The 72,089-nt window shown below is 36.8% G+C and overlaps 1 protein-coding gene across 1 annotated transcript; it reads right to left on the reverse strand.

Annotated features, from left to right (window-relative positions):
• Positions 1-16,770: 16,770 nt before the first annotated feature.
• On the reverse strand, positions 16,771-41,978 carry LOC145671315 (uncharacterized). The gene is made up of 5 exons (XM_081740302.1): positions 41,666-41,978; positions 33,759-33,875; positions 25,188-25,607; positions 22,486-22,819; positions 16,771-17,736 (listed from the first exon to the last, which is right to left on the reverse strand). Exons 1-5 carry the CDS (start codon positions 41,816-41,818, stop codon positions 17,183-17,185), a joined length of 1,578 nt encoding a protein of 525 aa, XP_081596428.1. The 5' UTR covers positions 41,819-41,978; the 3' UTR covers positions 16,771-17,182.
• Positions 41,979-72,089: the final 30,111 nt, after the last annotated feature.

Below are 72,089 nucleotides of genomic sequence, written 5' to 3' on the forward strand. Positions count from 1 at the left end.
GTGGGTGGAATTTCCATTTGGCTGTTCCAAGTCCAAAAGGAGGACAATTTCTCTCGGATGTAAGCCAAGAAGCGGTTTGGATTCCGCTTTAAGTTTATGAGACCCTTCCAGCATAACGCCGTTGTTGCATAACAACACTAAGGCGAAACAAACTGCCCATATATAATATAAATACACAGAGCAAATTATTTAAACAAAAAAAAAAAAAAAAAAAAAAAACTGGTTAAAACCAAAACATGGCTTTTGCTAACCCTGTTGTAGATAGCAATGGTATGTTCTCTTGAGATGCTGAATCGATAGCTTGAAGCCGTTTATCCTTAACTATTACCGTTTTTGTTCTACGACGATCAACGTTAAAACCGGAAACTGTTGATATGAACCACTTCAGGTTTGAATAAAGGGTTTATGAAGGAAATGGAACCTATTCTTGGGACGCTGAATCGATTGCAAAAATCCGCTTCTCATTCTCTTACCGTTTTTGCTCTATGAAAATTAATATTGAAACCGGAAGTACTACTACATTTCAATCACTTGCAGTTTCCATGGAGTGTTGCGGGTGGTGATGATATATTATCTTAAAACGCTGAATCGATTGCAAGAAACCGCTTGTCGCTGTCTATGGCCGTTTCTGTTTTATAGTGATGAACGTTGAAACCGGAGCGGTTTATTTCTCCACTTCCGGTTTGAATAGACTGTTAACGGAGATAGGACCTATTCTTGGGATGTTGAATCGATTGTAATCGCTCCTCATGCCTCTTACTGTTTTTGCTCTATGCAAATCAGTATTGAAATCGAAAGTAGTAGTAAATTTCAACCCCTTCTGGTTTCGGTAGAATGAGTCGGATGGTGTCAACACGTTCCTCTAAGACGCTGAATCGATTGCAAAGAACTGTTTGTCGCTATCTATTACTGTCATTGTTCTACGGCGAAACACGTTGGAACCGGGAGTGGCCGATTTCAACCACTTCCGGTTTGAATAAAAGGTTAATAGGGGCGATAGAATCTATTCTTGACACGATGAATCGATTGCAAAAAAAAAAAAAAAATACTTCTAGATATCGATTACCGTTTCTCTCTGATACCTATTGACAGACAGACAGGCGGACGGACGGACGGGTATAGCCGTTCTAAAGAAAAGACTTCTAACACTTATGCTATGCATGGCATAGTTCTATCACCCCGCTTTCCACGTAAAAAGGAGTCACTTAAGAGTTAACGAATTCTGTGCAGATAGTTCTTCACCAGACATGATCGCACACGAAGTCTTTATTTTGATTTTCTGCTCGGGTGATAGGGTCGGATTAGGGATAGCTGAAAATGTATGTGAAAATATAGGCATGTTTCTCAGTTTCTAAGAACACCTTACCTGTGTATAACCCACATTACGCCTGGGTGGTGCGGGCTTTCATAATAGCGGAGGATAAGTACTCTGGGAATTAAATGGTTATAAGGAAATTCTTTACGGGCATTTTTCCTGTCTTTTTATATCCAGGTTCTGCATTAAAGCCCAGCAATGACTGGTGCTTACAAGCTATATATATTTATACAAGATAGACATAAAGTCGCCTTCCCTAAACCACGTTAAAAAAAAAAAAAAAAAAAAAAGATAAGCGAGGATTTTTTTTTTACTGTGACTGGCACTACTGTCTCTCTTAGTGTGCCTGGTAAAAAAAAGAAAAAAGTGAGTTTTTTAAACTATAATTGGCTAATGTCTCTCTTAGTGTGGCTGAGACTGGTAACCATGTTTCTGTACGTATCTTAAGAATTATTTACTGAGTGAAATTGTTCCGAGTAGTACAGGTGCTGAGAAGAATTGCATGCTGGAAACACAACAAAAATAGAAATGTGGTGAGAGATGACTTCAAGACTTTCTAATTGAGAAACCACCATCACATCAAGCCATAAGAAACTTGAACCAACAATTCGAGGCTGCAGGTTCTATGTACGAGACCATCACAAAGTGTACGAAATGAAGGTAACACTGAACTTGTTCCTGTGCGTTGTGTATGTCTACGAGAAGTTTGTGGACAAATGAGGCATCATTTAAGATGGATGGTCGCGTAAACAGGTAACTGCGTTTATTGGAGTGATAACAATCCACGCGAAATTATGACAGAAAAGTTAAACGTCCCTGGTGTTACCGTTTGGGATGGTATTTGAAATGATGGTGTCAGTGACACAGACCTTAAAATGTTGCAGAAAGTTGTCGTTTCAGAGCATGAAATTAACTCTGCTTACGAAAACATTCAGTTCACGTGACGACACGATAAAGCACCGCATCACTTTGGTAGTGGTGTAAGGGTTTTCTTAGATCAATATTTCGGCCTACACATGTTTCTGCTTTTAGCTTGTAGCAATAAAAATCAATTGTTTACCGATGTGATTTCCCTCAAGAGCTGCCATTCGTTGCTAGTTTAATGAAGAATCCCACCAACATGAATCGCCACCACTGTTATTCAACGTTGCCCTTTTAGCTTGCGTAAGCCAAATTATTGTTTCATGCACTAGCTATTTGCGCTAAACATCTTCAGAGCCAGTTCATATGGTTAGAAATACATGTACGAATAATTTCTTAGTGGAAGTTGATGAAAAACATATTTATTTTCCTGGGAATTTCAACCAAATAAACTCTCGTGACTTACAACAGGATTCCTACTGATCTGGAGAAATCTATTTCCCTGACTTTTCCTGACCTTTGGCAGGAAATTCCCTGACTATCCGACAGGTGTCGGATGATGTTGACATATATGTGTAAATAAGGAATAAATAACAGTGAATATTTATACATAAGCACATTTATTCTATAGAGACAAATAGTAATAAATTGTTCATACATACAGCAATAAAAATCAGATATAGGGTTGCCAGATGTCCCGGTTTTCAATGAAAGAATTAACTGTCCCGAAAAAGGCTTTTAAAAGGTATCCAAGAGGAAGCATACGTTATGTAAATAATTTCTTGAATATCACTTTCAATGGAAAAGAACGTATTTTTCCTTGCGACGGTCTTCAACTTCTAGTTATTTTATCAATCGGCAGCGCAGAACTACTTCATTGTTAAAACTTTAACCAACAATGGCGATACTGCTCTCAGTCGCTGCGTGTTAACCGCATTTAAACTATTTCGTCCTGTCTGCCGTCTTCTTAGCCAAAATTTCTTCTGAGAACTGAGTTTTCGTTAGGCTAATATATTTTTCCATGTGTGGATAAATATTTCTGAAGATGCTATGCCCGCATTCAATAATTCTTTATTTATATTTTTTCCTTCATCTGATAAAATTTTCAGTAATTTTCAGGCTAAAATTCCGTAACAACCAGTGTTGCCAGATCTACTGATTTTGCAGGAGATCTCCTGCTTTTTCTACGTTCTACTGATCTACTGCGAAATAAAACGAAAAGTGAACAATCTCCTGCTTTTTCCTTACTTCGAGAAGTTGAAGATTATTAATATTGAATTTTTAATGTTTCCTTACATAAAAAGATGAAATTTCTCTGTTATAATACACAAAGCTGTGTCGAGCATATAGTTATAGAGCTTTACTGTATATAATATGAATGCAAAGAATACAACTGTACGTCATATTCTATAAGATTCGTCTATATTCTGACTTTCTGTAAGATTTACAAGTAAGTGTTGTTTAGATTGGGACTTGGGTTGGAAGAGTGGCTTAGATCATTTCTCCACGATCGTCAGCAAGAAATCGTCTTACGCCACGATCATGTGTGGCTGTACCATATAGCTACGTTATCGCTACGTGCATGAAAAGACATTTTCCCACTCCACTTTGCTCTTTCACTACGTTTTACTTCACAAACGTGTGTATCAAATAATATTAATATAAATCGGGACTTTCCCTTTTATTTGTTCAACGCAGTTAATCGGAAATGATTATTCTGTACTGCTTGTTTTGACTACTGCCCCCTTAATAATGACAAATTTTTTGCTCCCCCCCCCCCCCCGGATTTACATTCAAACGCCACAACTGTATGTGTCTACTGCTTTCTCCTGTTTTTTATCTTCGAATCTCCTGCTTTTTCAACTGATTGATCTGGCAACACTGGTAACAACTCACTCTAGCACAAGAAGTGACAGTTAAACACATAAAACTATGTGTATTGTTTAATTTTGATATTGAATTTTGTTTTCTGCCAAACTTTTGGAGAGTCTGGGTAAGTCTTTCGAGAAAATTAGTTTTTGTTTATCGTTCTGAATTTAGCGTAAATTTATTTTTACTTGCTAAATTTTAGGGTAGTGTTTCTGACTCAGCTAATGACACAACAAAGAAAAAATATCTCTTCAATCATAAATGGGAGGGTGTGTCGTAAATAGCGCAATATTTAGGACCTGCTAAACACAATAAATCGAAATTTGGAATAAGGGACGCTCCCTTGTAGGGCTTCATTTGTGTTAACTATGTATAGAGGTAAACTGGAAAATTGTGAGTAGTAACCGGGAAAAGACAGGTAACTAATTGATTCTGATTAAATGAGTAGGAAACCTGACCTTACACATATTCTGAGATTGGTGTCCTGGTTTTTCCTTTACAAAATCTGGCGACCCTATTCATATGGTTTATATCCCACAGCTGAAGACTCAGATCTCTGCTGTAAATGGACTTTTCAAACATTTTTAAAGTCATATTTTTATAAATTAACTTCCACAGCAACATTTAGAATGGAATTCATATTAGTTCTACTGAATTATTGGAACAACAATGCATGGATAATATTTTGCCAATCAAAATCTCCAAGCAACAGATGAGCGTTAGGAATATTATAGAGTAAACGTGAAATTTTTTGAGCGCGAAATATAATGACTTCCTGCACATCTACTTCTTTCACTTCGGTGAATTTGAAACCAGCGAAGACCATGTTGGTCTCTTCTACATCAGCCGATATGTGTTTGCTCCGAAATCAGCTTCCAACACTGTTAAAACATGAAGAAACTATCTCCTCTACTACCTTGCTGAATGCGAGTACAACTGATTGTACAACACAAAGACGGTTCTTCTCTCGTCGCCGCTGGTTACCTAGGTGCACAGCTTGGATGCAAAGAATGATTTCTCATTTACGAATGAGAAACACTGCTGAACCTACCACTGCTATGACTGTAAGAGATTACCATGAAGTAACTAATACATCACAACGCTATCTTCCAGTAAACAATCGTACGAAAAGACGAGCCCTTAAGAAGATTATCCAGCATTTAATATATACATTTATCCATAAATCTTTATCTTCAACCCAACATGTGATAACTATTCATGGAACAACATTATTGCTTGGAATGGGAGAACTTTCAATGTTACTCATATTCTCACCGGCTCAATTTGATGACCAAGATCTCCCATATACGTTCTGTGACCAGCTGCACGTTTTCTACGACTTAAACAGACATTTTGTAACAATTCTTGGCAGTGACTGGCGTGGGACAGTGTCCTTTTTTCTGTTGAAAACTTCAAGGTCACCGTTGGATGCTCCATAATCGACTACGGACCACTTACACTGTATTCTTTCATCGAATGGTCTATAAACAATCCTCTACTAGGAATTAAGATCCACCAAATTACTAGAGAATCTAACGATATCTGTCACTGGGCTGCTGCTGCTATTATTTTCGATATGAGATCCAGAAGACTGCTGAAATGTGGTATTGTAAAGAAACACCACATTTAGGAATTGGATGAGCTTATTGTCGCTCGAGGCATCTGAAGAGGTGACATCGGAAAGTGAAAAAGACCACTCTATTGGTTCGATGAGTAGATCTGTGGATAGGCGTCGGAGTCGATTGTTTATGAGAGCATTGCTTCCTCGCTTCAGAAAATGGATAGGCAGATGGGGAAAACGATTTTTGTCATATACTGAAGTTAACATTCAAGAAGGTGAGGCATCTAATATATCGAAATGCCTGCTTATAGAGAAAAGAAGAATATTCCGTAAGATCATCATTCGGATGCAATGGACGTTTACATATAGATCTGTTTCCTCGATCTGTACACTTTTCACCATACGAGGAGAAACGTTGCTGGCAGTGACGTGGCGTGACAATTTGACGATTGTTACCGGTTGCTGATACTACAAGTAACTCTTGTTTCTCAATATCAGAAAATCTAGTACTCACGTTTTCTTTCAGCGTATCAACCATTTCAAACTATAGGCATTGGCAAAGTGGTCAAATTCCACTTCATTTACTCTTGACCTTTTAGAACAATGTGGCTCTTCATGTTCTTTCATTTCTTACTAAATATAATTGAAACTATCTCTCAATGATCTTAGATATTCTTCAAAGTCATCTATTTTCTTTCTGCAGTAACCTACATCATGAACTTTCTTTTGTAAGATATTGAACAAGATTTCTTATCTTGATGTTATAACAGAAAACAGTTCAAGTAAAAAATTGAAGTCAAAACTTTGAAAGGTTTGATAGAATTTTGCTACACAAACTCTGGTTTGTGAACCCTATTCGTCGGTTTTATCCATCATGGATTTAAAAACTCCTAACAGTTCATATTAAAGCTATACAGCACATCATTTACTCTACTCCTATAGTTCCATACCTTGTGTTTGAGACTATTGGGATACTTTTGTTGACTACATAATCTAGAGCATTTGTTCTTTTCGAAGACTTCAAGGAAGAAGAAGCAAGTCCCAACACAATTTAAAATATATATATATATATATATATATATATATATACCCTTTTCCAGTAGCGTAACTTGAAGCTTCAGTGCCCCCGCAACCTTTAGTTATGCGCCCTAGTTTCTATATATTTTGCGCCCCTGGAATTCGTGCGCCCCCCGCCGCGAGGGTTGCTATTTACGCCTATGCCCTTTTGATAATCAACGGATTTTTCTAAAACTAAATTAAGTCTATGGGCATAAGAATGAAAATATAATTAACAAGAGGCTGCAGTTCCCTACCTCACCAACCATAACTGGAGTTTTATCGTATGTTTGAGCAACAAGTTTTCCGCATTGAAAATTAATTAGACAGTCAAACTGCGGCACGATGAAGACGATTGCACAGTTCTTTTTCAACACATCAAACTGCATCGAAGTCCAAATTCAACTAGTAGGTTAGCGGCTAGAGTTGGAAATTTGTTGCATCGAAAGTTTTCTATACTAAATTAAAAACAAAATATTTTCAACTTAATTAGCATAAATCCTAAATAATAATAATTACTCGAATTGGAAGGAGCGCGGGCAACACCTCTGCTTTGCTCTAATTATCATTACTATTCCCTCTTGCTCTTGAAACAGTTCCCATATAGCATCAATAGGCATTTCTGTATATTTAATGACACTTCAGGAACTGACAATATCTTTGCTCCTTCAGGCATGAGATAACCATCTAAATTTATATATACCGTTTAAACAGAAATAAAATCTATTTTTTTTTTTAGAAAAAAATAATGCCCGTAAGCTCTAATTAACATTCAATGAGAAACTTTATTTTGAACCAAAGTAAACCTATATTAAATTTTTGTTAGAATATCCTATGGAATATTGCTGTATTATTCAAATTTAAAGATAACGTATTAACATACAAAAGTCGTGTAAAAATGATAGATTAACATATAAATAATGCACTGGAACATCAGTCTCACGGTAGCACGTGTTAAATGCTATTAGTATGAAAAACCTGCTACTTATATTTGTCTGGAATTGTATGCTGTTAAGACAATGAAATAACCTTATGAATACTGAAATTACAGTCAAGTTTCTATCCTTAGAATGGGGAAGCAAACGAAACAGTATAGTAGAATTACCGCCCGCTCGATCCTCTACAGCGAGAGGAGAGCGAATAGACTCCTAAGCGGGCGGTGAGTAGAATATACATGTTGATGATATTCTAGATTCTCTTTGTTTTGACAGGGACCGTTCCTATTTTTTCCTGTTCCACTCAGCCGAACGGTAACATAAGGGCCATTCCGAAAGTCCAAATACGAGTCCACAGGATGCTTCTCGCTAGCACATTGAAAGGTGCTTCTGGAGTGAATGACCGCTATCAGGGTTCGCGTTACCTTTGAAATTTTGCGGTATTAACAACAGTATGCTCCTATTTGGTGTTGGCATGTTGCATTCGTTCACAATGTATATGAAGCATAGGCCATCCAAACTTTTTTTTTTAAAAAAAAAAGAAAAGAAAGAAAAGAAAAAGGAAAATGTAAACATCTTCCCATGTCGATAATAAAATTTGAAAATATATGAAAACAACGAAAAACTGTAATATTTTTACCGTTACCGCCGGTAACAGCGGTAATACGCACTACACGTCCCTGGTTGCTGGTATGGGCCAGCTCTCTGTCTTGCCTTCTTTTTCAGAGGAGCAATTCAAGGGCTAGGGACTACCTCATGCCTTCTCTGTCCAGATTACCATTTTGTTCGATTCATCCAACGATGACGTCATTGTTGTAGGAAGCGATTGGCGTGGAACAATGTGTCTTCCCACAGCTGTTGATTACAAAGTTATTGTTGGCTGTACGATTATTGATTACGGCCCAGTTGCGTTGTTCTCCTTTGTCCAATGGAGTGTACGAAAACATCTACTAGGACTATGGTTAATAATAATTACTATGGTTCACGCACATAATCAATTTTTAGGTTTACATTTTTTTTTTTTTTTTTTTTTTTTTTTTTTTTTTTTTTTTTTTACTCCAATACTACGGAAGGGGCTTTACAAATACACGTATCACTTTGTTCTGTCCAATAATTTATCAATAAATGTCTCATTTTGAGACTTTTTCTTTTGCGTTAAATGTTAACAATATTGTAGTATTTATGTTTAGATTTGACGCACATTTATATAATCTCTGTGTAGATCAAAAAGTTGCAAGTATTGTGAGCATAACTGTTAGGAGCATCTGTTTTATTGTTTCGAATGTGTCACCGTTAGAGCTTTTCTTTTTCTTTATATCTGTAATCTGCGTATTAGGGAATCTAATTACCTATATTGAGGTGTCACTTTTTAACCGCGGTGATTATCACTAATATAATTGTTATTGTTAAATATTGCGAGTTGAAAATGTGTCTGTGCAAGAAATTTTTACAAAAAGTGAGGGAACAGGTTTTTTGAATGTGTAGAAAGTGACGCGAAATATCTTTGAAGTCTTCGAGATCAGTTTTGTGAAATCTGTTTTTAATTTAGTTAATCGGTTGAAGTGTCATAATCGAAAATGTAGAATTCGGTTAGTGTGCTAACGTTAAATTTTTCAAAACTTTATAACAATGAATATTCTTTCAACGAAATATCTGTACCTTTGTTGTTTCATATGGAAAATAATACTGTGATTTTTTCTCAAAACATACCTTTGCCAATTAAAATCGAAGCTCAAACATGTTCGGAATGTGGCAAGGAATTTCCAACAAAAAAGGGTTTGAGCATACATAAGACACGAAAACATACCACACAGGAAATACCTACAACCAATACGGAGGATTTTGTTCAAGAGCTCACTAAATTAAAATCAAGCACTTGGCTGATTAAACGAATCCCAAGAGGAGCTAGAAACGCAGCAGCAAGAAAACTTTCATCCGTTGTAGAGGAATGCATCGACAAGAATGATTTTGTCTCGTGGAAGAAATTATTATTATTTTCTTTTCACAATTTATGTCTACCCAGAAATCGTAGCTCAACATCTGTCACAAACATCATAAAACAAAATCTAAACGAAACCTCCTCTATGGACACTCCTCCTGCTCCTAGTAGAAAACGTAGTTTTGATTTAACAAACAAGATAATATCCAAAATTTCTGAATTTGATACAAAAGGGGCTTTGAGATTACTAGCTTCAGATGATACCTTAGCACCTGCAAATGAGGAAACCTATAAACTCCTGCAAGGAAAACATCCGTCACCATCTAGAGTTCAAATAATGCCGGATCCTCCAAGTGAATTAGACCCGTGCTTAAAAGTTAATGAGGATGATGTATTAAAGGCCATCCATAGTTTTCCCTGCGGTTCGGCTTCAGGGATAGACGGACTGTCGCCTCAACATTTAAAAGACCTAATGTCCAAATCAGCAGGTGATTCAGCGCTCATGTTACTAAATTCAATAACTAGAATGACAAATCTAATTTTAAATGGAAAGGCAAATCCGGATATATGTAAATATTTCTACGGAGCAAATTTATGTGCCTTACGAAAGAAAGATGGTGGAATCAGGCCAATAGCAGTAGGTTGTGTTTTTAGAAGATTGGCTTCAAAGATTGCTGTTTCATTGGTCTACAATCGTTGTACTAAATATTTACAACCTCGTCAATTGGGATTTGCCACAAAAAAGGGAAATGAGGCCATTATCCACGCTACCAGAACATTCATAAAAGCAAATAAAGATTCGAACAAGGTAGTCCTCAAAATAGATTACAAAAATGCTTTCAACTCAGTCGAAAGAGACTCCATGTTAAAGGAAGTGAAGCTAATTCTACCTCAACTATATCCATATTTATGGCAGAGCTATTCTAGTCCATCATTGTTATTTTATGGAAATAGAACTATTTCATCACAACTAGGATGCCAACAAGGTGACCCTGCTGGACCGATGATTTTTAGCTTAGCAATCCACCCGATAGTGCGCTTACTTTCTTCTGAAATAAATCTATTTTATTTAGACGATGGCACATTAGGGGGCTCACCAGATACGGTTATACAAGATCTAAAGTTCTTATTGACAGAATCTAAGAAGATAGGTCTGCAAGTTAATCCTTCTAAGTGCGAACTGTTCTTCACGTCGGGTAAATCAGATCCAATTATAGAAGCCCAGTTTCAGAATTTGTTGCCTGGAATTCGGACAACACAAGCTCACGAGCTATCGTTATTAGGAACACCACTACTTGAAGATAGCTATGAAAGTTATTTTGAAGACCATTTGAACAGTTTAAAAATGATGACACATAGATTAAAAGGACTGCCATCACATATAGCCTTCTTTCTCCTAAAAAATTGTCTAGGTGTTCCCAAATTAACTTACTTTTTGCGAACCACTCCGACATGGCTTCTCCCATCAAAAATTCTTCAGTTGGATAACTCCCTGAAAACATCTTTACAAACAATAATAAATCAAGTTTTAAATGAAAGTCAATGGGCTCAGGCAAGTTTACCAATACGATTCGGTGGTTTAAATATTCGAAGAGCATCCGATTTGAGCCTTCCTGCGTTTCTGTCTTCTTGCTGTGGGGTGTTGTCACTAGTCTCCAACATTTTGAAAATTTCAGTTGACGAAGTGAAAATCCCTCATCTGTCAGAAGCATTGGAATTATGGAAAGGCATCTATAACAATACCATTCCGGAGGCCAAGGAATCACAAAGGAAATGGGATGAAATCCTACTAAACGAGATAGCTGGGAAGGAGGTAATTTCACAAAATAGTTTTGACGTTGCTCGCCTAAAAGCACTTCAGAAAAAAGAGTCTGGCGCCTGGTTACAAGCTACACCTTCCAAAAACATCGGAACTTTTTTAGACGATAATATTTTCAAAATATGTGTAGCATTACGCTTGGGACTAAATGTTTGCCACCCATTCACATGTGCGTGTCAAGATCGAGTGGACGAGAAAGGTTTACATGCTTTGAGCTGCATTAGAAGTGGTGGTAGAATTACACGACACACGGAATTAAACCAAATAATCAAACGAGCACTCGCCAGCATCGATGTTCCTAGCATCATTGAAAAAAAATGAAATGAAATCTTTGAGTTTTACGTCCCACGGTTATGCCGGTTAGGCTAAAGGAGACGGTGATAATGAGAGATGAGTGAAATGGCGGAATGAAGAAAGTGGGAGGAAACGGGAGCACCCCGAGAAAACCCACGAGCACGGTGTTTGTCCACCACAAAGTTCACTTGGCGGGGGCTGGGATCGAACCCGGGACCCCAAGCACCAGAGGTGAACGCTCTACCACTGAGCCACCGTGCCCCCCTACCTAGCATCATTGAGCCACAAGGATTGTATCGAAATGATGGTAAAAGACCGGACGGAGTAACTTTAATCCCTTGGAAAATGGGCCAGAGTCTTGTATGGGATGTAACATGTGTTGATACTTTCGCTCCTTCATACATAACACTAACATGTGAGGAAGCAGGAAATGCAGCAGAAGCAGCGGTTAAACGTAAACATACAAAGTACTCCAGATTGAAAGAAGACCATCTTTTTGTTGCCTTTGCTACAGAAACGATGGGAGTTTTTAGCAAAGAAGCCAGTGAATTTTTGAATGAGTTAGGATCAACTTTAATTAAGAAGTCAGGCGACCCAAGAAGCAAACCCTATTTAATACAACGAATAAGCCTAGCAATACAGAGAGGAAATGCAGTCAGCATTTTAAAATCCTTCCCATCAGCACAAGAGCTGGATGAAATTTTTTTACTTAAAATAAGTAGTATAAACATGGTGATGAACAGCGATTTGCTTTCTAAGTTTATTTAGTAAATCCGTTCTATTTCCCTTTATATTTCTTCGCTGGGATGATATTCTTATTTCAATTTTTTATCACTAATTCCGAAAAGATTTGCCTAAGATATTGAACTTAGACGGACTTCTTTCTTTTTAAAAAATTTATAGTGCTAAACTGTGGTCTCCAGTTCCTGTTCTGTGTTCTTGTAACATTGAATGTGTTTGTCGTTGTCGAAAATGGAGTGCTAGGTGTAGAAATGTAGCTTATTTCTTAGAGACCAATCATAACATTTATTTTAATCATCTTGTTAACTCTAAACAATTAGCTTAATTCCTTATTTTCTTGTATACTTCTATTAATTGTTACTGATATTCTATCATTTACTACGATATTGTTGATTTGCTGCATGGAGATATTACATATTAATATCTGAAAACTTAAGGAAAAGAACTATACATTTTAATTCGTCATTGTGTTAATTGTTGTCGTCATAGGAATAATATATTTTAAATAATGATGTTCATTTGTATATAAACAGTTGTAGTACATGCCTTACTTGTGTAATATCACTAATATATATATATATATATATATATATATATATATATATATATATATATATAGTGAAAACTCAAGATATAACCAGTGGCCACCGGTCTCAATTTGGTAACAAAATTATACCATCCTCTTAGGTATTGATCAACACCAATATGATCTCTGAGTTACAGTTCCCAAGATATGGCTTCTTAAATTTCCCGAAACCGGAACTTTTTTTGACCAATATCTCGGAAATGGTAAGAGTGACGCGAAAAATTCCACCACTTCTTTCAGGTAGTTTTAAAAAACTGCTCAAAATTGAAACATTCGCAACTCTGTCTCTCACTCACTCACTCACACACACACACACACACACACAGAGAGAGAGAGAGAGAGAAAGAGAGAGAGAGAGAGAGAGAGAGAGAGAGAGAGAGAGAGAGAGACTTCAGTAAGGAAGGTTTTTTTAAGTTCGTTGAATATTGCAGATAATTATTGCCAACGAACGAAATATTTTAGCGCCATAATAGTTCTCGATTTTTCAGAATCTACGTGCAAGAATTTACCCCCTAGCATATCACTGTATTGAGCTGATGTCATCTACGCTAATCCTTTAAAATTGGAATATTTAGTTTTGAATTAACATTAAAGAAATACCTACGTAACATTATATAGCTATTGCTTATTAGGAATTTCAAGTCAGTGTTACGTTGAAAAAAAGAAGTAATATTTTCCAGGGGTACTGACAAAAATAATTAACTGCACTAAATTATTTCAGTAAAGTGCATTTGGACGCAATGGTCTTTTAAAATTAATTTTATATATATATATATATATATATATATATATATATATATATATATATATATATATATATACAGTGAAACCTGTCAACTTGGCCGCCTCTCTAAGTTGGCCACCTGCTTATCTTGGCCTAGTTCGTCTTGAACCTGCATTTTCCCATAATACATTCGTTACTTACTACTCTATAAGTTGGCCACCTGTCTATCTTGGAAGTTGGCCACACTGAAGCAATGTTTACCCTATGATGATAATGATAAATTTACCTGTGTATCTTGGCCACGCAAAATACTGTTTTGTTATTTTTCTTAACGCTTTCGAATTCCCATATGCGGTGAGAGGCAGATGTTCTGTATTCGTGACTGGACACAAAGAAACATAGATTCGCACGATTTGTTCTTGGAGGTCAATGGCCAGAACACTACCCTCATAAAGGGGTGGTGAAGAAGGTGTGAATAAGAAAAAGCACGTACAGGAATTCAGGAAATGGTTGTACGTATTTGTTTACCCTATCTGTTTTGGTAAAATCATTAGCTATATCAACTCCTCTCATCAGTGGGGAGCTTTAGTAATCCCGGAAAATTCTCAAGGTTAAGACTAACAATCTCAATTGTCAACTATTGGCACATGTCGGCTTGTCAAAAGATAGCGGAGTGTTTGAGGTATGAATTCCCTGAAGATTTTCTCAAAACATCTTTTGCTCCGTGGGAAACACTTCTAGCTCATTAACAAAACGTAGTTAACTACAACATTAGAATGTGCATGTCTGCCAGAAAGAATAAAACAAATACGTCTAGAATGAATCACCATTCAGTAACAACTAAAAAGAAGTCATATAAATTGCATATTAATTTCTCAATTTATAACTTAGCTTTTCTTGTTTTCAATCTGAATAACTCAGTGTGTTATAATATCAATTTCAATAAACTGCTTACATACGCTTCTATTTTATGGTTGTTTGTGTTATTGTGTTTTCAATCCGAAAAATCCAATGTACAGTCCGCAGCAAAAAACCTGCAACATGAGCATGTAAGTTGATTGTGAAACAACGAAGTCTTTTACTCCAAAATAAGTGTGCAGGGGAGGATGCCGAGGCTTCTCCTGGCGTGATTCGTGCCACTTAAACGTTATGTTGATTCCCTGGGTTTTTAGGCGTACTTTCACAATAAACTTACATGCCCATGTTGCAGGTTTTTTGCTGCGGACTGTACCAGACTAGTTTTCAGGAAGAGAAAGGTATGCACATATATTAAACATACTATAATAATATTTTCTAGTACTGTATATTTTTATCATTACCTATATACATTATTTATAAGTAGTTGTCGTGGCACTGATTATTAAAATTTTACAATCAAGTAATACTAGAAATCCTATTCTAAAAATACACAAATCACACTTATTTTCTGCAAGTTGACCACCTGTCTAAGTTGGCCACTTTTCGATGGAACCGATGGTGGCCAACATAGACAGGTTTCACTATATATATGTGTGTGTGTGTGTTTGTGTATGTATGTTGAAAACTATGGGTGGAAAAAAGTGCACACAAAGAAATTGTAACTTTATTCTAATATAGTGTTTACCATAACGCAGGCCTTCTGAGAGTGTAGAATGCAGAAATTCAGATCCGTGGAACGGAAATGCAGTTACGATTAGTAAAAAATTGAAAGGTAACGTGTAGTATGAAGACAAATTACAGTGAAACCTGGTAACTTTGCCACCAGCCTAATTTGGCCCCATTCTTATAGGGTCTGCATTTTCCTGTAAAACTGATTACTACTTACCAAATTGGTCATCCATCAAACTTAACCCTTTGACTACCAACGGGATACATGTCTCTCATGCGAATAATTCAAACATCGTTGGGAATTTGTCTTTAGAAAATTCTAGAAAGTTCTCCCATCGGGTCAGATGTGACTAGAAGATTTTAGTTCCCAAAACTGTATAGATGTCAGGAATATCTCACATTAAAGGAGTCGTACATGTACACTCATGTCCAAAATTATTGTCGCTGTAGAAATATAATTTGATAATGAATTAGCCCGGTATTTCTTATAATGTTAGTATGTGTATAATCGGCAAAGACCTCTATGTGGCAAATTTCATGTCCATTTAGCAACATTTTGTTTAACTATAATTTTCGTATTTATAATTCTTTTCCTATGAAATTTACCTCAAATACACATTTCCCGATTATACACATAGTATCAGTATTAAAAGTACCCTGCAAAATCATTATCATATTATACTCGTACAAGAAGACAGTTATAGATATGCGACAATCATTTTGGACATCAGTATACATATAAAAGAATGTTCACATTTTAAAAAATTGGTAGTCAAAGGGTTAAAACCTGGCCTTTTCAAGCGCTATGTCCATGCTATTAATGTTGAATCCACGTCTATATTGAATACCTAGGTATCATTTCTTAAAACACTTTCGAAATGCTTTCTCTCCTACTGCTGTATGTTTCAGGTCAAAAACTCGAGAGAAAAGTTGTCAACTGACTGTAACTTACCCAAAAATACAGCATTCTGGTACTGTTTATGTCTATTGACGAATGGTTGAAAAAGACTGTACCACTAAGGCTTTCAAATCATATTCTACATTTCAAGATATTTGGTAATTCAGACCATATGGATTCAAGCCTAGTGCCCTGTTTTCATCATATGTTCGAATAAAATATGGATTCGATGCTTCTAAACAAAATATTCCACTTCTGCTGTCTCAGGAACACCCTTGGGAGAGTGAACACCTGGATATGGTATTTGATTTATTGGGAGTTCAATGTCCCATTTTAGGACAGAAAATCTATTGCTTTAAGTCAAGGCCACTACTCTAGTTATTACCCAGGATTTCTGGTTGTGTCGCAAAAAATTACAACATATACAATAAATGAAGGAAAACTGATTTCGGTACTTAAAAAAGAAAACTGACTTTGTTGTATTTAAATTTGTCCTATCATGTTCAACGAATACTAATAAAATGACCACTGCATCGTCAATTCAAATCTATTAGAATGTTTCTGCTCAGGAATAAAGAAACAAAATTTATAATCATAATAGTAAATTTTATTTATTTAAATATGAATACATATAAAACATAATGCAATAAAATTTACTTTAAAAAACAAACATATCTTAAAATCTTGCATGAGTTTAATTACAAATACACAGAACTTGCTCTGCAATGCTGTAATTAGCAAGCAAGTGTAAAGGAACTTTCCCGATTTAGTGAAAAGCAATTCACGGAGTAAATGATAGCTGGGCTCAATTACAAATACACATCCTGCCTATGCTCTTATTCTGTTGTTGCCTTCTCAAGATCAAATCGAACCAGCTTTGCCCATACTCTTAACCAACAGCTTTCGCTCGGGATAAAAGCCAACTTTCTTATCAAAAAAAATTGCTCCTAACGTACTTCAAATTTCAACCTTCGAGAAAAAGAATCATGTTCTGCTTTTACATCGGATGAAATACAACATTTGCTTCCTGGTTAAAGAACAGAAGATTCAGTTGAGAGGCCAAACCAATGTTTTCAATTCGCTGAAGCTTGGCCACATTCGATCCTCGAGCACGCCTGACAATGGCCGTTCCAGAAACCCTCATCGTTTGGACATCCTTGTTGTTATTAAACTGCACATGGCATGTAACATCAACGTGGATCCTCTTCACTAAGGCACCATCAGCAGTAATTTCGCTGCTTTCTTCCTGCTGGCTACAGTCCGCACGGAACACAGTGGCCTCTCCCATTTCCAGTTCACCTACTTGGACTTGGAACTTCATACCTGCGAATACTGCTCGGGGTTCGAATCCAAAACCATCTGGATTAGAGTCACTCCAGAAGTAGTTCTCAGGTTCGTTGAGTTTATCAGATTCAAAAGTCAGTCTCTTTCCGTAGCCACGACCAATACTAACCAACCGCAGGGCACGACCTTCGAAGAAATGTTTCTTGCTTTGAGCAGGACGGACTCGGTAGTGAAACCCAACAGAGATTCTTGGATCCACGTAGGTACCTGCAAAGAGATAGTACAATTATAAATAAACATTGTTTACAACTTTCTTATATTTACAAAGAATAACAATTAGCGTACAGATTTTTGTATTATCTGCTTAGAGGCTAGCGCAAGAAATTATCAGTCCTGACAGCTCTGTCCGCTATTTTCAAAGGTCCAGAGAAAAGTTTCCGAACTAGTCAAAACATGCATGGTTACTGAGAATTGAGTCGTTATTAAGAATTACTTATGCAATGTACACCGGTGGATCAATAATAATGACAAAAGGGTTAAGTGACGTAACAACTTTCTCTCGAACTCTGAAGAAACTGAAATCTGCCCAGGTCAAACAGCAACAGTGAAACTGATGCCATAAAATAACACTGTTTTGCCAGCTACGTACGGAATTCTGACCAATTAAAACTAAATTCTCCAGCAATACTTTACACATCTTTGCGTATTTCAAAGACATATGAGTAATGTCGTGTACTCAACTTTCAGAAAATGACATGTGTGGACGAGTGGTCTAAGGCGCAAGGCTGGAGACCATGAAACAATCTGTCGCAGGTTAGTTTCGATTAACAGAAGGGGTATTTGTATAACATGTTAATTTGTCATTCATTCCATTTTTCCAGTCATTTCTACCTACCCTACAAGAACAACCATTAGACGTTATATAAAGCAAAGAAAATCAAAATGGCTGTAATCCCGTATACTCTCTTTGGGAGTAAAGCGATTAAGAACCAAAAACAAAACGCCTTGTGACATTTTGCATATAAGCATTCCACCCATCTAATCGCTTTATAGCTGCTTTTGCGTTATTCTTAAGAGAGCCCATCACGGCGAAATTAAAATACTGCTAATTTTACAGTAATTATGCGATCTTCAAATAGACAAATGATAATCGAAAAATGGAAAACGAGCTCGCTAGACAATTATTTTACATGAGATATCGTTATCACGACTCACTTACCTGTTTTCGCTTTCCAGCCATTTACAAAATATGTATATTTACTTTCACGTTTATAAATGGCTGCAAAGGTAAAACTACTAGGCGACTCGTAATAACGGTACCTCATGCAAAATAAAATAATATTGTTTAGCGCGCACTTGTTCCACATTTCAATTATCTTTTTTGAAGATTGCACATAATTACTGTAAAATTACCGGTACTTCAATTTCGCAGTGATTTGGCCTTTCAGTCCTTCCGACCCTACCTGATGAAGCGCCTAGAGGAAACAGACTGCTTTCATTTTTTATTTCTGTAATTGTTTCCTGTTTTCTCGTAAATACTATAATTTATTGCGAAACAGTTTCTTATGACTACCAGAAAAATATATTGCAGCCACTATGTATCTTTTTGTATACATATTTTCCTCAAAAAAACTAATTAGGAAGAAAATAATTGCCAAGGGCTATTCGAGGTTAGCGTTGCCTATTGTTTTAAATAATTCAGTGCTTTCAATGATAGCTATCATGTTATTGATCATTTGCTTACACTACATCTATTCCAAATTTATTTCTTAAGAGAATGCATAAACAACATACTATCGTTCTTATTAGCATTCTTTCCTGTTACGTTTGTGTATCACAGATTTACCAAGGGAGCGCAAAGCGAGAGAACAGTGTACTAATGATTGCTGCTTAAGAGGCCTAATCACTGCGAAATTAAAATGCCGTTAATTTTACAGTAATTATGTGATATCTTTAAATACATAAAAGATAATCGAAATGTGAAACAAGAGCGCGCTAGATAATATTTTGCATGAGGTACCGTTATCACGAGTCACCTAGTAGCTTTCCATTTGCAGCCATTTATTATAAACGTGAAAATAAATATCGATTTTCTAAATGGCTGGAAATCGAAAGCAGATAAGTGAGTCGTGATAACGGTATCACATGTAAAATAATATTGTCTAGTGAGCTCTTGTTCCACTTTTCGATCATCGTTTATCTATTTGAAGATATTACATAATTATTGGGAAATTAGCGATATTTTAATTTCGCTGTGATGGTACCTCTTAATACTCAACATGTAAGTTCTTGTAGACTGCACATTAAATGTCCGGTAAAATTACATCAGAAAAGACAACACTGATGCAGCTACTTTTCTTCAATTGGTGCCTTGTCTGCGAACACAGCATTCCCTTCAATTGATAACTAGCGACGCAGAAGCTGTTGTCAGTACGAACATAATTTCTCCCACAGTATTAAACTAGTGTCAGTTGTGTGTTTCGAACAGAAAGCAAAGCAAATGTCACAATTATGAGATGACAGATTGGCTACTTTTAGTCTCAATCCACAACATATACTGAATACAAAATCTGAAATTTCAGTTAACAAGGGCAGCTAATAAAATTCCTGCACGGTTGAGAACTGTTCGAGAGATTAAACTTGGAAGTTTATACGAAAAACTGAGTATATGCGCATTTAAACGCGTTAAATACAACATTATTAGCAACGAATATTGACATACGAATTGAAATCTATCGGAGGTAACAGAAAAAAAAAAAAAACTGTTTGGCAATAACCAACGGGTTTGTTAGTTAAAATTAGTCATTATACTGTTTACAATATGAGATGAAAATTGATCACTATTGTTCTTTTGTTCTATGAAGAAATGCAGGCAAAAGACTTCCTTGCACCATGTACGTTTTATATGTGCAATTGCGTTGCATCTGTAAAGGGAACGGTTCGCCGGTTCGAATAACCAAAGCGAAAAAGCAAATTTGACAGGTGATTCAAAAGGTATATAATTTGTTCGGTAACCTGGCTTGTGAAACGCAAACTGAAACAATCCAATGTATCGTGATCGGAACTGATTCATTAGCATGGAGACGAACTTTTATGTAAAACAAACCTTCCGTCTAATATGAAATATCATGGTCAATTCTTAACCATTATGTGAGTTCATTAATACACTCCAACATTTTCGAAAAGAAAAATATTTAGCAAATTGATAAGCGCGTATAATGAATAAGACCCATGTAAAATTGGCCTTACAAACTTGATTAATGGCCAATAAGCAATGTTTCTCCATAAAATATAAAGGTTATTCTAGAAAAAACTGCAAACCCTTGAATTTTTCACTATTTGCTAGAAATTATTTCCTTAAGTACTAATCTAACATTTTTCCGGCTACAAAACTATTTTAGTAGCCTATTTTGTTTTGTACATGGTTTGTTATTCGAGTATTATCGAACATTACTGGAGCAATAACTAGGAAACTAAAATAATCCAAGCTAGAATACATTTTAAAATCAGAATGTGGAAGAAAACTGGAGAACTCCGAGAAAACCCACAGATACTATGTTGTCCAATTCTCATAGTCTGGGATCGAACCAGAGGTTAGCAGCAATACCAGTGAGCCACACATTTAGTGTATAAGTCTCATTTTAAATAGTCCTCAACAACAAATCCATACAAAGGCGAATTTTTCGCCATTATGAATATATTACACAAAACATATGTAACACAAACTGGGGTGAATCTTGTACGCAGACAAATATGGTAATTGAAAAACACGGCGTTAAAATTCCGATGATGGTACTACTGGATTGATTCATCAATTCGTGCCATTCATTTCATGATTTTTTTTTTCTTTCTTTCTTCAAGTGTAAGCGGTTCTAGCAGGGCTGTGTAATATACCAAATTGTAACTTATCAGAAATGTGTAGCACTCTTTGTGGTTTTGCGGGGGCTAATCAATTTTTGTTTTTCTAGGTCTGGAGTATCAACAAATATCCTAGCGCCACAGAGACATCCAGACAAATCCGTGCACTATATGGAGAGGACGTTAATGCAGAAAGAACCTTCCGAAATTAGTTTGACAAGTTCAGAAGTGGAACTTTTGACCTGAGCGACGTCTCACGTTCTGTCACTCATACAAATTGAACGAGGACCATTTGAACGATGTGGTTCACCAAGATCTACGCCAAAGCACCTGTGAATTGGAAACAGATGGACAGGTAATTTTTGTACGACACGTTACAACGTAAAGGAAAGGTTCAAAAACTGGCTTCGTGGGTGCCTCATTTATTCAGTGCAGACAAGAACCAGCGTGTTGCCATGTGGTTCTTTTGTTTATCTGTCACCATCAGCCCTTCTGGTCATGTATTGTTACCGATGTTTAGAAAAGGTACCTATACGTGAACTTGACGTAAAGAACGGAATAAGTCTGCCCAAACAAAGGCAACGCTATGCCTAAACACGATCTGCATAAAAAAGAAGTGCCTAGTGGGACATGGAATGGATTATCCACAGCGAACTCCTACCCCGTAATCGTACTATCACTCTTGCTATATACCGTGTGATTAACTCCAATGTGTTCATTCAGTACTTCAAAAAAGGCAGAATAAATAATACATCATCCACATTGAGAACGCTCAACCGCATGTGGCACACATGACAACAGTTTCCATTCAGCATCTTCATGGGATCTTCCTCATCCGCCGTATTCCCCAGATGTCTCATACAGATCACCATTTTTCTGGCTTTCTGTCAAATGGCTGCAAAATTTCATTGACAATTTCTATGCATCCAAGCCACCGAGTCTCTTCCGTAAAGGCATCCAAAAACTGCCTGAACGTTGGAGAGACATTGTGAACAATGCAGAACATTATACTGATTATACGTTGTCTGATTAGTTAAATCTTCGAACAAGAAATTTATAAATTGGTCCCAAACGACACGAACTAATGAATCAACCCAGTAAACTTATTTGAAGTCGTTGACAATAATCGTGAAATTCAAAACCAATGAAAATCCTTACCAACAACAGGTATTTCATGGGGTTCCAGTCCAACCACGGTATACTGCGTGGGTACATCATTGATCTGCTCTCCATGGACCGTAGTGCGGCGACATTTATCAACTCCTGGAATAAGAGTAAAGCCTCGCTGGTGACCGACGACCACGTTGATAACACGATTCACTGCTGCAGTGCGAGATTGGCGAGTTTTTAAAGCAATTGCCAGTCCACTAATAGGCACAGCCTGAGTTGTTCCAGTCTCGAACCATTCTACTTTGCCCAAGACGCGAAGCCTGACATACTTCTTAACAGCACCATCTTGGGAAATTTCACGCCGGGTCTCGACTTGTGGCACCTGTACAGAAAAAAAAAAAAAGAAAAAATAGATCAGAACCAAAATAATTAAAAAGATCTTTGGCTTAATTAAATGAAAACTTAAGAAAAATATAGGCAACTATAAAGACATTTCAGAAGAAAAAAAAAACTTTTCTGTGTTTAAGAAAAAATACAAGTGGTTTGGACATTACTGATTTATACGATGGGTTGTATATCTATTACAAGTAAATAAAAATTGTCACGCGATATAACACCCAAGGGCTTTTCATTACCCAAACTAAGAAGCAACTCTTACTATCGAACCACAAACTTATTCCATCTACTCTACAATATGGATACGCAAAGAATTTCATGTATCTTACGTAGCAACTGATTTCTTTACATGTGATAAGGAAGCGTGTCTCGAAACCGGTTGCAGATTTTGTATGTCTTTTCGCTGTTTCAACATTTACTTTTTTAAGAAAGTCTTGTCCAAGATGAAATGGAAGGTAAACATTGAGATCCAGTTTATGAATTGCACTGTATACCCAGTAATAATGGGAAAACTATTAGCCGAGATCATACGTAGAGCAATAGTGAAGCTTCTAAATTGTTCAGAGAATAGCCCGTCAGTTACGTAGAATAACTATGATGGTGATACAACGATGAGGTATGGAATATACTACTCCTTGCCATTATAGCCCCTGGAAAGGTTATGGTTGGTATGTACACTATCCCCTTTTCTACTTAAGTAAAGCAAACAGGAAACTTATCACAAAATGAATTTAAGATCTATACGTGATGTTTGTTTAGCAAGTAATGTAAATTAATTTTTCCAATAAATATTTTTCAGAAATACAGAGCAAGTATTTTAATGGTAGCTATAGAATACATATGAATAACTAGAAAACCAAAGTTTTTACCTACTATTAAAAAAAAAATAATAAAATAAAATAAACTTCCAGACTGCTCCGAAGGTTAATGATATCTATTCACTGCTGAAACGTTTTTTGGAGAAAATTAAATGAAATCCCTACTACACGAAACTGTGTTTAATTTTGCTTTGGAAAAAAAAAATAAATAAACCTGACACACGGTGTAATATTGGACATAATTACATAATAAATTAATCGCTGAGTAAAACCTATTTTCACTATAATATTACTATCATAAGAAATTTTCCAACTGAACACTTGCGTCAGACATTATCAGATAGTATTTGATGAAGCCAATGTTAATTGGGGAAACTAACACATTATATTAATTTTATAATAAAAACCAGTTTGCGTGGATTAGAGATCCATTTATGATCCAACTATAGTATATAATAGACTCAGCAGGTATGATGAAGAATATTCAATATTACAATGTTGACATGTATTCTTCCTGTTCCTAAAGAGTTGTATTTTTCATAATAGTTCACTAGCCTCTGTTAAAATAATAAATCTACGCTCAAAACCTCTACAAAATTTACGGTTGATAGATTTGTCCTTTCATATTACATCAGTGAACAACGGCCCTAGCAATAAGCGAAGAAATTTTATTATTAACACTAAGTGATTTTTTCCCTTAGCCCTCGAGTGGGCGTGCTTGCGCAGTGAAACAAGTTATATTTCAGGATATTTTGTGTTCTCTTTTTCAATATCTGTTGTAATGTTTCTGCGTAATATTCTTAAACATTTAGAGAACTGACAAAAAAAAAAAAAAAAAATGCTTTTAATTTATATGGTCAACATTATATTATATCGCACAGTGCTCAACACACTCTCTGATGTTGTGGCGTAATGTGCGCTCGTTCGAAGGTTAATAGAGGAAACGGACATTCCCTAAAACTGATCATTGTAAAGATTAGAAATATCAAAGCAAAATAATTTGAAGTTTTACACTAAGCCTGCACATCCCAGAAAGTTGTAAAAGAAAGCCAAGTTCAACGCAGTTTTGTATAATGTGAATGTAACTTTTCCTTCTAAGTGATTCCGGGAAGGCAAGAATCCACCTATTGCCTTCGGTTCAGCAGCGAAGAACACTGACAAAGAGGTCAGAAAGCAAGAACAAGTGAAAAAACTTTTAATTTTGGGGATATTACGTAAGAAAGTTAGTTTTCTAGACAAAGCTTTCGTTAAAACTTGAGAAGAACGATCACTATCATCAAAATGCTTCTGGTCAAAATGAGTCTTCGTCCTAACAATAACAACAAGTTTTAATGTTGCATATCCATCTTAAACGCTCTAAAGGATAAAAGCAGGAATACCAGTTACGGAAAAGAGAAAGCCTGTAACATTTCAGGAAGTACATAAAGCATAAGTAGTTAAATTGACCACGCCCAGAGTAACATTTATTCACATGCATGTTTCTAAAATCAAGACTTCGTACGAGACAGTTTCTATTTAAATCAAAACTAAACTCACCTTGCATTCAATCACTTCCAACGTGCCCACAGAAAGATGATTAGCATCGTGGATGGTGAACTTTTCTCCAGGTGCCACTGCTTCCAGTTCGAACCCAAAACCTTCAGGATTGGAATCACTCCAAAAGTAGTTCTCATTATTGTTGAGTTGATCAGACTCAAAGGTGAATCTCTTGCCATATCCACGACCAATACTGAGCAATGTTAATGCACGACCATTGAAGAGATGCTTATCAGATCCCAAACACCGGACTCTATATCGGTATCCAGGTACCACCCTCGGATCCACGTATACTCCAACCACAGGCATCTCATGGGGGCGAGGACGGGGCACTACATAGCTGGCAGGAATATCTCCAACATCCGCCCCACGCACTTCAAGTTGGCGTGGAGAAGTTTCCAAATCACCTAAAAACGTTTCCTGAAAGAATGAGCTTCATGCGGTTAACATGTAGAGGCAGTCTGTTTACATTATTTCTGTATTATTGCTTTTAAAACAGTCCCCATATCATTGATTTTTTTGTTAATTACTTGACATGACAAGTTTTAGTTGTAATGTAAAATAATGAAGGGGACTGGATTTTTTTTAATGAGAAGATGAAAGTGAATTTGTTTATATAAAAATCAAAAAAATAAAGAATGTTTAATATGTAACTTATATGTAACTGATAAACTGTTAAAAACTTCACACCAGATTTTAACAAAGTAATATTACAATCCAATTTACATGTTTTGTTTCAATTTTAAGACAAACAAAAAAGAAAACAATATATTGTTACATTAAAGGAAACAAAAGAAAATTATTGCAATTTTGTTTGAGAAAAAAAAATAACACGTCATATTTTAAAGAAGTACAATATGAATACGCATTTACCCTAAACAACACTCACGGATGACCATTAGGATGAAATAAGGGCCAGGCGCCAGCCACCTGGATCAGCTAACAGCATTGCATCCGCACCATCTTCGTCCGCCGAAGATGTCATCGGTGTAGCTCGTCGTGGCTTGACGATGTGAAAGATCCGCCAGCACATCATGGTTCCTCCAAACAAATTTTCAACTCAGACAAATTGTGACATACGAAACAAAACGCTCCTCCGACCCAAATTAACAAGATGGCGGCTGTTGTGTGCCAAGTTTCAACAACACACATCCTGCAACACAAACCCTTGGTAGTGGCATTGCAGTGCTTCCCCTACATTTCCACACTCCAATAGTTTGTGAAGCAAGCAGCTGCTCTTTGTTTTTTCTAATATATGCCAAAGAATCACATTCAACCTCAAGTGCCTGCTTTCACATTACATTATGCATGCAGTGTTGGTGGAAAGTTGGACTAGCACATTAGGGAAATGGGGTCAAAAGAACACAAAAGAGTATTTCAGTGTGAATTTACAGTCCACAGTTTGAGGAAGAATTTAACCGTACTTTCACATTATCTAGTTCAATGTCTGGCTGGGAGGGAAAAATTAATAATAATAATAATTAGAGAATTATTCCAAATTTTTATGGCGATCATTTACAGATGAAGTATCCATATTGCCATTCTAAACATAAGAGAGTATATATATAGAGAGAGAGAGAGCTGAAAGTATTTTGGGACGTATTATTTTTACAAAATCCCAGCTTCAAGTACTCCTTAAAGCGAAGTAAATAACTGCAACACCGAGAATGATTTTATTTTTTCAGTTTTAAAGTTATATTTAATTTTTAAGTTGTCTGTCATGATCGCACTTTGTCAATGAAATTTTCCATCACAACGCTTACACTCCAGTAAGGTTCTACGATCCGCTAAATCTGTCAATATTTTCTCCTACTGCAATTGGAGTATTACAGTTCAACATACCTTAGCCCTGCAGTACACAATTTGCAAGTATAAGACTGCCCTTCTTAAGAATCAAATTTATAAATGTCTTTCGATATATCTTATGTGAAATGTCAAGTTCCTTTATTCCATTTTGAGTATATACATCTGTCAAGTATATTAATAGCCTAAATGTAATTTCCTGTCCCTTTTCAAGTGAAAAATAATCTAAAAAACCTGAACATTTGGCAACGATCGAAAGAACGTTAACTTCTTTGATAATCCTAAGTAGAGTTACTTTTCTTTCAAGGCTAACCAAAATTCTTCAACCTGGTCCTAGGAATGCCTGCTAATTTAACTTACATAACAGACTTGGCAATGTTTTGCTCCCTTGATGAGATTTCGAGCGGAATCTGAATAAATTAGGCTAGCCTCTTTAACTGAAAATAAAAGAACATATTTCTCTAATAGGCATATTGAATGATCATTTCTAAGACTTCTTTCCCGTCAAAATAAATTGAAAATTGCATTTATTGGTTGTGTTCACAAGCATAAGTTTCCGGCAAGATTTCTTTTTTTCTTATTTCTTTATTTTTCAGCCTGTACACGCTTACGAACTTCACACCTGAAGATAATAAATTGGTATTTGACTAATATGTATGAGTGAGGTTTTGATAGGCAACAGTGAAAGCGGTAGCCGCAACTTTGTGACACTACTCAATCCTATCTTAAAACAAGAATTTCAGGGATCAATGTCTGCAGGTGTAATGTGAAAGTCAACAGCACTGTTATTCATACACACAAACACAGACACACATTTTCCATTCATATCTAATCCATCATATCCAAATCAAGTATTTAAAACTCCAAGTAGAACTCCACAAATGATCGCTGCAGTGCGAAACAAGATGTAAGATATAAACAATTCACAAAGATATAGAAAAAAAGAGGCTTAAATGGAAGTATTTAGAGATTTCTTGCTCTTGTATATAGAGACATCTGTATCAGTACCACCAAAGTGTAATGTACTCATTTGCAGCACGCGTTAAGCCGACCTTGGCAGTCATCCAAGACTAACCCATATTTGTAGACATTCGCTAATCTATAAATAGAAAGGATAAAACATTTGGTAGGTGAGCGGGGAGTGGTGCGGAGAACAGGAAAAAGTTGGCTGGGCTTAGGGTACGTCTAAAGAAGGTTTTGATTATGTCACTTCTATGAAGTTTCCGGTTGGGAATTCAGTCAATGTACTCACGTAACAGAATTAGATATTTATAATTTGTTGGAATGACTTTACGAGCATCTATAAGTACAATGTCTCGATCTGGTTAAACAGGCCGCAATCTGTGCAAATTTATCCATTACCATTTAGCTCGACTCCTAATATACGCCTCATAGGATCGTACAGAATAATCTGATGTTACTGAAGAGAAGAGGAGCCCAGTAATATTTAAAAACCGCAAGAAAAGAAATAATTAATGCATTAAAATGTGAACTTTCAAATACTCGTACAATATTGCAAATATCGAAAAATGAATGGAAATTATACTGATTACTAAGGTTTAAATGAAATCGGTATTTAAATTCATTCTTTAAGTTCGCCCTATAGTTTGTCAACCAGTACCATTCAGTGTATGTGATAACATGGGAGAATCTACCCTCTATCCGTATGCGTTAATTCATAATAAATGATCATTTGGTACTTATATTTTTAAAGTCAGCACGAAGCTATGCGAGACTAGGATTAACGTGAGAATCAAATTCCGCTTAATGATTACTCTATAACCTTCACTTTAATTTAAAGTCAAAAACCAGTGTTCTCGAGTTCAGCAAAACACTGCAAGATGTTTTGCACGGCTAATGATGTTAGATGGATTCAAAAAGAAGCCCTACAAATGATATCCACCGACGTCTGATCGGCCTTTGATTGGGCTTCAGCTATCAAGTGCAATTTCCTTTCTCTACACTATCCAGGCATTTGTTCCCCTTCCTTCGATATACATTCTCGTCCTCAAAGCTCTGTAAAGCCATTGTTTCTAACTAGCAACTTCCACAGCTTAAGAAGCAAAGTTAAGGATCTCTTCGACAAATTATTTAAAAATACATTTTTAAATCTGCCACTTGTAGCTCAATGAAGATTTTTTGAAGTGGACAAATGGCACCGGGCAGTAGTGAATCGATTTACAGAGCCATTATCTGAGTTATTCTAATCTTCCTGACAGCCTGCTCGGTCACGTAATGTAATCAAGTACTACAGGTTCAGAATCGTAACTGCCTCAGGTCATTTTTCAATCTCAACTCACTGAGGCTGCCCTGTTCGCCTCTATTTTCCACAGCCCCCGTGTTCTGCCTGACTATCCACTTCTAACACTCGTGTACTCATTTGCGTTTTAAGTATAGAGTTCGATGCTGATCAAACTTTTTGAAGTATGGATTGCGAGTTTCAAACATTTCAATGCTGAACTCTTAACTATGCTATATCTATGCCTTATTTTCTGATATGGAATATTAAGAACTAAAATTTAAGGAAATTATCCAACTCATCAGTTTTGATATTCTCTTTCTTTTGGGTTGGTTTGTTTGTTTACGTCACTAGGAATGATACACGTATCAGTGAGATAAGTGGATCTAGAGACTAAGTTTAAGCCATGCACAATCTTGCACAATGGTACTACAGCAACACATCGTAATAATAATAAAATAATAAAAAAAAAAAAAAAAACATAAAACATTCTCATTCTTAGATACAGAAAAGATGATTAAATATATATATATAAAAATTCAGGTAATTTATGAGCAGTCTGTGCCGACACTACGGATCATTCAGAAGGGCTGGTACATATTCTTGCAGTCAAAAGCAAAACCGTAAATAAAAATCAAGATAAAAGAAACTGAATAAACACAGTTAAACGATCGCATCATCTTAACTTTCAGGCACTGTCATCTACTACGTTCGAACTAATATACACGCAACTATTTTAATTTTAAACATTATGCGAGAAGAAATGCTACTATGATTTAATCAAGTCAAATGTAAACCCACTACAGTTAACGCCAACTACTGTTTGCTCGTAAGATGCATAATTTTTCAGATGAATGACAGAATCAGACATTGCGAAACATTAAAACTAAAGCGTTCTAAACCCTCAATAACCCGAGCTACAAGTCCATTAATTTCTAACAAACAAGGAGTAGGCCCTATGTAACAAACATGAAACCGACAAAAATACTAACTACTAAAATGCTTCTTTTGGCCTACACTGACTGAAGTAGTTATTCAAATTGACAACTGCTACGTGAAGACAAATGTTAGCTAACGGAATACATGGAAATTTAGAAATGTGAGGGAAACTAATAGTATACCTATGACTGCAGATTTTTTTTTTTTTTTTTTTAATTTTTAAATTGTCATGTTCTAATCTACGGGTTTCACTTTCGTCCTGTTACCAATATCCTAAGAAGCCTACATTTCGCGATACTGTTTTAGATATTTTACACAATTATGCCTATTGTTGAAGATGATTCTTGAATATAAATGATTATCAGGCGGAGTCAGTTTCTACTCTATACGATGTATATAGTTATACTGTAGCTATAATCGTTTTTTTTTATTATTATTATTATTATTTATTTATTTATTATGGATGCGTAGTGCATTTCTACTGAGGATAATGCTATGAAAACTAATTTTTCCAAATGCAACTTAAAAATAGTTCAAATCTGAAACTGTGACCCAATTCAGTTTTCGAGACGCCCGCATTACGTAACGATGACGTCAACTACACGCTCTCCCCCCCTAACCGTCACTCCAGAATCCCACCGAACCCTGTATTGATTCACCAACAGCCATGTTTGCTCCGTCCCATAAAACAAGCTCTGTTGCCAGTTTTCACTAAGGGTTCCCTCGAAATCAAAACGTTTTCTTTGCGAGTTCCGATTCTTTCTGGCAACACAGCTATAAACTGGAATCTAATAGAAATTACGTAAAAACATCTTTTTAATTGTGCATTATTTACATGATTTCTAAAAATTATCCCAATGCTAAACATTAGCACAAATAACAAAACACTTACCTGTAAGGTCAAAGTACTTTTTCTTATACTGGAAATGTTTTTCAGATTATAATGGTCTTAGCTGCTTATCGGAACAGTAAGCTGCAAAAGACAATCTAAACTGAAAAACACTTAGTCACATCGCCAGAATGAAAGGTCTTTAATGGCAATTCACTCCACCGCTATCCCGGAAATTTGAACTATATACTAACTAGTTACAGAGCTTAATACCCGTATTCGGTACTCAAGCTGTATACAACAGAATCTACAATATCCAGGTGTGATTCGAACAAATAATTCGGCACACAGCCCTACAGGGAATCGAACTCGTGACCACATTGATCAACCACTTGGCCACGTAGTAACGTAAGTATACTGATAAAGAATAGTGTCTTTTTTTTTTTTTTTTGTAGCAATTAAATATTATGCAGAATTAAATTATTGTGGCTGCACTCGTACAGTTCATATACAAATAGAGACTAAAAGCCCGCGTCTAAGTATCCGCCTTCGAATAAAACTAATTGCAATTATTTCTGGATTTCCAGATATAAGTTTGCTCCTTCTTAAGTAACTTTCAAACTGTCTTATGCTGAGTTAATATCAAAAATTCTACTCCTTTAACGGTGAAGTAACCGGACACCATAAGCATCGATTCAAACTGATATCACATCCAATAATTACCACGTGCAAAAGAAAAGAATGAGGAGTAAATTGCCACAAAACCTAAAATTCATGCTTTTTCCTTCTGGTGCATACTTTTTCGATCCTGTCCTTTAGAACCAAAAACACAGTAAAAAAATATACGCTGTACTTCAATAAAATAAAATTCACTTTGTAATTTTTCACACGAAAACTATCTTTGTCATGAAAACTTCATTTGACCATTAATAAAGACAACACACTAGAAATCATATTAGTATCACTGTACGTCGTTCACGTACAAAATAGTTTTCGTGGAATCTATAGAAGTGTGAAATAAGTAAAAATCATTTTATTAAAGTTGTGCGTCATTTGAATCCTTGTAAACAGATATGACAAAAAACAATTTACTGGCCTCTATTAATAAACACAAACATGCACCAACTCAATGCACAGGGACGGTAGGATTCTTTTGGACATTCAGATTTGAACTATTTTCAAGCAAAAAAGCTTGGAGGGTGCTCCTTGCATAGTAAAAACATTTAAAAAAAAGCTTGTAGCCATTCAGGTATATTTTTGTTTATCTTGCATCACCATTTGAAGGTTCACAAACTCAAGTCTATTCTCTAATTTAATAGGACATAAAGCACATGTTTGATTGAGGTGGTCCAGTGAAAATTGCGAAACTTTTCTTTCTTTATTCAAAACTAACTAGAAGATTAATGAGAAACAATTAAAACTGAGATCATAGTGCACCGCAACTCACAATGTACTAAACAATACTGCGTGATAAAACTTCTGAAAAGACAATTGCAACTGAAAAAAACATACTTAAAGAGTTTTCGTAGAAATTAAAATAATTAAAATATACCACGGCAAAATTAATATACCACTAATTTTACAGTATGTGGTATCTTAAAATATATAGATGATAATTGAAAAGTGGAACAAGAGCTCGCTAGACAATATTATTTTACATGAAATATCGGACTCTCTACTTTTGATTTCCAGCCATTTAGAAAATCGGCATTTATTTTCATGTTTATACATGACTGCAAACGGAAAGCTACTAGGTGACTCGTCATAATTGTATTTCATGCAAAACAATATTGTTTAGCACGCTCTTGTTCAACATTTCGAGTATCCTTTACCTATTTGAAGATATCACATAATTACGGTACTGTAAAATTAGCGGCATTTTAATTTCGCAGCGATTAGGCAACTTAAGAATCAGCGCTATTCTTGCTTTCTAGTCCATTGGTTTATAGGGAATTAGTCTTGTGTTCTTTGAAATGAACGGAATTTTAATGGTTTGATTTTATTTATTTTTAAGTCTATTTAAAAAAAAAAAAACCTCTCCCTTTGTGAAAATTATATTTTCTAACAAGTAATTTTAATACGTATTTTATATATATATATATATATATATATATATATATATATATATATATATATATAAAAAAGAAATGAATAAAAAGATTAGTAAAATCAAATCGTTAAAAATCCAATTTCCCATAATCTAATGGGCTAAAAAAAACAAAGATGGCGCAAATACTCAACCCCATTACCGTAACATTTTAACACCTACACTACGACCTCCTCAGCTATAAATGCGTCGGAAACTCTCTACCACCCTAGCCCACAATAATTTCAAAGTGTTAAGTACTGTGCTCTTCAAAATTTAAGATTTTCGCCTTTATTTTATTATTACTAAAAAAAAAGCTAACTGCACTACGGCAATCTATCTTAGAATTTCTTTAAGAAATAGTTAAAATGATAGATATTGTTAACTGACTTGTATCATCCAAAACAACTGATTACAAAGGGAAGCTGAACACAATATTGATTAAAGAAAGAAAAAGAAACATGTGCTTTAATGTAAATCTGATTATATTAAAAAAAAGATTCCAATTTTGCGTCCAAATTATGGCCAAACAGTTTGATCTAGCAGAAAAAAAAAAATAAGACATCAAAACATGGGTTTCTTGGGCTAGTCTTTGACAAACCAAGGTCGGCATATTATTCGTTCTCTTCAACCCCTACCAGCGTCTCCGAAGGGAAAAAGTGAAAAGTAACCTACCTTCCATGATTCATTTTCCCAGTCAGACTCATCGAAAGGGCACGGCGTATGGCAACGTGGAGTTGAAGGCAAGCTCCTTTCGCAGCATGGGGTTTTCGGTGTCAATTCACCATCCTCCTGAAAGAATAAAAAGCATTGTTATAATACTATTATCCTACGCTCTTACATTTTAAGATAAAGATTAAATCACTTTCCTTTACGTCCTACAGTTATTGTTCCGTAGATTAGACGCACAATTAACGAAAGTGAACAAATTACGGAAAAATTAACAGAATACGAAACCAGGAAAACAATGAAATCTTTCAATTTAACCTCCCACGATTATGCCCTTTAGGCTCAGGAAAACTACGATTAAGGGGCAAGTGAATAATGATGGAAGAATTGATGAAATGAGCCGAAACGAAAGTACTCCGAAAAAACCCACGGGCACGATGTTCTGCACCACTTGGGGGTAATAGAACCAGGAAACCCAACGCACCTGAGGTAACGCTCTACCACTGAGCTACCGCGTCCCCAACAATGTGCGAAGAAACACGAAAACGCCGCGCAAAATAATTCATGAACAGAAACTAGTAAGGCCTTAGAGTGGCTCAAGGATCCCTCCGCCTCACATCAGAAGTCTGAGCTCTATCACTGACCCTCTACGGGTGCGTCAGTGGCGTTAATTCATTCATGTCTATTTACGTACTTCGTCAGCAGCGACAAATCATGTGAAGATGAACGTACAATTTAAAGTGAAGTAGGGTCTAAACCACTAATGCGTTCCACTCTCTCTCCTACAGTGAATCAAACCCGACACCTTGAGCACCAATGACGCGCTCTAACCGCCAGATCTGAGGAGGGTGGTGAGATACTGGTGCAGTCTATCTATATCCACGGTTTTATTAATAGTACCATCGTGAATGGAAGACTTCATTTCCAATTGTAACTTCAAAAATTTACTTTACGCACAGACACATTCTCCCAATGCTGATTTTCAGTTAAAAGTGAGATGTGCATCTCCAATACGGAATTTCTCCACTATCGTCTCCGTGATTCGCACCAAGATCACTGAATAACATGTAGGTCTTCTGTGGCTAATGCAGCTACTCGACTCCGAACAGGTCCACACGTAGCATCAACTCAATAAATTAGGCTTGTAGCAGTCCTTGACAGTCCTTACAGTTTTTTAAGAAACCATTCATAGGAAACTGACCTATTACAGGAAACAGATTTGACCATTCTTCCAGTTACACCGGAAGGAAAAAGCTCTTTTTGCTAACAATACACCATGTTTATGACAGGAAGTTGATTCGGCACATCCTGATTGTTTTTGTAATACATATTGACCTAGAACACATACAAGGTTAAGAACAAATCAAAAGTAATCAGTGGCTTTCCTTGCCCTTTAAGAAGTAACGTCAATGTACCATCTAACTTCCGGCTACAATACATACTAAATATATTGTACAGTCACGGGTGTGGGTTATTAGCACATATTTACTTATGAAGAATGGGTCATTAATCAGTTATACTAACATTTCCGAGAATGCATTAACTTTATGACAATTCGGGTCTGTGTTCCCATGTATCGTTATAAATAAGCGCGTACTTTTGAGCCGTGTGATTCCCAGGTGATTTTCGATGCTGCCCACGCATAAATCAAACTAAGGGGATCGAGACTGACATAGCACTAAGTCAAGGAATTCAACTTTAGTTAGTAAATTTACGGGAATGTATTAACCTCCTATTACGACAACTTTCAAACCTCCGTCCCGGTATTCATCCTCAATTCAGAAAGCTGAATTTATGCGCCTGAATTCTATGTTCAGCTGAAAATGATAGTCTTGCTCCTGAAAGGGACAAACTTAAAAGCCGACTAAGAAGGTGCATAAATAATTTGTATAAAGAAAGTTTTTGAGATACTACCAGCAATAGCATTCTCCACATAAAATAGGGGCAAGGTGGCTTAGTGGTAGAACGTTTGTCTCTAATCCGTGAGGTCCCTGATTCGATCCCCAGCCAAGTAAGGTTGTGGTGGACAACAGCGTCCGCGCGTTTTCTCGGGTTACTCCCATTTTCTCATTCCACCAACACTTCCATGATCATTCATTCAAATTAACCATCGTTTCCCTTAGCTTCAAGCCATAATAGTGGGGCGTTCAACTGAAATCCTTTATTAAAAATTTCCAGAATGAAAGGCTCCCACAGTTGTGATACACTAAGCAACGGAGAGTTAGAAAGAATTAGTAGATATCATGATTCATGGAAGTGTTTCTCCGCACTAAATTTTTTAATGTAAATAATGGAATAATTAATTAAGAATAATGCACGGAGGCTAGACAGAGACTGTTAATGAGATGGATGATAATGGAGGAATGACGAAAGTGGGAGGAAACGGGAAAACCCCAGAGAAAAGCCACGCACACGAAGTTTGTCTAGCACAAAGTCCACTTGGCACGAGCGGGAATCAATCACGGACCCCACACGCCAGAAGTGAGCGTTCCACCCCTGAACCACCGCGGCCCCAATGCATTAAAAAATCACGGAGAAGATGCCATCCGAACCATGGACCCCACTATCCAGTGGCAGACGCTCTACCACTGAGCCACCCTGACGAAATCATTAAATATTCAGAATAAAACGGGGAAGCTAGTTCTTTATGCAAGTGGAGAATTACGCCACGCCGCTGGTGGAATGTCACCACATATATGATCTTATGACATGATTGAAGTTAGCGTCCCTTTTAAGAACAGAAACTATACGAAACTTGGCCCTAAAGTTTACGGTAGAATCGGTACCAACGTAATACATTCAAACTTCAACCCCCACTTAGCGGAACTCGAACCCGAACCATCTGCACTCTCATATGATCTGAAATAAGACTGATCAATCTGTATTTACGCCCTTGAGCAGCAGCAGGGCTATATGAGGCAAGAGCTAGTTTCAAGTAGAAACCGAGGCATCCCAATGGATCCCCTATATTGCCCTCTCAACATGGGAAATGAAATCTGAGTTTAACGTCCCACTATCATGTCTTTTAGATTAAGGGACACTATGATTAAACCAAGTAAATTATGAAGGAAGAATTGGCGGAATAATTATGCGGGAGGAAACGACAGTACCCCGAGAAAACCTACGAGCACATGTCCACCACAAACTTACTTGGTCAGAGATCGAACCAGGGACCTATGCACCAGAGATAAGCACTTTACCACTAAGCCACCGTGCCCCCGCCCCCTTCAACATAATGACAACAGCCATCTTGAGGATATCACGGGAACTGTTACAGGCTTCTTGATTGGCTAATTGTCTGTCTGTGATTACTTCATCATTCCATTCTCAACTAGAGATTAATCCACCATGCCTAGAGACGAAACTTTTTCGCTAAAACGATATATGGGCGAAACGTTAAAAATATGCGTAATGTGTCAGGAAACTTAAAACTTTTCGTTTCAGAGCCACAAATTACCGTACGCTTATATTATCACGAATTTTTTGTGAAATTTGGCATTACTTGCGATAAATGCGAACCAAAGCGAAAAAGTGAAATTATTGCTAATAACTAAAAAGCGCAATTCCAATATTATTTAACATGCCATTATCTCATGCAAGTCAGTGGCTAGAAAATTTTAACAGTAACAAAAAAAAGGCAAGTTTGAGGTTCAAGTGCAAGCATCATTTGTCAGTGAATATGGAAGTGCTGTTGCTTAACTGATTAAGGAAGTAAAAGGGTACAATTACCCTTATGCTCACCTTATTGTCGGGAAAACGAAAAACTTGCGAAATAAATTAAGACTTCGCTCAAGCAGGAAAATTTGGGCCTGCTACTGTAGTTAGCAAATGACGTCAATTCTGCGTGGAGAGTTTACAAAAAGCCCTGCGAGTTATTTGATCTAAAAACTGTTTCACTTCATAAAGATGTAGACATCATCAAAACTGAACTGTTGTTTAAAGCGTTGACTGCGTTTTATACTGAAAATGGTCATGATCTGATGGTTACTTACCGTGAATTTAAAAGTAAGGTTATTGAAGTTTTCAACAGTGGGAATAAGGAAGTGACATTGTATCATTGTTAAACACTTTAAAAGTTAACCATAGGTCTTTTGCTATCAACTCGTTACGTTCATTATGGTTACCAGTCTCGAGTGTTGATGCTGAGAGATTCTTTTCCAAGTATAATATGATTGTTATTGACAAGAAAACAAACTTAAAAGAATAATTGGTTGTGTCTTGCTGCTTGTTATCTTTTAACTAAGGATGAGTTTCTAGGAGGTGTATAAATTTTTGCATTAATTTCTATATTTCAGTGAATACATTAGCTAGAATGTGCACCTAATCAAGGTATATCCTCATTTTTGTTTTACCTTACTACCGAAAACATACTGTTAACAAGTACATTTAAAAAAAAATCTTATGCTACATTAAAAAAAAAAACTGCGAAAATTGTGATAATTAATGCTACAAAATATCAAAATTGTTGCGAAAAACCTTCGTCTCTAACCATGCGTAACGTTTAGAAAAATTAACACAGAACGTTAAGCAAATCACCTTTCGTAATGATATTGATACGCACTGACCCAGTAAAAGCTTGTTAGATACAAAGCTCAAATGCGAATCAAAGCGAAAGAGTGGAATTGTGTGATATTCAGCAGTGTCATTGCTACATGAAGATCATGGCTTACTGTACAGAACGTTAAGGTCAATGCTACAAATATTGATGTCCAGAAGCATAAAGTATCACACCAGAAAAACACAGCGCAATCAACTTCAATAGAACAGCTTAAAATCAATACCGGAAACTGCAATTATGGTCACGAAAAGCTGGCTACTTCGTTCATCGAGAAGAGTTTTACTTTAACACTAAGTGTAAACGGTGCTACTCCGAATGGAATCTAAGACTACGTCGAGAGATTCATTCCTAGGAATAGCTGAAATACACTCAACAGCATATTAACTCTTCTTCCAGACATTTATAATACAGGGTGGCCCAAATGTAGGTATAGAGTCCAGTCTATTTTATATCATTTCTTATTGTTATCAAACAGGTAGACCTGGTTTCTTTATTATTTACTCTTAACGTCATTTTACTTATAACTTAAACGCGGAACAGTCGAAGCAAATAAATCCATAAACTAGAATGTTATACTTGATCAATACAGGGATGTATTCCTACTTTTGGGCCACCCTGTATACTACGGCATAATTACTCAATACCAGAGCTTTGTATGGTGTGATTATATTGTAGCTCAACGATACTCCAGAATTTTTCACTTTATTCGCCAAAACTCATTTATCTACACTGTTCATTACGTTAAATGTTCGCGCTGAAATACTGGTGGCGAAATAAAAGAGTTCAGTGCGTGTTTCAGCACAAAGGCCATAGGAGACTTGGACCTATAACTTAACTCGGGATCCAAACGTCTCCCCACCGGGAATCGAACTCGGGTTAATAGCTACATGGCCCCATGGAAATTTCACTGCGCTGAAATGTCCAGTCGCTTACTGAGAGAGTCCTTGTAGAATTTACAGTCTTTAATAGAAAAATTATGACTCCTGAAGTCTCAAGTGCTATCTCGCTTGCTCGGTTCATTTTAATGTAAGAAAAAATATTTTATATTTTTCACACACAGGTCGACCATCTGTAGATATGTGCATTAGAAATTCCTATTAATACGTACCGAACTACGGACTCAATATTGCATTTAAGCAAATACTTGCAAGTACAGTTCACTAACAAAAAAGTAAACCAATATAAACGAATTTACTGCATATTTCAGATGTTAACGAATATTTTATATAACTACTAGAAATAGAAATTAAATTAAATCTTAATGACATTCAGGCTAACGGAGACTAATCATACATGCAAATAAATAATGAGAAAATATCGAATGAAGAAGGAATGAAACTGAAAAATCAAAAATAGGGAATGATGCCTAGCACAATTGACGTCTGAGATCAAATCAAAGACTCTTGCAACACACAAGGGCCCTCCCAGAGGGGAAGCTCGGCGGGTCAGTGGTAGAGCGTCTATCTTGTGAGAGCAGTCCCTAGTTCGATCCCGACCGTAACGAATAACTGTGCCATAGTTATAGAATCTTTCTCAAATCCATCGACAGCCCCTGAGCCGGCACTATGAACTATAGTAAGCCGTTCAAAAACCACCTCGTTTATGTATATACCCACCGTCACTGACGCGCCTGTTCCTTAGGCTGCACCCCTCGTTACCGTTCTGCTCACTCGGTTAGATAATTTTCGTGCCTTTTAGTGACCACTGAGCATAAGTTGGTTCGTGTTCCATGCACTGTAGTTCTTATGCCATACTTAAAAGACTATTTACACTCATCACAGTTACAAATAATGAACCACAATCACCACCAAGTGAGCCAGAAAATGAAATGAAATCTTTAAGTTTTACGTCCCACGGTGATGGTGACGGAAACGGTGATGATGAGAGATGAGTGAAATGGTGGAATGAATGAAGTGGGAGGAAACGGGAGAACCCCGAGAAAACCCACGAGCACGGTGTTTGTCCACCACAAAGTTCACTTGGCGGGGGCTGGGATCGAACCCGGGACCCCAAGCACCAGAGGTGAACGCTCTACCACTGAGCCACCGCGCCCCCTGCCAAGTAAGCCAGAGTCACTATCAAGTGACATGGGGGGAAACTATATGGCATGACCACAAGATTTTAAACTATAAATTTAATTTCATTTCAATCATATCCCATTATATCTTGCATGCACATCAAGAGACCGGGAACAAAACATTTGCTGTAAAATGGGCACAGACTGGGAATAGTGTCATAAAAATGGTAATTTTACAATTAAAATAAGTCAGTGTCTTTTGAATGAACTACCGATGCAGATCAATCAACGAACTCACAATTCGAACATGGTGTCTAAATTCTAATTTGATCTTATATGAATAACCATTTATTAGTATATTTTCAAACTAATGTGAGTTAATACTGACACCTGACGGAAAGTACTCCGTACAATGGGCACCTCAAATGTTTTATTTTTTTTAACAAAAAAAAAAAACTAATTTTCGTGTAACTTCTCAAAATATCATCCACAATACAAGAAAACGATTTAGTACTTGTTCCCTTCCCCATATACGAAAATTATAACCCTTTCTTTTCCGCTAGAAAAAACCGAGAGTTAAAAAAGAACCTATCATATAGCTATATCGGAAACTATCAAATACGATCATACAGTAAGCTGTCACTTAACAATGTGGCTTAAGGCAAATTGGAATGCAATACAATCTTGCAGTTTAACATCCCTTGATTATGCTCTTACGCTAAAGCAAGACTATGATTAAAGGAAATTATTATGAAGAATTGGTGGAATGAGAAAGTGGGAGGAAGTAGGAGTACCCGAGAAAACCTGTTGTCCACTCCAAATTTACTAGGTCGGGGATCGAACCAGGGACCCTATGCACCAGATGTAAGCTCTCTACCACTGGCTTAAAGTGCTAATATTTATCTAAATAGTTTTAATTACGCAATAATAATAATAAAGGAAAGTGCAAGAGAAATCAAGTTAGCTTTCAGTTCTTAGCTATTGATTTGCTTGCGAACACCTACCTACGAGGCATGGAAATTTCCAGAAACGCTTGCTTTCGTGTAAGCCAATGAACACTGACTTTCTTGAGTACTATTTGCTTCAAAGTCAATCGGCTTACAATTACATGCTGCCTTCTCTAATTCCAGCTGTATGGAACAGAATACTTTACGAAAGATAATTAAAAGTTAATTACAAGTATGTGTGTGGGAGTGGAGAGGATACGAAAAACTAAATTTAGAACGAACAAAAATGCACTTAGTATTTGTCGTTTAATGAATCAGTATTTGATTTCAAATTAATTAGCCCTACGAAAATCACCCACCCTGATTATACAGAAGAAAATGTTGAGCATACCTGTGCAGGAGAAAATAATTCAGTAAGCAAACTATCCTCAAGGCATGGGGTCAGTCTACGAGTTGACCACAGACGCTGAAGGGTTGCTGAATGAGCCATGGGTTCAACAAGAACATCATCGACTTCAGTAATTTGGATCATTTCGGTTTCCATTGCAGATAAATTCACGTTCCAAATACAAACTTAACAGCAGAAATGCACTTTAATAATAAATAGTAAAATATTCTTCACAACAAATGTATCACTCCTCTTCTACCAAACGTCAGTTGCAGACAGAATACAGCAGCAGCAGTTCATGCGCTTAAACTGGGTGTGTGACTCGTCGTGATTGGCTAAGAGCAAAGTCCACCCCGTTATTCTAAGATGCGATTGGACTGACTCACTGATCACGCACCCGTCGAGTGATAACCACTTTGGCATTCTAGCCTAGCAGATTAAAAAAGAAAAAGAAGTGTTTGTAAATACCAAGAAAAAAAAGGCGCCAGAAGCTGCAGACATGGAAGGGGCAGAGGGAGCTAACGGGGAGAAATACCTGTCGGAAAAGCGGCAGTTCAGAATTTCAAGAGCTGCCCTTGAATTCTTGCTAAGCTTAATAATTCTATTATATTCTGAGATAAGGCATGGAATTTATCTTTTCAAAAATCAATAGCCAGTACTACAATATGTGCAGTACTTCGTTTCATTTCGCTCAAGCTCAGTACTTAAAGTTCTAATTATAACGAAGCGATAAATCTACTGCTTGAAGTGAGTCATATGCTTGTTTTCATATTCATGCCTGAAGCAATGCTAGCGAGGAAAGATTCCAAGTAATACATGAACAGTTAAGACTTAATAACGCGTTTGATGTTAATTTTAGAATGCCAAGATACTTGCTTAATTACGTTATTCCTATATTTAAACTAAGGGGGAAATGTATTATTTAGGTTGTTCAGATTATAGATCAAGTAAAATTCCACGATCGATAATGCTTCCCCTTCCAGCTTTCCTCTTGCTTCGTAGATTCGTGTTGCGCACGTTCACTCGTCAGATATCTCCAGCATGTTTCTAGACAGTTCGATTAGAATCTTCTGGAATGTTCAGACTGGGTAGTAGAACAAGCAGTCTTACTGACAGGAAGAGGAGAGTCACAGAAATAAAAAGAAAAAGATAGGTAGAATGGCGCCAGATGCTGTTCATGTCTAAAGGGCTTGAATTTTTTAGGTGTTCCTTCAGTGACGGAGGAGAAATTCTTAAGAGACCAAAATGTTTCACCTCCACTTTCCCAAAAGCGACAAATCTAATTGCACAAAATATTGTGTAATAATATGCTATAAATTATATTTAATGTTACTAACAGCAGGGATGTAATAAACAGTATAAAGCGCAGGATCGTACTGCAACCCAGGGGCCCACCGGGAAGTACTTTCTAGGGGGCCCATGCACACGTATGTACTGCCCCCTCCCCAACATGTACACTCATGTCCAAAATTATTGTCGCATATCTATAACTGTCTTCTTGTAAGAATATAATTTGATAATGATTTTACAGGGTACTTTTAATACTTTTACTAAGTGTAGAATCGAAAAATGTATATTTGTGGTAAATTTCATAGGAAAAGAATTATAAATACGAAAATTACAATGAGTAAAATAAAATGTTGCTAAGTGGACAAGAAAATTTTATTTTCGTTGTATTGTTCTTATTTACTGCTCTTTTGACATGAAATTTTCCACATACATGTCTTTGCTGATTATACACGTACTAACGTTATAAGAAATGCCGGGCGAATTCGTTATCAAATTATATTCCTACTACAACATATTCATAGACATGTGACAATAATTTTGGACATGAGTGTACGTACTGCGTACTGGTAATACGCACAACTAAAAGCAAATATAGGAGGCCGCGGTGGCTCAGTGGTAGAGCGCTCACCTCTGGTTCATGGAGTCCGTGGTTCGATTCGATTCGACAAACACCGTGTGCGTGGGTTTTCTCGGGGTTCTCCCGTTTCCTCCCACTTGCTTCATTCCACCCTTTCATTCATTTCTCATCACCGTCTCCTTTAGCCTGACCGGCATAATCATGGGGCATGAAACTTAAAGATTTAATTTCATTTCAAAGCAAATGTAGGCCTATTGTATAAGCTATTGTACTTATTTCGCACAAGCAAAGACCATGGATCCACAAAAGACATATTTCACACTGAACCACACAGTTCTTACAAAAACCCATACGTAGGTAGATCATTTTAAAGTACGATATGAATGAATAAATTTTATTTATTTCCTTTAAGCATTTTTGGCGGAACGGAAAAAAAACTGACTTAAATTTGCATCTGCACAAGGTCCTTTATAATTACTTTAACATGCGTTTTAAAATGTATAACTTAAAAAGCTACTTACCTGCAACATAGCGATTGCTTCTCTGATTTTCCTGTAAAAATATGAATATTTTTTCAGAAAAAGTAAAAATTGAGTTGAGTTGAGTTTTTTGCCCCAGGACTCCGTGACGAAGAGAGTCCCAAAAGTTTTAAAAATTACTAAAAACATTTTCACCATAAAAGTTTTTTTAAAAACGACATGAGTCTTTCCTATATAATTCATGGGCCCTTTTGAAGATGTTGAGAGAGGGACCATCATAAAAGTTTTTGATAGGCCCATTGTATTTTCCGCTTCAGGGCCCCTAATGGTCTTAATCTGGCAATGCATATTTGCTGTATGGAAAGCAGTGTTGCTGTAAAATGTAAATTATTATTTAGTTTCATGTTATGGCATCATTTGAGATTTCAATTTAGCTGAATACTTCAATATTACTCGTAGCAAAATTATAAAGCAGAGTGGAAATCAGGAACCTTTCAAGGACTGAATTACGAAGAATGTGAAAGGCTGTTTTCACAACATCATGGGCTAGCAATGCTGGTCTGGGGTTAGCTGATTGTATTGATGGTACTCGACCTGTTATCGTCCTCTGTTCCGTTACCCCCGTATGTGAGGAGTGTGTGACGTGTGCCTTTTGGTACACTCATGTCCAAAATTACTGTCGCATGTCTATAAATATGTTGTTGTAGGAATATAATTTGATAACGAATTTGCCCGGTATTTCTTATAATGTTAGTATGTGTATAATCGGCAAAGACATGTATGTGGAAAATTTCATGTCAAAAGAGCAGTAAATAAGAACAATATACAGAAAATAAAATTTTCTTGTCCATTTAGCAACATTTTATTTTACTCATTCTAATTTTCGTATTTATAATTCTTTTCCTATGAAATTTACCATAAATATACATTTCCCGATTATACACATAGTATCAGTATTAATAGTAGGCCTACCCTGCAAAAACATTATCAAATTATATTCTTACAAGAAGACAGTTATAGATATGCGACAATCATTTTGAACATGAGTGTACATATGGGTCGACAGCTACTTACGATATAAGACGAAGGGCCCACTAAAAAATTCACCGTCCAAGGCCCACCAGGAAATTTCCCGGTTTCCCGCCTGACCAGTACGGCCCTAATACAGCGTATGTTCACTTAATATTCTTTACAGCTAAGCGTATACTCACTTTAAATCAGGCATGTAATGGAGGGTATATAAGGTTGGGTATACGCTTTGTTTTTGAAACGGTCGAGTATGGCTACCAAAAATCTACCTAAACTTACTGATAACAAGCGCAGTAGGATATGTAATATCGAAGGGTTAATTCTGAATTCGGAGGGCTAAAATCAGTTTTTTTAAAATAAAAAAAAAACTGTTTACAGAAGAAACTAGTCGTTAGGGAAGGGTAATTAACAAATGAGTACCTAGGTAATATGTGAATAGAATAGAATAGAAATGCAATGTGTGTAATTGAGGAACACGAAATGTTGAAGGTGAAGGGCCAAAACTAGGTTAAAAAAAAGCCGTTGCCGATCCATATAAACCGTGAACTTGAAGGTAAGTATAAAGTTAAACTTCCCGTGAAACTCCTAGCTTAACCTAACCAAAGCAAAAAAGTAACCATTTTCAGAAAAAAGTCTGGCTCCCCCAAAGTAGAATTTATCCAATATCGAATATACAAATGTGTATAGAATGACCATAATTTCAACAGTTAAAAGTTGTACACCGAAACCAAAAAAAAAAAAAAAATGCAGGAAAATCTTATTTTGGATTGAGTTAATAATTTTACAGAAAACAGTACTACAAAATAAAATTCTAAAACAAACCAACGTTTCATAATACAGCAATATTACATGTTTTATAAATATGAATAGAAATGAATTTAACGATGTTTTGACATTTGACACGGTACCGATTTTGACTATTTTTGGTACATAAGTGGATCCTGGGCTGACTTAGATTTTCAGTACATTTTCTGCGAAAGGGGAGAAGGGACAACATGTAAAATCCGTAGTAGCAAGAAAGCTTTCGACCAGTTGGCACGTGCCTGGCTTTTGGTTTTCTACGCTTGCACTTGAAAGGCATGCTTTTATACAATCTGCCTTTTGTTATACTTGCAAGTGATGCTTTAAACCCTTCGCAGAGCGTCATAGCATCCTGGTCGTTCGTTTTCTATTGACTTGCTGCCAGAGTAAAACGCTTGCGTCAGGTTTGAATGAAACACTGAATGCAAGGTTGCCCCCAGGTAACTTCGTTACTGGAATCCAGCTTGCGGCATGCTTGCACATTTTTCATTTAAGCTGGATGCAAGCTTGACCGACTTGCAATTCAAGCTTACCGTAAGTGGTTTGCAAGTTGTATCTGCTACTAGGGAATAATTGGAAACGACCGATATTAGTGTCCAATACATAGTTTTAGGGACCGCTAAAATGAATAGTAACACTACCGATGCCGTTGAAGTCGAAATTCATCCATCATGTATCCTAAGGGGGAAAGGGTTGAAATACTTTCCATAAACTTATGTGTTTTCCCCTTGGGAAGAACTGTCATTTCTTGTAGCATTACAATAAAATTCAGTTATGGTGTTTTGTAACGATAATCAGTATTTGTCAAAATATTGTGTCATTAGCTCATTAACTATTGTCATTAAATCTCAATATTTTATGTTTTCGAAACGGGATAATCCCGTCTCAAACCCTAAATGTGCATTTGTTCCGGTTTCCAAACATTCATTTCACTGTCATTGTTCATATTTATCATTGTCTCCTTTAGCCGAATCTGCAAAATTATGGAACAGAACTAAATTGCCCTCCCTAGTGCCTAGTCTACTATGGCTAGATTACGTGCATGTGGGAGACAAAGTATCTTGTTCGATTCCCAAACGCACTATAGAGGTTCAGATCCCATTGTAGGTCTCGCCTTATATAGCCTCGCTGCTAACGAAGGAAGCAAATACAAATCGATGAAAAATAAATTAGGAAGGGCCAACTTCTAATTTATCGGGAATTTTATCGGAAATTTATTAAATTATACTATTTCTTCGGTGTAGAACTGAACGAAACTTGACGGAATTGAAATAAATGAAATAATATGCTCAAACCATAAAGCGCATTTGGCGAGAGCCAAATTCGAACCAGAAACTCCACACACCAAGAGTGAACTCTTTACCACTGAAACACTGCAGCCCCAGGAAAGACGATAATGACACCATAAATTATATTTTGACTATAGTCAGACTCAGCTTTGTTGCATGCATGTGTTCGTTCCATTTTAACACTGAATTGGCACTAGTGCAGCTACTTTACTCCGTGCAAACGGGTAGGTCTAATATTAATGAGTAAAAGAAATAGATTTATTTCCTATTAAATTTGATTAATTTATTTCAACTTACATCCTTCGTCAGCAGCAAAGTTAAATAGGACGAGGCCTACGGTTTACGCGTGACATCTGAACCATTGTCAGGGGCGACGACTGCGGCCCAGGACCCACACAAGAAAGAACAAAAATAACGATATAGGAAAGTAGTGAAAGAAAAATAAGGCAAGAGAACGTGAAGAAAAAAATAAGGAAAGAGAAAAGTAACGAAAGAAAAAAAGGAAAGAGAAAAGTGATGAAAAAAATAAGGAAAGAGAAAAGTGATGAAAGAAAAATAAGGAATGAGAAAAGTAATGAAAGAAAATAAAAAAGAGAAAAGTGATGAAAGAAAAATAAGGAAAGATAAAAGTGATGAAAGAAAAATAAGGAATGAGATAAGTAATGAAAGAAAAATAAGGAATGAGAAAAGTAACGAAAGAAAATAAGGAATGAGAAAAATAATGAAAGAAAATGAGAAAGAAAATTAATGAAAGAAAAATAAGGAATGAGAAAAGCAATGAAAGAAAATAAAAAAGAGAAAAGTGATGAAAGAAAAATAAGGAAAGAGAAAAGTAATGAAAGAAAAAGAAAACAAAAAGGCAATCATGCATGTTCACATCGTAGAAGCAAAAAATAAACGGAACCTAGAAAATGGTTAACGTTTTCACCAAATGGTGAACTGATCAATGAAACTTTATGACTGAGATAAAAATTTGAATTTTTCAAATACGTTAATTCTTGAACTAAAGACAAGCCTTTCATTTCATTTTACGTCCTTGTACGGTACGTATTATCATTATATAATACAAAAATGTGGATTTAAATTTTATTCTATTTAACTAACTTCATTCAGTGACCGAGGGCTCACCTCTGCTACTCAGGGTCCCTGGCTCGATCCCCGACCAAGTAACTGTGTAGTAGACTTTTATGGGTTTTCTCAGGTACTCCCGTTTCCTTCCACATTCTCATGCCTTGAATTCATCATAATTCACTTGCCTTAATCATCCACTTCCCTTAGCCTAACGGGGGTGATCGTGGGACGTTAAAATGCAAGATTTTCTTTCTTTCCTTTCAATGGCGTGACGAGAACTAAGATAAGAGTTAGAACCTAGAACCTCTTTGGCTACGATGCCATACTTTCATTCAAGAATATTTTCCAATGTGTAAAAATAAATCCAATTTCATTCTAAAATATCTTAAACTGCATTTTCAGGAGGGTCAATTTCCAAATTTCTCGGAAGAGAACTCGGCGCTGAGCCGGGTATATATCATACTCTAAATCCCAGGTTTTGGACTAAATTAGAGCAGTTCCACTGATTTTCAAAACATCGGCGCCACTGATCACTATACATATATTATTTGCAATGCTTTTCTTATGGCTATCGAACCCGAGATGTCGTACACCAAACACATGCGCTTAGCTACTAAATCAGTAATGAGGACTTTTTTTTTAAAGGGAAACCAGGGTCGAATCCAAGGCCGTCTCCTTCGCAAAAAAAAAAAAAAACAAAAAAAAAGTTATTTTCAATTGCAGAAATTTCTGTTCCTAATTATTGTAGCAAATCATACGTAAAATAGTAAGGTTATCAGATGTCTTCTTTAGGTCCGAAAAATGTCCCGGATGGATCTTTAGGAAAACCAGGAAACGACTTCTTTTGGAGGGTAGAGACGCTTCCGCATTCGTGTTTTATGTGTGTATACAATATTCTTATATCTGTAAGAAATTTTTGATGTAATATTGTTGCAGTATCGAACTGAACACATTCGTTTAGTTGTAAGCGCAAAGAAAATGAAATGAAATGAAATATTTCAGTTTAACGACCCAGGATGGTGCCCTTTAGGCTAAGAGAAACGGATGACAAAGACAAGTGAGTGATGATGGAAGAATTAGTAGAATGAGAATGTGAAAGGCAATGGAAGCACCCCGAGAAAACCCACGGACACGATATTGTCCACCATAAAGTTATTTGGCCGGGATCGAATCAGGGACCCGACGCACCAAAGGCAAACGCTCTACACTCAGCCACCGTGCCTCCCAAGGTATAGAGACAGAGATTTACAAATGTATTTGCTTCCATTGTTTCAGATTTGATATTTTCAGTTAATTTCAACCTTTTTCTAACTCATGTATGATTAGTGTTTTTCTTTCTTCCCATGCGCAGAATGTAGTGAAATAATATACACACAATGAGTTATAATGTCTTTGACCACTCATTAGGCAACACACTCCAAACAATATCATTAACCCTACAATGCATAGTGGGACAGACATAGGTCATAGTGGTAAATAATCTGTGCTTTCCTACATAACAGTATGTAATGCTTGTCGAACCAGATTGGGAATGTTCGAAGCTAGTTGTAAGTCCAGTTTCCTAATAGATGGCACTATTAAGAGTACCAGTACTTCCGTCACTCAATTTTGTTTTCAATTGCAAAACTAGTTTTTCACAGAAAATAAAAAAAAATCATGCATTGTAGGGTTAACATCAAAATGCAGAAATTTCTCCGTGCATCAAATCTACAGTAAAACCATATTTTAGTTCTCCACAGCCTTGCCAACTGTCGTCTGCTGTCGAAATGTTAAATGTAAATTGAGTTTCATCTGTTCAGGCGTTTATGGTAGCATCAAAAGTACTGAACCTAATCTAATGGAGTTGGAATTACAGCATTGAGAGTGAGATACTTTTGCTGTTGACTGTACCTTGTAGTATCTAGTAAGTAGTATTTCACTGTAATGAATTATTGATTCACTAATTAAGCTACATTTAGTTAAGTTTTTATTTTTAATTTATGCACGAAGTTGTGAAGAAGGAGGAAGAGGAGGGGATAGAATTGCTGGGAGAAAGGGGCGCCAACAGCAAAAGTACCTAGGGATGCCGATCTCCTATTTTGCCATTGTTTAGGACATAAATACATTCATATTTTCAAAAGTCATACAAATCCGAGCCCTAACAGTCATTCATTGAACAGTATTGTTAAATCTGGCGTCTAGAGTTAAACTCTATGAGAAACAGTTAAATAAAACATGACGTCTGGTCACTTTATGCATAATTAGAGTACTACTCACCTCCGTCTCCCCCCCCCCCTACCTTTCCTATGGACAAAATACTAGTTGAGCAAGGGCTAAGCTACGCGTAATAAACTAATAATATTATACGTAAAAGAATAGCTTTAATGTTCTACAAGGCAAATATCAGTCATAAAACGTTGTAAGAGCAAAACATGGAATTCCAGGAGAGGAAAGTTCTGAAACATTTCAAAATGCTTGAGATTAGATGTGAAATATGACGTAGAATCTATGCATTTTACGTGAATACAATGACGACATCGCTTCCTTTTGAACGTTGACCTTGACTGATTTCAATATGGTGACTATTGTGAAATTGAAGAATTATCCTCTACGACCTTCCCCAAAAACGAAACCGGACAGAAAAGGAAATTTACCCCCAGCAACGTCTTATCACGAAGTTGTTTGATAAGTAGGCAATAAATATCATGACCTTTGCTGCCAGGTCACTGATAATGAATACTGTAGGTCTATAATATATACATAACTATTGTCACTGTTTCAACGTGAACTCAATGTATCTCCTTAATTTGCATATCCTTTTTGACAAACAGTGGCGCAGTCAGGACAGGACTCAGATGCTTGAGCCTTATACAAGCAGGAGAGATAATATTGTGGTCTTTACTACTATACTGACATATATATATATATATATATATATATATATATATATATATATATATATATATATATATATATATATATAAAAGAGTGGATCCAAGGGGGGCCTATAGAGGCTGTAGCCCCCCTTGACCCTCAGGTATACACTGGATAAAATGGACTTCAATCCTGTTTTACACTGGATAAAGCGGCAAACTATGGTTTAGCCCCTCCCTTGATCATATCCTGGATCCGCCACTATATATATTAAAATTTTTAGGTTAGTGAGAAAAAGGATGACAATACAGACCATATAAAATTTGAAAAGTAAGTCAGATAATATATATATATATATATATATATATATATATATATATATATATATATATATATATATATATATATATATATATATATATATAAATACATTTTTAAAATAGGGGACAGAGTAGTCTAGTGATTAAAGTGTTGGACTCACCTCCGCGTCGTCTCGAGTTCGATTTCCGTCTGGTGCTTCCCAATTTTCGACGTCCACCCAATGTCGTGAATTTCACGTGAATAAAAGACTTGACGGACGTTGTCTAGAATGCTGTTATGCTGTTAGGAATAGGGCGACGCAGCTTGCTGACCATGTGTGCGTAGTTCAGCTGGTCGCTAACAGATGGCGTTGGGGCACTTCAGGCCCTAAATGGTTGTCATGCTAGTGGGCAGTTAGTTTACATTTTAAAATAAAATAAACTATAGATATACCATATTGACTTGACACCTAGTCTTCCGTTCCAGGCGCTGCTATCGGCTGAAGGAATTCCACTCCCTTTCGCTAAGGCTCTCTCGCTTAGCAACAGCTGAACCCTTATTGGCTCAACATGTGGGTGTGTCGAGGGTCTCAGCTTTAGTTCGCATTTTTGCCACGGCTCAAGACATTTTGGCACCACTTTAACAACTATTTCTTGAAATGATCTTAAGGCCAGAAAACTGAACGTGCAATTTACAACGCCTAATCATGGGTTATTTAAATTTATGGATTATATGAAAGGTCTTCGTAGTTTATTTATCACATCAGCACACTTGGCAGGTCTAATGTAGGCTATTGTTTGGTTGATTACGAAATGGTGACTACAAAAATAAAGCTGAAAAATAATTGGCAAGTATTTGTTGGCTAACCAAAATGTGCCTTCACTAATCCAACAGTTTCAACCCCGGGCTCCCTTTACTTGTTTCGAATGGGCACGGGTGCCGATTTCTCTGTAAATTTGGGAGGAGGGAATTCATATGCAGAAAGTATATAAATGAGGATTTTAAGACAAATTGCATTCAAATTATGCCAAATATTGTATATTCATAAATACAATAGGGGGCCCCATATGATCGGCGCCCTTGTGTATGGGCTTCGTTGACAATTGCAGTATTTGCAAATGCTAGACAAAGCAACCAATCACAATATAGGGCCAGGGACGTACCCAGGGGTACTGGAGCTCCGGACCGCCCCACCCCTGTAATCCCGATTTTTCTGTTAATTTAGTATAATTTTAGGGGTAATTTCACAAATGTTAATATAATTTATCATCATATTGAATTTAGAACCCCCGAAGTTAATTACTGTGTATGTCCCTGGGGCCAACATTTGTTAATCTTACGTTTCCTAAAATTAAGCTTAACTGTTTGTGTGCTGTTAGGGTAAATAGTGCGTCTCTTTTGCTTTTCTTTTCTTTTCTTTTTATTTATTTATTTATTTTTATTTATTTATTTTTTTAATATTAGCTGATATGCTTCTGAAGATTGTTGTATTGTTTCTTCCTGGCTAGTTATTTACAAAACACGAAGAGTGCTTGGGAGCAGTGTTCGTAATTTGAGGAAAATTTTCCTAATCTAGGGAAATTTCGTAGGTGAATTTAGCAAAAAGAGAAAAGGAATTTTTTCGATAAAACGTGAAAATCCAGGTAAATATTCCTGCTGACTGATTGACCGACTTAAATGTTTAAATTTTTCTTTGTTCTTCAGAAATAAAACCAATACGATAACAATAGTGTCTGTATGTGTGTGTGTCTGTTCAAAGTAGCCTAATGTGGAACCATTGTTGGCTTGGATATTTTCTTTTTGTAAAAACAAAAAAAGCGTGAAATAGAATAAAAACAATCAAATGTAGTTGACACTTCCTTTAATATAGCTAATCTTATCACATAGCCAAACTTCTGTCATGTGAATTGGATACTCAACAAACTAGGGAAAATTTGGTAAGAAAAGGGAATATTTTGTGTCAATCGACGGGAAATTTTGTGAAGCGAACCTACGAACAGTGGCTAGGTAGCCACATATTGAACTCTCTCTCTCTCTCTCTCCCGGCTTAGATATTACAGCAGGGACGGCGCTAAGGGTGGGCAACCGCCCACCCGATGGATGGCCTCGCCCACCCATCCGCCCACCCCAACAGAACAGGGGTGTCATTAAAGGGGGACAGGAGGGGGCAATTGACCCCGCAAGATTTTGAGGAATACATATACTTTATCGATTGTCTACTAATATACTAGTGCAAACTGTGAAAGTCTTATGTTGTTGGTGTTCTTGCCCCCTCAAGCGAAGTCTGAAATGACACCCCTGCAACAGAAGAAGAATAAAGGTGACCAGTGCCGGATTTCGGTTTGATGGGGCCCTAAGCTATTGAAGATAATGGGGCCAATTTATTTCTAGCATTCTTTTTCAGCGACAAAATTTCGCCTTTTCTGTTTGAATATATGCTATATGGTAATTTATGGACCTAATACATATCTATTAAGTAAATACGTTTTCGTGTATATTTCGTTAACTTAACTTACTGTTTTGAATACATTACAGAAAAACTGTAAAATTTGTAAAATTAGCGGTAGTTTAATTTGGTACCAACAAAGTCCCTTGCCGATCTTTTTGCACCAACTATGATCCACGCTCCACACCATGCTTCTACAATATGTGGAGACCGCATCATTTCTCATTTCAAGTTGTTTCTATTCGGTTTGGTAAAGTTTGAAACGTTTCCAGGGATCCGTGTAAGTAAATACAGTCTAAATATCATCCAGGGTTGGTAATTACTGCCTGAAGCTCAACTAATCGTGTGAGCTTTTTCCAGGTCAGGTTACCGGAGTAACTCAAAATGGAATGCAACCCTCGAAGATTACACAAGGTGTAATACGACACAAATTCGCTGGAACCAGAGGCGAACTTAGAAGGTTTAAACTGCAGAAGGGGCAACTAAAACCCAGATTATGATAGATATATCGTGAGTTTACTCTAAACTTTCAAAAATATGTAAGTAATGGCTTCAATTATTTTTGTCACTCAAAAAACTGGGATCGTAGACCTCTCCGCACCTGGATCCGCCCCTGCCTTTAGTGATCCATTATCGCACTCTATAGATCACTATATGAGCTCCTCCGTAGCTAAGCGGTTAGCGTACGCACCTTTGGCGTGGGAGACCCGGGTTCGATTCCCGGTGGGAGCTCATGTGGTTTGGATTCCACGTTAATCAGTAGGTCCCGTCTCATGTAGCCTCGCTGCTGAAAGGGACGTTAAACTCAAAATCAACTCAACTCTATAGATCACTATGAAAATCAGTGCCAAGTTCTGAAAGTTATGAAAATACTTCTGCAAACTACTTTTCATACTTACGTACAGCGAAATAAAATAGCTATAATTTCGCGATGTAAAGATTATTGTCGCTTAGGGCTGTAATTCCTTTATATTTTACTATTATTTCGCGAGCTTGTCGTTTTATGCCTTCTTCTTAAGCATCCACTGTTACCAGACTCAATTTCTTGTCGAATTCCAAATAGTACAAGAAAGGGTAGCACTAGAGTTCTATCCGCATACAAGATACTGTATCACTTATGCTGTGAAGTCTTATTAAAGTAGCTAAGTGTAATGGCTGGAAAACAGGGTCCCGATTACAAATGGGGCTCTGAAAAAAAATCCCCATTACAAGCGGAGCTGGGAAACGAGGGTTCCATTATAAGCGGGACTGGGCAACAATATTACTTGCTTCATGAGAGCTTAATACATAACAGTACAGAACACCGTTGTTGTATGTGCGTTTTATCTTATTTGCTTTATCTTATTATTTGGAAATGACATTACAGCCACTTTTTCTTTAAAATTTTTGGGGCCCCCAAGAGAGCTATAGCTTGTTTAGCTTATACGCAAAACCGGCACTGAAGGTGACATCCTGTACTTCACAAGCAATAGGTATTACTTTCGATTGTAATGTAATAGGTTCTATGACTCTGTTTAACTCTGCAATGGACAATGATTTTAAGACAGATACTTGTAGTAATATAATGGATGCCAAAAGTCGTGATTAATGAATTGAAGTTTAACACACACGCACAATCGTGCTATTGAAACGCCAGTGTTTGTATGTGCTGCACTGAAAAAAAAAAGTGCTTTCTAAAAAGCCAACTAAATAATGGACAGAGCTGGCCAGTATTATCTATTGTCTCATTTTGAGAAAGAGAGGGAGGACAGTAGTGCTTTTTGTCAAGGGCGCCGATCCTGGGGGCCCAAGGGGGCCCGGGCTCCCCCAAAGCCCATGTGCGCCCCCGCATTTTATTTATGAATATACAATATTTGGCATAATTTGAATTCAATTTGTCTTAAAATCCTCATGCATGCCTTCTGCATCTGAATGCCCCCCCAAATTTACAGAGAAATCTGCGCCCTTGCTTTGTGTTGGCGCGATAGCTTCTTATAAGAGGGTTCCAACTTGCAATTGTTTACAGCAATGTACCACATGTCTTACCCGTGTGGCATTAAACAGATTTGTAAAAACCCTTATTATAGCATTGTTGAGTTGATCTCTGTTGCGTTCAGAAGTCTTGGCGGTCGGTGCTTGTTCAGCTAATATGTCGAAAAAATTTAGCGATTTCTTCTCAGGCTCGGGGTCTTTCTCGTGTTCAAAGAAGCGCGATTTTCAATCCGTTGATGTTAGTGATAATCCTTCTTCTTCAATGGGGAAAAAGACAAAAAATACAAATACATGTGACAACCAGGATTCGCAATTTGAAGTGTTCGATTTCGAGGAAAGTGAAAATGAACTAGATGTTGGAGAGAGCGAAGACGACAGCATTGCTTCTGAAGTTACTCATTTATATTTTTTGCCTCTTGCTTTCTTGTAATAAATACTTCAAAGATAAAAATGTTTGCAGCAGCCTATTTTATCCTTGTTTTACTTTACCTACTTATTGTGTATTTTATGTTATTAACGAAAAGTAGAGTATTATCTGTTAGTCTGCGTTGTTTGAACCTTCTTTTATTTCTATGCATTCATGTGCATTCTTGGAGGGAGAGGAGTTAAAGCAGTCTTGAACTTCTTCGACTACACAGAACACACCGTTATTATTATTTAAAAAGCTGAAAGTAGAGGTAGTGTGTGTGCCACGCGGAATTCGGTAGGTCGAGCATATTGCCACGAACTCCCGCAGCCCATCCTAAGTCCTGCATTTCTTCAGTCTTACCAGGTGAATGCTGGAATGGCACCTTCTATAAGGCCAACACAGATGTTCCACATCCTTGTTTCTCCCCTATTTCGGTCTGAGCCTTAGCTAACTAAAGAGTATAAAAATTGAAATTTAATTACTGTCAAAAAATGTCTACATTGCCCAGTTCTCATTTTCGTTGTCCGCCCACCCAGCAACTAGGTCCGCCTCTTTCCGCCCACCCCATCAAGCGTTCCTGGCGCCGTCCCTGTATTACAGAATAAATTGATTTATCCTACAAGAAAAATTCCTGTTTGGGTGTTTCTGTATTACATATTACAATACGCCTTTCTCTTTTCGAATGAACCTGCTGAATAAACGTGCATTCAACGACATTTGTGTAGGTGCGCCTGAATACTGAATCTATTGTCGACAGCAATTTGATCATTGAAATTTACAACACAAGAATTACATTTACTACTTTGAGAGGGAAGGGGGATGAATCTACATTTTTTTAAATTTTTATGAGAGGGTTCTGAAGTATAGCCTTGAGCGCCTAAATGTTGATTATGTCCTTATGGACCGTTATTGGCCTCAAACGCTATATATTTCTTACCTTTTCAGGCCAGTATATGTAATGAATTCTATATATTTTATAATGCATGGGCAGGACACGAAATTGCCCATAGGCAGGTCATGTAGCCAGTAGATAGATCAGAGTTTGGTCGCTATTTTTTTTTTTTCGCACATGTAATTTATGCAAATATCTATCGCCAAACTAAAATATCCGATGCGACTTGACGACCGAAAATTTAGACCTAGCGACCAATTTGATACATAGTCGTACATAAATTAGGCATTAGATTCTTGTTTCCAATGGCTATCGTGACTTTGCACCCAGAATTTTTCGAGCTCTTTATAAATTATATACAGGGTCTGTCCTGAATGAAACCAGGCTAAGGCTGTGGAACTGGATGTATTGAAAGTAACATAAACTTCAACTAATAATCTTCAAAATAACACCCACCGGCATCTACACAGCGCTTCCAGCGATTCTACCACTGTAGATAAGCTCCCTGGAAGTCCTCTTGTGAAATACTGTTCAGGGTCCTTGTAACGACAATTTGAATAGCTTCGATAGACTCGAATGGACGTCCTTTGAGGTCTCGTTTTAGCCTGGGGAAGAGGAAAAAGTCACACGGGGAGAGATCAGGACTGTAGGGAGGTTGTGGAAGAGTAGAAATATTTTTCTTGTCCAAAAACTCCTGCACAATCCTTGCCGTATGACTGGGCGCGTTGTCTTGGTGCAGGGTCCCGTTGTTGGCGATGTCTCTTCGAACACGGGCGACTCGTCTGCGGAGTCTTTCGAGGACCTGGACGTAGACAGTTGCGTTCACCGTCGCTTCTTGAGGGACGAATTCCTTGTGAACGACGCCTTGAGCGTCGTTGAAAACGATGAGCATCGTTTTGACTTTTGACGTCTCACTGAACACTCGATTCACACCGAACCACTGCTCGCAGCAGACTGAACACTTGTGCGTGTTAGTTTCACTGCGCGACGCGAGAGGGCACAACATCAGAGCTAGTCCGGTTTCATGCAGGACAGACCCTGTATCTTCGCGTGTATGACCCCCCTCTTGATGAGTTTCTGACTATACCACTGACGCCTCAGAACTCAAACAACTTGGGATCAAAATTGGAGCGACCAAAGCGTTGTGACTGCAGGTGTAGGCAAGAATACAGAGACCAGATTCACCAGAAACACAGTTGACTAATATTATCATGGAAATTGACACCTCTCACCAATAATTTCTCCCCATTTCTTCCAGCTCCAAATTCAATACCACTGTTCCTCTTAAACGTAAATACATTTTTTAAAATGTATTTTTAATATAGTATTTTATAAATTTACGTTTTTATTCAAATATCATTAGGCCCATTATTTGTTAATACGTATCAAATTTATTTTAAAATCAAGTAATTATATTTACTATTAAATTGTTTTGAAAATTTGAGCTCGTCGAACTCAAACTTTAAATTAAATTCGGTGTTTTGGAACTAGAACGATCTGCAACTCGAACACGATTCTGGAATGGATTTCAAGGTATCACTTCATTAAAGAAAAAGTAGCATATTGACTGTACCTAGGTATTATACGCCATAAATAGGCTTTGACCATGAACGCCCGAAGGGAGGGCAGGGTGACCCCCTGACTCACGAAAATGTATTAAATTTCTTAAGATTTTCTTAATAAAAATAAAAAGAAATACCAAACGTAATATAGCAACCAGCGAGATGCTCCCCTAGAAAATTTTTCTTCGGGCGCCCATGGCTTTAAATCTCATCCTTTGTAACCTCTAGTCGAAGTCCAAGTCTCACCACAATGACTTGCTGGATGTGTCATTGCGTTTTTATGAGTCATTAGTCACACACATTACGGGAAATTCTTTAAAGCTGTCATATCAATAAACAACAATAACAGTTTTTATCCTTTCTAATTGTTATCGGTACCCCTTTAACGATTAGGCAACCGTTTACGGGGAAAAAATATTCTCTGAGAAAAGATAAAGTATTAATAAGTAACTAAGAAAAAAAAAGCCAAGCTATAGATAACAAGTGATACACCGGATAGAAAAAAAAGAAGAGAATGAGAAACAAAAGAAAAAGTAAAAACAACAAATGTTTCCGCATCGATGATTGGGGAGGGGGCCTCTTGTCCCAGATACTTCTGGGCAGCCTCAGAGCTGGCTCTGGAGGTATTTGTTGGTGGGCGTCAACTCACCTGGGGATGTGGTTCCACTTTTGGGTACTCCCTATTAGATGCAGCCAATGAATCTGAGCCTTACTTTTTTTCCTTCAGTGACCGTAAATAATCCTCCTACAGCATGCAGACAAGAAACCTGGACTTTGCCTACAATCTGTTATGTTCCTCAGTATACACAGCCACCAATACTCATGCAACCTCCAGCAGGACTGTGTTTCGGACAGTTTCAACCTTTCTATTTTCCTACAGAACCATATGAAATATATATGGAACCACTATACTACGGAAGTGAAAGGCAACAATACAGTAATGTTAATTACAGTTATGAGAGTAGGAATTACTCTTTGTTTGGCAACCGTCAAACAACAAGATGTTACAGAAGGAAACAGAACCGAACAGGGGCGACCCAGAAGAGGAAGCTTTCTGTTTTATATATATAAATAAAATCCATCCCAAAGTTTGGAGCCCTTAAAAGTAGCAGTATGACAACCCACCGCCTTCCCCAGAAGTCGGTCCTGGTTCCGTCCCTGGAACCGAAGGAGGCATTTTGTAACGTTAAGTCCAAATGATGTTTGTCTTTGTATTATCTGTCAGGAAAGTAAATGTACACCTATTTTTCGAGTCTGGCATTCCTGCGCTCCATCCGTGGAGAGTATGAGAATTAAATCAATCAAATGTTCACTGAGGGACAAAAAGAAAAGTTTAATCTGAATAAGACACTGCAGAGGGGCACAAGCTGTGAATACGAATAGTGCATTGTGTAAATAAAGGACGACACAGAAAGAGAAAGCCAGAAACAGCTGTTAAACTTAGAAAAAAGAGTAAAAATTGTCGAAGTGGGAACATAAAACATAAATACAACAAATACGCCCACAACTAAACGTTCACCACGCCGTGACTTGGTGTAGTGATTAAGGTGCTGGCTTACAAATGCAAAGGTCGCCAGTTCGAATCTGCAGTGGATACATTTTTAAAAATTTTTGTTAATAATACATGCAGCTCGTGAGAGATGGTAAAAAAGGTCGTATTTAGTTTCTCGTAGCAATTATTATTGGTAATGTTTAGTACTGATAATACTTTTTGTCTTTGCGTATTGCTTTTATTCTTGTCTTAATTTTGAAAGAGAAGAGAATCCGAACAAATGCCACCAAAATTCCTCATATTTTGAAAGTAAACGCCATTTGCAATTAGTAAAGAATAAAATTTGAACGTTCCGATGTAGCTGCAAAAAGTAAAAAGAAAAACATGGAAGTGGAATGTTCGAATCCATACTCATGGTTATTAAAAAATACAATTTCTACATGCCTTACACCTCCCGACCACGTTTCTACGTTAGCAAGTAAGAGGTTTCTGTTTAGGTTACGCTGGTCAATAAGTTTTGCAAAGGGGCCCGGTTTAGCTCTGACGCACCACAGGTGCGAGAAGGGAGCAAAACACTTTTTCTCTCTTCCTCTGTGTGACTATTTATCTATCTATCTGTATATATATAACGCTATTTGTGAATGCATTAACCACCCTAATTTTCAGCGGATTGAGACGAAACTTGGCACAAACATTAATTGTTAAAATATCTTGATGGGTTCGTTAACCAGAATAATCAGATGAAAATGTTCAAAATGGTGGCCCTTCAAACTCTTAAAAACTTCCAAGGGAACCAAATTTTGCCCATAAATAGGTATTAAGAAAGTTAGAATAACTTTTCCTTTTTTACGGAAATATTTATGTGCAGAGACTGATTGAAATATTGGACCCGATTAATCGCCTAAAGCAGGTTCACGCCCTTTCGCTACGGTAGGCTTTTTTTTGGCAGGAGGAGGGTTATTTTCCTTTCGGAACAAGATGATTATTAGTGATAATATGGAATTACACATTGAGAGTGAAGTAACTTGTGAAACGTGTTATTTGAAAGAATAATATAATAAATGTGCTTTCCTCTAACACAGAGAACTGTAAATCATGTATTTCGAGTTCGGGAGCCTGAATGGCGAGGAGTGTTATTTGATTTGCCTTTTAGTAACACATTGCATTGCAAATAAAGGTAGGCAACATTAGTGGTAAGTAAAACAACAACAATAATAATAATAATAATAATAATAATAATAATAATAATAATAATAATAATAGGTGTTGTTTGTGGCAAGGCAATATATTTTTCAATTCTTCTTCAAACGAAATGATTGTAACGCCATATCTCCCTTACAAACAAAATATTAGCAATTTATATCGAGAGAACGGGAAATTGTAGAGTGATTGGAGCAACGTTGGACAGTATGCACTCATAGTACTCAGAAAAATAAGCGATTTCAATGCAAAATGAACGAAGAGTCATTGTCATGGGTAGTCATGGGGCCACGGCAGAGCCCTCTTTAGGCAAAATGTCAATAACTTATATCGAGAGAACAGGAGGTGATATTGAGATGGGACCAACGTTGGACACCGTGGACCCATAAGGCGCATCGAAAAAAATTAGTGGGGCGGGCGCCAGCCAGGCTTACTTACTTCCACATAATAATATAAAATTATATTGTCGAAATACACACGAGTTAGCTAGTAATATTTCATATTATTATTATTATCAACAGCGTCTTTTTATTACGTGTGCATGTTTGACATGAAGCCAAAGAGAAGATCCATCATTCGTAGAAAAAATAAGAATAGTCAGTTACTTTAACTGTGAACGACGGAGAAAAATACGAAAAGAGTTATTACCTGTAGCGAATAGAAACAATACTTTCTCTCAAATGGATAAAAAATCAAGCCGAGATAGATTCGAACTCGCATGGACGGCGGAAAAAGCCAGTGCTGTGTCCAGTTTTTCTTTTTTTAACTGACTCACCGAAAGTATTTCAGTAACTTACTTATTGCTAATTTTACTTGCTTCACTCGTTTAACTTGCTTTTTCTAATAACTTACGACAGGGACACGAACACAGAAACATTGAGGAAAGTTGAAAAATCAGAGATGCTCTCCCGCCGGGAATCGAACCCGGGACACCATACACCACACATTAGGCGCACGTGCTAGCCACTAGACCACCGGGGAGGACACCGCTTACTCCCTGTGTCGTTAGGGATTACTACCACTGTATTGCCAGCTATCACTTCTGTGGGTTCTATACTATGATCACATGATTCTTCTTTGCTGGAAGAGTTAAACCTACATTCTATGTAATACATGAGGTATTTAGGCGTACATGCTCTTCATATAATGTAATAAAAGGGTCATGCTGGGAATAAGGAAAAGAATATTCCTTGGACAAAACGGAAACTATTGGCATCAGAAATATTTATCTACGAGGCATGTGCAGTAGTATATTTCAGAATAGTTACTGTTTAGTTCAGTAAACGAAGAAAGGGGTATAAAAAAGCAAATATGTCGCGTCAACGAAATCGACCAACGAAATCGAAATTGACAGAGGCGGAAGCAGATGTGTAGTAATACAACAACTTGGTTAAATTGATAATTTGTTCTTTATTCTGTAGTAAATCGTATCACAACTTTACGGGAGAGCAGAGAAAGACTTATTAACGCTGTCATATAGTAAGCTTAAGTAACATGATCATACAGAAACAAATGGATGTAACTGTGAGTACTACAACTTGGATTTAACGAAAGCCGTTTAGATATTCAGTGGTTTGCAGGGTTGTATAAGACACAAAAAGATAAGACATAATACAATTCTTCATACCTCAGCTTCCAGTAACTAGATACATGCAATTTCTGGTTAGATACTGAAACTGCTGTCGGATTTTAATACATGACGTATTGCAGGATACAAAATGCTTTGCATTACTTGTTTGTTTGTAGACAGCTACTAGCTTAGTGTTCTGAAAGGTTGTGTATAAACTAGAGATAGCCAATTCCGGAATTATTACTTTCCGAACTCCCGAAGGTAAAACCGGACACATTTCGGAATTCGGAAAATTCCGATTTTGTAATAATTCCGGAATTCGGAAAAATCCGGAATTTAGAAATTTCTGATTTCGTTAACATTCTGGAATTCGGAACAATCCGGATTTTTTTCGAAATTCGGAGTTTTTCTCAATTCCGGAATTTTCTAAATTCCGGATTGTTTCCGAGTTCCGGAATTCTTCTGAATTAGGGAGTTTAACTGAATTCCATAATTTTCCGAAATCCGGAAAGTGAAAGTTCCGCTTCCAAAAAATGAATTTATTTTGGTTAATATGAATCGTGGCGGAAATAAGTCTTGCTTTGAAAGAAATGGGGTGTATTCAATTCAATTCAATCTGTCATATTTGTAGTTTCGTGTGGAGAAAAAACAAACTTGTGAACCAACGGTTTAAGAAAAACTCAAGTTATTAATGTAAACTTTGCCGACAACATAAAAGAAATACGAAAGACATTTTGAATCGAAGAAATATAACATACAAGTTTGCAAGCAGAGACAAAGAAAACTAACTTAACCAGACTAAAGACGAATCGTTTACCGCGTAGCGATCAAGGTCAAGCTGTTTTCGAGGGCGAGTTTCGAGTTGAGTCGAATTTTATAATGGCTCGTTCGCTCGTTCAGCTCGTTTTAACTCGTTTTGAAATAATGGCTTGATTAGACTGGAAAGCGAAAGCCATGAGAAATGTAAGCAGTAATGTGGAATACTTTTAGTGTTGCTCACGACAGGGGTGCGTCTCGTCTCGTAATTTTAGTGCATCTCGTGGGGCAATTTTAGTGTATCTCGTCTCGTCTAGATAACGAGAAGACAAGAGTTATTATTATTATTATTATTATTACGAGACAACCTCAAATGTCGTAGTCACCAAGGCTGAGACCTTCACTGTCGAATTCTTGAGCCCAAGCAGAAGACCAACTCGGGTAGTGATATCAACCGGCTCGGCTCGTATCAACTGAGCGAACAGCTCGAGTCGGCTCGGTTGGGATGAGCCGATGACCCGAGCCGGCTCAGTTGGAACGAGCCATCGACTCAGCTCAATTGAGCCAATGGCTCGAGGTTTCTCGGTTGAGATGGATCCTCTACTCGGCTCATGTGAACCGGTTCAAGCTAGCTAAGTTGAAACTAGTCCATCGGCACGTTTCGATTCAGCTCAACTAAGCCGATGGCTCAAATCGGCTCGGTTGGGTGAGCTGTTGGCTAGGCTCACTTCTCGGTTCGGTTCGAAGTGAATGAGCTGTAAGCCGAGCCGCTCGAGCCGTTGAGAAGCCTAAACCCGGTCCCAGTTGTTTTGAACATATTTGGCTGAAGCCTATAACTTTTAACAATTTTTGGCTCGAGCCCGAATACTTGCCCCTTCGGAACTCAAACCCAGAGCGTGACCGCTGTCCTTCCCTCCTGAAGACTTCTCGACGACCGAGATCGACAGTCAATTAGTTTTTACTATTCAGATACAAACCGTATATCTTTTAAAGATTATACACGGTGTTGATATAATAATAATAATAATAATAATAATAATAATAATAATAATAATAATAATAATAATAATAATAATAATAATAATAATAATAAAAGTTTTAAACTTGCCGTTGAAATTTGGCAAATCTTACTTAAAAGTAGAGATTTCTGGGAAAGGGTTCCGTACCTTCAAGACACACCTCTGCAACTACCAACATTTTAAACTGCAACGTTCCATTGAAATTTCATGTAGAAAGTATTCTACTGTATGTTTTAAGGAAAAAACTGTAATAAATATAACTGAATATCACGCAACAGTAAGGCATATAATAAACTAATTTTTAGGATATGCAGAGTTAAATATAAAAGCTTTGCTACAAAATACCTACACAGAGCATAATTCAATGAGCTCTGAAATATAATGTAACGAAATAGCCTATGTGATTCAGTCTACAGAGCAATTGTTACTTAAAGAATGGACATACACTATTTCGAGAATCGAGACAAGACGGGAAATGTTTACCATACTTTTCGTCTCTTCTCGATTCTCATCTCCAAAGAGAGACGAAAATTTTGAGTTAGCCTTGACCCGTCTCGAATGTAAAATGTTAATTCTCATGTTATTTTATTTGTTTTAGAAACGAAATGAGAAACTCCTCTTCTCGTGAGCAACATTAAACCAAACCAAAATGTTCTTTCCAAATGTCACGTTTCTGCTTGTAATGGTATGACTTGAGCGATAATTAGCTCCTAGCTTTTAATCTTCTACGAGATAATAATAATTATTATTAGTTTATTATTATTACTATTATTATTCCTGAAGATTTGATAGTTCAACTATTGAAACATCCGAGTATTCAAATATCTGAATATAATAAAACGTATGTTATCGCCGATCAATCGCCATCAAAAATCCTAAAGTAAAAAAAAAACAATGTGCATTCGCACAAGCACCATGACCACTGAACCGCGATCGCTACGCGGTAAAAGATTCATTTTTAGTCTGGTTACGTTAGGTTTCTTTGTCTCCGCTTGCAAACTTGTATGTTATATTTCTTCGATTCAAAATGTCTTTCGTATTTCTTTTATGAACTCGGAAAAGTTTACATTAATAACTTGAGTTGTTCTTAAACCGATGATTCAGAAGTTTGTTTTTTCTCCACACGAAACTACAGATTGAATTCTCATATACCCCATTTCTTTCAAAGCAGTCGCCATTACCTGGTCAAAGACTTATTCCCGCCACGATTCATATTAACCAAAATAAATTCATTTTTCGGAAGCGGGACTTTCACTTTTCGGATTTCGGAAAATTATGGAATTCAGTTAAACTCCAGAATTCAGAAGAATTCCGGAACACGGAAACAATCCGGAATTTAGAAAATTCCGGAATTGAGAAAACTCCGGATTTCGAAAAAAATCGGATTTTTCCGAATTCCGGAATGTTAACGAAATCAGATATTTCTAAATTCCGGATTTTTTCGAATTCCGGAATTATTACAAAATCGGATTTTTCCGAATTCCGGAATGTGTCCGGTTTTACCTTCGGGAGTCCGGAAAGTAATAATTCCGGAATTGGCTATCTCTAGTTTATACACAACCTTTCAGAACACTAAGCTAGTAGCTGTCTACAAACAAACAAGTAATGCAAAGCATTTTGTATCCTGCAATACGTCATGTATTAAAATCCGACAGCAGTTTCAGTATCTAACCAGAAATTGCACGTATCTAGCTACTGGAAGCTGAGGTATGAAGAATTTTATTGTGTCTTATCTTTTTATGTCTTATACAACCCTGCAAACCACTGAATATCTAAACGGTTTTCGTTAAATCCAAGTTGTAGTACTCACAGTTACATCCATTTGTGTCTATATGATCGTGTTACTAAAGCTTTCTATATGACAGCGTTAGTAAGTCTTTCTCTGCTCTCCCGTAAAGTTGTGATACGATCTACTACAGAATAAAGAACAAATTATCAATTTAACCAAGTTGTTGTATTACTACACATCTGCTTCCGCCTCTGTCAATTTCGATTTCGTTGGTCGATTTCGTTGACGCGACATATTTGCTTTTTTATACCCCTTTCTTCGTTTACTGAACTAAACAGTAACTATTCTGAAATATACTACTGTGCATGCCTCCTAGATAAATATTTCTGATGTCAATAGTTTCCGTTTTGTCCAAGGAATGTTCTTTTTCTTTTTCCCAGCATGACCCTTTTATTACATTATATGAAGAGCATGTAGGTCTAAATACCTCATGTATTACATAGAATGTAGGTTTAACTCTTCCAGCAAAGAAGAACCATGTGATCATAGTATACAACCCACAGAAGTGATAGCTGGCAATACAGTGGTAGTAATCCCTAACGACACAGGGAGTGAGCAGTGCCTTCCTCGCTGGTCTAGTAGTTAGCACGTGCACTTTTGGTGTATGGTGTCCCGGGTTCGATTCCCGGCGGGAGAGCATCTATGATTTTTAACTGTCCTTGATGTTTCTGTATTCGTGTCCCTGTCGTTATAAGTTATTAGAAAAAGCAAGTTAAACGAATGAAGCAAGTAAAATTGGAATAAGTTAGTTACTGAAACACGTTCGGTGAGTCAGTTAAAAACAAAAAAAGTGGACAAAGCACTGACATTTCGCGTCGTCCATGCGAGTTCGAATCTATCTCGGCTTGATTTTTTTATCCATTTGAGAGAAAGTATTGTTTCTTTTCGCTACAGGTAATAACTCTTCTCGTTTTTTTTCGCTGCCGTTCACAGTTAAAGTAACTGACTATGCTTATTCTTCCTACGAATGATGGATCTTCTCTTTCGCTTCATGTCAAACATGCACACGTAATGAAAAGACGCTGTCCATAATAATAATAATAATAATAATAATAATAATAATAATAATAATAATAATAATAATAATAATAATAATATGAAATATTACTAGCTAACTCGTGTGTATTTGGACAATATAATTTTATATTATTATGTGGAAATAAGTAATGCTGGCTCCCCCCCTAATTTTTTTTCGATACGCCTTATGGGTCCACGGTGTCCAACGTTGGTCCCATCTCACTAATGCCTCCTGTTCTCTCGATATAAGTTATTGACATTTTGCCTAAAGAGGGCTCTGCCGTGGCCCCATGACTACCCATGACAATGACTCTTCGTTCATTTTGCATAGAAATCGCTTATTTTTCTGAGTACTATGAGGTCCAACGTTGCTCCCATCACTCTACAATTTCCCGTTCTCTCGATATAAATTGCTTGTAAGGGGTTTGTAAGGGGGATATGGCATTACAATCATTACGTTTGAATAAGATATTGCCTTTCCACAAAAAATACCTATTATTATTATTATTATTATTATTATTATTATTATTATTATTATTATTATTATTATTATTATTATTATTATTATTATTATTATTATTATTATTATTGTTGTTGTTGTTGTTGTTGTTGTTTTACTTACCACTAATGTTGCCTACCTTTATTTGCAATGCAATGTGTTACTAAAAGGCAAATCAAATAACACTCCTCGCCATTCAGGCTCCCGAACTCGAAATACATGATTTACAGTTCTCTGTGTTAGAGGAAAGCACATTTATTATATTATTCTTTCAAATAACACGTTTCACAAGTTACTTCACTCTCAATGTGTAATTCCATATTATCACTAATAATCATCTTGTTCCGAAAGGAAAATAACCCTCCTCCTGCCAAAAAAAAAGCCTACCGTAGCGAAAGGGCGTGAACCTGCTTTAGGCGATTAATCGGGTCCAATATTTCAATCAGTCTCTGCACATAAATATTTCCGTAAAAAAGGAAAAGTTATTCTAACTTTCTTAATACCTATTTATGGGCAAAATTTGGTTCCCTTGGAAGTTTTTAAGAGTTTGAAGGGCCACCATTTTGAACATTTTCATCTGATTATTCTGGTTAACGAACTCATCAAGATATTTTAACAATTAATGTTTGTGCCAAGTTTCGCCTCAATCCGCTGAAAATTAGGGTGGTTAATGCATTCACAAATAGCGTTATATATATATTTATATATATATATATATATATATATATATATATATATATATATATATACAGATAGATAGATAATTAGACACACAGAGGAAGAGAAAAAATTGTTTTGCTCCCTTCTCGCACCTGTGGTGCGTGAGAGTTAAACCGGGCCCCTTTGCAAAACTTATTGACCAGCCTAACCTAAACAGAAACCTCTTACTTGCTAAAGTAGAAACGTGGTCGGGAGGTGTAAGGCATGTAGAAATTGTATTTTTAATAACCATGAGTATGGATTCGAACATTCCACTTCCATGTTTTTCTTTTTACTTTTTGCAGCTACATCGGAACGTTCAAATTTTATTCTTTACTAATTGCAAATGGCGTTTACATTCAAAATATGCGGAATTTTGGTGGCATTTGTTCGGATTCTCTTCTCTTTCAAAATTAAGACAAGAATAAAAGCAATACGCAAAGACAAAAAGTATTATCAGTACTAAACATTACCAATAATAATTGCTACGAGAAACTAAATACGACCTTTTTTACCATCTCTCACGAGCTGCATGTATTATTAACAAAAATTTTTAGAAATGTATCCACTGCAGATTCGAACTGGCGACCTTTGCATTTGTAAGCCAGCACCTTAATCACTACACCAAGTCACGGCGTGGTGAACGTTTAGTTGTCGGTGTATTTGTTGTATTTATGTTTTATGTTCCAACTTCGACAATTTTTACTCTTTTTTCTAAGTTTAACAGCTGTTTCTGGCTTTCTCTTTCTGTGTCGTCCTTTATTTACACTATGCACTATTCGTATTCACAGCTTGTGCCCCTCTGCAGTGTCTTATTCAGATTAAACTTTTCTTTTTGCCCCTCAGTAAACATTTGATTGATTTAATTCTCATACTCTCCACGGATGGAGCGCAGGAATGCCAGACTCGAAAAATAGGTGTACATTTACTTTCCTGACAGATAATACCTGTGATAGTGAGATTCCAGTAGTCAACAATGACAAAGTAGTATCAAATGAAGGAACTTCTGAAGAATGATGTATATCAACACATGGCTCAACAGACGACGAGGAAAGTCATATTCTCATCAAATAGGCAATACATGTATTGGCGATCGGAGGCGTACTGGAGCCATGTTGTCGATTAATTCAATAATAAGTGGAACTATGGGCGCCCGCAGGATATTTTCCAAGGGGGGAGGGCAACACACGCTCACACACACAATTGCTAGAATGAAACCCAACAAAACAAAACTTCATTCCTATCAACACCACGTCAGCAAAAGAAACAACAAAGAGCGAAATTATCTTTTCAACTCAACTGACGGATACCATCATTCAAAATACTTAGCATTGCATGCAGCATCAGGCTGAATATAATTATTACTGAAAAAATATGATAGTACAACGGTATGTTGTATAGTGTTGTACTGTTGTACTATTATTTACCTGTACCGGTATTAGAAAGACGATCACAGGTGCGACAACGGAGCATATTTTGTAAAGAAGAAGAAAAAAAGGAAATTGTAAAGATTATCATTGCTCCTTAGTTACTGTAATTGGATATATAAATAAGTAAGATTGTTGAGTAATAGATTACGAAGTTATCGGAAGAATTGATGTTCAAGAAATTAATGGTTTGTAATAGGAATATTAAACGAAGGTATAAATAAATAATATTTACGTTTCAAGGTTATGTTATAGATATTGTGGCTCAAGAAATATTTATTAAGAACCAGTGGTGTTACATAATTAAATGGAGCCTTCATACCGGGAGTTTGTGTATCGTTCTGGAGTAGAGTAACAACGAGCACAATATTGAGCCCAATATTTATGTCACTATACTAAGAAGTGGTAAACGAATAAACCGAGGTATGTCGGAAACTGAAGAAATCCAAGACCGACCTATGCAAAGTGGTAGTCATGCTCCTGATACCGTGACAGATCTTTTAAAGCAGATATCATGCCAAATGAACCAACTTCAACAGAATCAGAATGTAACCCATCAGCAATTGGAGGAATTCCAACAAAAAATGGTTACTCAACAACAATTTGAGGAATTTCAGAATGTAACCCATCAACAATTGGAGGACTCCTTAAAGCAATTGCCACATAAAATTGAGGAACAACTGCAAGATAAAATGGATCAATTACAATGTAAAATAGGTCAATTGGAGGAACAGATTTCCACGAGATTTAAGCAGTATGACCAAAGGATGGAACGAGTATCCCAAAATTACACTGAGATGCAGGATGTGGTTAAAGCCATGGAATCGGTAATTAACGAACACACCTTTCACATCCGAGAACTTCGAGAGGATATGAATTGTTTACAAGAGTGGTACCATGCTACTAAGGAAGAGCACGACGGTGGACATAGACATCAATCCCACAGTGGACATAGAAATCAGGCTGCATATAATGGATTAGAACCAGTAATCTCTCATGATGGTGGGTATAGAAATCAGTCTCCTTTTAAGGAACCAGAACCAGTAACATCTCATCGAGTTTTGGAGGATAGTGAGTCTTCGGGATATAGTGAAGGTAGTACCGAAGTTGGAAGAAGAAAGAAATATTCATCCTGTAGGAAGTCAAAATGTTACGGTAAATATTCAAAATCACATAATAATGACAAACCTTTGCAATTTAGCGAGGTAAAATCATTGACCAAATTTTGCGGTGGACCTGATGATATTCGTGCCCGGGTATTTATCGAGAAGTTTGAGGATGAATGCGAGTTAATAGGCATCAAAGAGTCGAAATTCTTGAAGATACTTCCACACGTCCTACAACCTCCATGCTTAACGTGGTTCAAAGCCATTCGAGAAAACCTTCATGCTTATTCAGATTTTAAAGCTGCCCTACTATCCAATTATGAAAACGACTTTATGCTTGCTAACAGGGATGCTTTATTACGTACCAAAGTTTTCGATCCCCGAAGTCACAAGAATGTTACGGAATTTGTAGTATCGACATACAACGAATTAAAAGCTCTAAATCCTAATCATCCTGAATCGCGTATAATTGCTTCAATTCGCATCCTATTGCCGTTCAGATTGCAACAAATGTTAATGTCTGCACAATGTGTCAATTTCAGTCATATGGTCATGCTAGTGCAGAACTTTGAGAGTCAATATTTGATGCAGAAAAACAACAAAAATCCCAATAGAGGTCAGGGTAATGTTAGCCGCAATCCTGTTAATTATGCTCAGGTTCGCAATATAAGTGTACAGAATGGAAACAGCTCCCACACACAAGGAAATGGCAATCGTCGTTTTAATGAACGAGCGTGTAATCTAAATAGTACCGGTAATTCAACTCAGCCTAATGGTAGAAATAGTAATAGGAATTTCAGAAATAATCCCCGAAATTATAACCGTAATAACAATTACCATAATTTTGCACAAAATCGTTTTGCAAATGGCAGGAATTTCGTAAA

This window comes from Thermobia domestica, chromosome 15 (genome assembly GCF_964235325.1).
Source record: "Thermobia domestica chromosome 15, izTheDome1.hap1.1, whole genome shotgun sequence".
NCBI lineage: Eukaryota > Metazoa > Arthropoda > Insecta > Zygentoma > Lepismatidae > Thermobia > Thermobia domestica.

Excerpts from the sequence above, each read along its gene's own strand:
- LOC145671315 (XM_081740302.1), bottom strand. The coding sequence starts at position 41,818 with ATGGAAACCGAAATGATCCAAATTACTGAAGTCGATGATGTTCTTGTT. Across the intron at positions 25,608-33,758 it reads GGGAAAATGAATCATGGAAG|GAAACGTTTTTAGGTGATTT; the intron begins GTAGGTTACTTT and ends TCATTCTTTCAG. Across the intron at positions 17,737-22,485 it reads CCATGAAATACCTGTTGTTG|GTACCTACGTGGATCCAAGA; the intron begins GTAAGGATTTTC and ends ATCTCTTTGCAG.